We start from the raw sequence: 71,507 nt of genomic DNA, 5'->3' as shown, positions 1-71,507 counted from the left end.
AGGGATGCCATCCAGAGGGACCTCGACAGGCTGGAGAGGTGGGCCCGTACCAACCTCATGAAGTTTAACCAGGCCAAGTGCAAGGTCCTACATCTGGGTCATGGCAATCCCAGGCACAAATACAGTCTGGGCGGAGAATGGATTGAGAGCAGCCCTGAGGAGAAGGACTTGGGAGTACTGGTGGACGAGAAGCTCAATATGAGCCGGCAATGTGCTCTTGCGGCCCAGAAGGCCAACCGCGTCCTGGGCTGCATCAAGAGGAGCGTGGCCAGCAGGTCGAGGGAGGTGATTCTCCCCCTCTACTCTGCCCTCGTGAGACCTCACCTGGAGTACTGCGTCCAGTTCTGGAGTCCCCAACATAAGAAGGACATGGACCAGTTGGAGAGGGTCCAGAGGAGGGCCACGAAGATGATAAGAGGGCTGGAGCACCTTTCCTATGAGGACAGGCTGAAAGAGTTGGGGCTGTTCAGCCTGGAGAAGAGGAGGCTCCGGGGTGACCTTATAGAGGTCTTCCAGTACCTCAAGGGGGCCTACAAGAAAGATGGGGAGAGGCTGTTCAGGAGGGCCAGTTGTGATAGGACAAGGGGTAATGGTTTTAAAATAGAGGGAGGTAGATTCAGGTTGGATATTAGGAAAAAATTTTTTACCATGAGAGTTGTAGAACACTGGAACAGGTTGCCCAGAGAGGTGGTGGATGCTCCATCCCTGGAGACGTTCAAGGCCCGGTTGGATGAGGCCCTGAGCAACCTGATCTAGTTGGAGATATCCCTGTTCCTTGCAAGGGGGTTGGACTAGATGGCCTTTGAAGGTCCCTTCCAGCCCTAACGATTCTATGATTCTCTGATTCTATGCTGTCCTTTCAGCTGTGCCAGGTTAGAAGCATGCCCTGTTGCACAGAGGAGAGAAAGTTCTTTCAACTAATGAAAGCTAGTAGGTGGGAGTCTATCAAGGTAATAATTAGAACATTTTTAAATTGTATCCAACAAATAGATACAATGTGAAAAGGCATTTGGCTTCCCACAAAATTTGTGAACAATTCCCTAGGTGGTTGCATGAAATCAGGTCCTATGTTGCTGGGCTTGTAGATAGACAGAAATCCTTCCAGGTGATCCTACTGGCACTATGGGAAGAATAATCTTTGAAAGGAGAACACGGCAGAAGCTTAAAAAAGATGGTGCAGCACAATTAATTAAGCATTGGTTGGGCAAATCTTATTACTGAGACAAAAACAGAAGTGAAAGGATAAAAATATCTAATCTGACAGAGGAAAAGAATGCCTTAATAAAGACACATTTATGAACAGATTTAAAAAAAGAGGATGAATTCTTTTAGTTAGTCCTTTTGCTTGGTTTTCCTATAGTGTCTGCTCATGTTGCTTCTTGCTGCTTCGGTGCTTTAAGCATCAGAATTATTGCTATATTCTTGAAGCTTGAAAGTAAATGGGAAATCAGCAGTCCCAACCCTAACCTTATTTCCTGTGCTACAATGCAGAGACAACCCAAGGGACCTTTAAGGTCAGTAAGAACCACGTTCTCTATCTTTCTATTTAGAGGGGTTTTTTTACTTTCCTTACTTGCTCAGCCTCAATGTTGGCAGCTAGCACTGTATGTATTTTATGATCTTTATCTCTGGCCTTACCTTCTGCGAATGGTCAGCTCCACATCTCCTGTCCTCATCCTGTGCACTGAGATCTGTATCTAAAGGCAACTTAGCTGTTTTTAATTAAAAAATTAACGAAAAAAAAAAAAATCTTGCCTAGAGTAAAGCATTGGTGATTCTGCAGGAGTGCTCAGACATAACAGCAGGAGAAACTGTTGAATGGCTTCCTTTCTCCCACCTTGTCCCACCTTGCTCTCTCCTGAGCCGAATGAAGCCTTGTGTTGCCCCCACTTGTGCTGGTGATCCAATGCCAGCAAAGCCTGGCTGCAGACCTTGTGTTTCTTTGGCCCCATGTCTGGCTACACAGAGTGTATCAGTGACTGCACGCAGAAGGTGTGATGCAGCTGCTATAGCCCCTGCCCTGCTGGAAGATGTTCCCTGGGAACAGCACAAAGGGGAAATGTCTTTTCTGCTATGGCCAAAAAGTTTCAAGGAGCCAGAGACAAATATTGACAGTCATGGATTTTTTTTAAATAAACAGATCTCCTTAGCTATATTTCTGCTGGAAAGAAAAATGTGACAGGAAGAGATCTTTGCTCCTGTACCACAGCCACCCTAGAACAGCGTACAACTGATGTGTTTAATACTAGTAAAATCAATTGATGGATGAGATAGGAAGATGTTATTGCTCTATGCTTTTATACTGGACTTTGGATTTAGACCAGGCTTCTCCAAAACTGGTGGAAAAGTGACTCTTGGTCTAATTGAATAAGCTTTTTGTTTTCCTCACTGGTACTATTTTGTGTTCCATTTAAGTAGAAGAAGAGATCTTCAGCACATATTGTCTTAATGAATCGCACATTTACGACCAAATCTCTTGAATTTAAACTTTACAGTTGATTGTAGTTAAGTGAAACTTTGTAAAACTAGATGAGGAAGCTACCTTTAAATTTTCTATAGGAACTTTTAACTGTTGCAAATGCACATTATATTGTTTTATTCAGAAAATTATATATTTTTCCCGAGTGTACTGCTACCTAATTGATTTCCTACAAGACTTTCTCTGCAAGTCCTCTGAAGCAACTTGTGCAGAACTTAACCAGATTTTAAATATTGCACTGACTTCATTGAATTATTTGTAGTTTGGATAATTATCTGAAATGTCATCTATCTGGAATGAATAAACAGCATTAGTAATTTGATAAAGGTTGTATGGCCTCTTTTGGAACAGTAATTCTTTATTGTTACTTTTAAAGTATCTCTGGTAACAGCCAAATAAATATACAATTTATGAGGCCACTTCTTAAAACTATGTTAATCTACTGGCCAGCTTCACAGTTTAGTTAAAAATGTCTGGTAACAGTGGAAAACATACCTATTTGGCAAACTGTCAACTTCTTTCTGGGTTAATGCTCATAAAAATATTTTTCATTTATGAAAATTAAACAATAAGTTTGTTTTCCATGTAGTATCATAAAAAAATTGTAACATGAAATCTGGTACATTCCGCTAAGAAACATAGGTCCAATTAGTTAATTTTTTTGGTCAGCTCTTTGTCCAGGTCTGCATTTACAGCCTTTGACAGTGTCAGATTTATTTTTATGAATTCAGTTTTAACTCTGAAGGCTGGAAAAACCTGGTGTACAATCTATCGCTTCAGTAGTATTTTTTTCAAAGATGAAATAAGACCAAGTAACCTATTGTATTATGTATTTATTTCTTTTTAAAGAAACGGCAATTATATATTCGCCTCAATTTGATGTATTGAACGTTTCTAGTTTATTATGTTTCTGGACTGAACAAAGAGTTCTGCACTGTGGATCCTCAGCTGAACATTGTTTTCTTACAGCAACTGATGTTTTAAGCAAGTAGAGCCTCAATGTGATGTTAACCAGAATATGATCTGTTTGGGTTACAGGATTTTCTTACATAATACTCTTCACTGTTACTTCCAGAGTTCGGCAGCTGTTAAACAAATATTGTCCCAAAGTGTCTGCAGATTTCAGTGTTTAATTTCCCCTGGGCTATTGTTTGTCATTCAACAAAACATAAGTATGTAAGGTTGATCAATAGGAAAAGAAAGAAGCATCGTGAAACTGTGTCCTGGAAAAAGCTACGCACTTGTAATGGCTGTTTTCTCTAGCCCTTGCTCCAAAAGAGGCAATGTAGGAAGCAATAGTTATTTTTAAGGTACAAATTACTTTTTTACTTGATGGCATCCTAAAAATATCAGGAGGTTCACGGATAGGCCAGCTTGGTAATAGTGTCTGTGCTACTTTGAGGAGCCCAGAATAGACTCTTGGTGATGGGTTTTTTCCTAGTGGAAATTTGGAGTTCCTGTGCCCAAGGTATGATTCTTCCCCCCCCCCCCCCCCCCCCCCCCCCCAATACTCTTTACTTCATATTGTTTCCTAGTTAAGTAATGACCTTTGTACAAATTGTATCTACTTTGTCTCAAACTAACAGTGACAGCTTTGCAGTAAGGTTTTAGAAATGGGGTTAGGGTATGGAAATTGTAGCAGGCAAAGAAGCTACAGAGCATGGATAAGCCCTTAGTTAGATGGAGGAGAGTGAACCCCTCTCATTGCTAGAACGCTGACAGTTCCTTTTAGGTGAAGAAATGTCTTTACCAGCTCATTAGGGACATTTGCCAACTTTCAAACTTCACTTAAAAGACAAAACTCTCGCTGCCTTTGGGTTTTAAATCTTAAATGTGCAAATGGAGAGAGCTGCCTGTGAATTGTAAGGCAGGTGTCTGACACCAACAGTGTTGGTGTTTCACAAGTGTGTGCGTGTGGAAAAAACACAAGGAACAGAAATGTATAGTAATACTCCCTGTTAGTAAAAATAATAATAAAAAAGCCACTGAAGATGAAACACGATGCTCTGGCCAGAATGAGCTTTGAACGCAAGATTGTCAAGTGATGTTTCTAATCCTACTGCTGCACATGGCTTTTACTGAACACATAAGCAAGCAGGTGTATTTTAATAGAGGTTCTAACATGAACTGTGCCTTGAATTAATTGGGAAAATGTTTTAAGTATTTTTTCTACTTTCTTTTTCTTAACTCCACAGTGAGTGATGCTATGGAAGGGAGAGGAAATGAAACTATATTGAATCAAGGATTTTATAAAAGGTATAAGTAAAATGTGCAGACTAGTAATTGAACTGGTTTTCAAATGAACAATCTAATCTCTTGTCTGTGTAATTTCATTATTGGCAATTTGAAAGGACTCATATTTTTCCTCTAGTGTTTTAACAGCAGATGTGGACTAGACTAAGTGTGTTAATTGAGAGAGATTGTTTTTCCAGTTGCCAAGAAACAGATAGTTTTCTTAGAGAATGCAGCTTTGTCCTTCCAGCATCAGTGTCCCCCTGTTGTCCCGTAGGGTTTAGGAAGTTGATGTTCTGGTAACTAGGTTACCCCAGCCAGCAGTGGCACGAACTCAGCTCCGCTAACGGATGAGGAGTACCAGTAGGCAATAGCTGGTGTTCAAACATGTTGAACATTAAAAGAGAAGCTTTTTTGTTCTGCCAGTGACTTTATACCTTCAGGAAAGGGAATTAGATTTTCATGAAGACAAGAAGAGAAGATATATTTAAGTGAAGATTGCTGTTAAAAAGAGAAGAGCTTAATGGACTGATAATAAACCCGTTCTAAGCTGACTGCCAGCTACTGTGAATTATTTGCTCATGTTGTGCGAGTGCTGTGGTTGCACTTTGTAAGTTGACTCGCTGATGCCGGTGATTCTGCTGTATTGTTCCTGTCCTGTTATTGACATCAGAAAGTGGGCCAGGAAATCCTGAATCTTTAACCAATGAAACTAATGAGTCAAGAATTATGATTAGCTTTGAGTTAAGAACATTTAATGGAATGGGTGATGGATGTTTGATAACCTTTTCTGATGTGGTGTGTGGTGTTTTCTTTTTTCCTATTTTAATTATTCCACATTAAGAAACACAAAAACCTTGGTTATAAATTGCAGTCATCATTTTTGTCAATCATTCATGTCTCTTTGCATTCCCAGCTGCTTGTTTCCATCCCAATCTTTCCACCTTCTCATTTCCAGTGTGCCAGCTTCTTGCTTATGGCACTTCTGTTCTGCAAGTCTATTCTGTTTTCTCTCTACCATGGACTTGAGGGATGAATAAGGGAAAGTATCTTCTTGAGGTCCTGTTCTTCAGCTTAACGTGAACTCTCTGGTCCTCCAGCAGTCTTGGTGTCAGCTGGTGTTAAGGGACGAGACACCTGCTTGTGCATGCTGAGCAAGCAACATTGTCCTCTCTCCTATTCCTTGGCCTGGAGGTGCCTGATGTCCTGGGCTGGGGGCTGCCTTCGGCTGTCCTGCTCCCTCGTTCGGGTACAGCAGGACAGGCCCTGCCAGCCATGTCACTGCTCTGGGGGTGCAATTGGTCCCTGTGGCAGCTAGTGTTGGTGGCCTCTGGGCTGCATGCCTGGAGAATGGGAGAGGCTCACCTTGCCTGCTGGCTTGTGGCACATCTCTGGGGTCTGTTCCTACCTGGATTTCAGCATTGATGGCAAGAGATGTTTCTATTGGAAGCATTTAGTTTGAAAAGGTTCACAGTCCCACTTAGCAATCCGTTCTGGTTGGTCTAGTGGAAAACAACGTGCCAACCTCCACCTCTCTGTGTCCCTTCATGCCTTTCAGAGAGGCTCCGCTTCCTGACTGAATGGTATCTGTTTCTTTTTGTGATGTGTATGCAGTCATCTGTAGCAATTATCCTTACAACCAGGTGATTTAACTTTCAGCAAACTTTATGCTGAACAATCTGGAGAATCCGTACAACAGAATTTGCATCAGAGAACATCAGGCCGGATTCACCAAAGGATCTAGAGGGCTAAAGTGCAAATTAAGGGAGAACGTATCCACCTACATCTGATAGCAAGCCTTCAAGAGCTCTGCTTGACCACTTACCTGGACATCCAAGGATACCTATGTTCTTGCCAGACATGCTATGTAGGCTTCTTGAGTTGCACTCAGCCTGGTCAGAGCCACTGCAATTGTGAATAAGCATCTCTGCACCTTGTCCCCTCATAAAAGCCACCTGGGATTCCTCCTGCAGAGCCTGCCTGTTAGGCTGATTTGTGAAGTGTAATGTGAGCATGAGTAAGATGTGGTGATTAAAAGGAGGTCAGCAAAAAGCACAGAACCTGCAGCCTTACTGTCATGGAAAATTACAGTAGGTTGCAGGATGGAGCATCGTTATAGAATAGCCTGGAGGCCCTCGCTGGGAGGTGATAAATAAGCTCAGCATCATTTGCAGCTAAAGGAAACTGGAAGTCACGGAAACCTTAAATTCTGCAGCTCTTCTGCTGAGAGGACCCCTTCACCCTTCTGTGTGAAGACCAGCCATGGTGTACCAACAAGATCTGCATGGGGCCAGGAGAGCCTGGCACTGCGGTCTCACCATAAGAGGCATTTCCTCCAGGTGGCACATAAAGATCTTGTTTTTAGCTGCTCAGGCAAAAGCTGCTTCTGCAGTTTGCATGAATGCTGGGAAAGTGGAGATCCATTCCAGCATTTGCACAAAGTAGACCCAGAGCCTTGTGCCCTGTGTTGCTGTTGTGGAATCAGGTGCAAGTTTTTGCTTTCCTGAGGAATGATGTAGACATTTGGACTATAGATTTGGTCTATAATTTGGTCCTTGGATGGTGTTAAAATCTGGAGAAGCTTTTCAGTGATGTTTTCACATGAATGTTGTGAACAATGTCCGCAGGCATTGAAGCCTTTCACTGCATGGAGGATATCCTTGCGAATTCCATTCCTGCAACTGAGCATCACCTGTACCATCAAATGGAGCAGCCATCCTACAAGCCTCAGCACAATCTAACTGAGGCTGCCATCATAATGCTCAAATAAACCATGAGATGTGTTAAGGCTGTAATACATCAGGCCCTTGAGATGATGTGATTTGCAAGAGATAATGTAGTTACTTGCTATACAACAGAAGAACATTCTTGACATTTTGTAGAGATGAACATTGCAATTTGGCATTTCTCCGTTAGCAATGAATTTGTGCCTGCAAATGTCATTACACCTCCTTTTTATCAATATTTCATTGTGATTTGAAGCTGTCTATAAGCTGTATCTCTTCTTTCAATTAAAGGCTACTAGACAACTCAGCTGAAATTCCCTTCCCTTCTCTGTATCATCAGACCACAATTTAATTCTTTCCTAATCTGGGTTAACTACAGGGTTGAATTGTCATGTTTTCTATCCCTCGGATGATCCGGTAGTCAGAACAGGTGAAGAGAGAAATATGCCCTTCGTATTAGTAATAATGCTTGCTAGTTTTCTGTCTAATCGACTGAATTTTTAAGCAGCCTACTGTGGGTCGGGGTTCAAAGTATCCGTTCTTGAGAATCAGAAACATTTGACTTGAATCTACAGCAGCTAAATATAAAAAGTGTAATATTCTCTGCTCCTTCCCAACACTGGGAAGAGCTCCAAAGGCCTCAGTTGAAGAAGAGAGATGCAATGTCCATACATGGGGTAAAAATAACATGAGAGACTGATTGGAAATAATACATTCAGCCTACAGCCATTAAAGGGAAACAGTAAGCTGAAGTGAATGCCTTTTGATGCTTTGCTTATGAGACTTCTCAGAAGTGCTTGTTCTTGCTCCATCGCTCACTGTCTTGAAGCTGATTTATTCTCCCAGGCAAGGGCGCCGTACTCAATGCGTCCCTGTCACTCTCTCTCGGCGTCTGCGCTTGCCATGAGTGACCAAAAACATAACTTGCTTAGCAAAGAACTGTTCATCAAATCAAACTATTTTGAAGACCTATCTTGTTTGTCAGCTGCATAGTATGAAGTTGCAATTTGTTTGGACAAAGAGCTTGCATCTGTCCTACCATCCCTGTATGTGGCCCTTCTGTCCCTGTTGCTTTCTCTCTCTGACTGGTGCTTGGCTCTAACTGTTCGTTGCTGGCTCCTGTGCATCATGTACATAGTTACTATTATCCTGCAGCTAGAGCAAAGCCCTGGAGGGGAAGACCTTTTGCATTTTGATCTTCTAAGCAAACTTTTTTATTACTGTCATCTCCTTGGCATTTCTCCCTTTACTGTGCTTAAGATAAGTAAAATTGTATTTCCTTCAAGTTTTAACACATCCATAAACTGTGAGAGTACCAGGCTATTAAACTATGAAAGATATCCTGCTGTTTGTTTGATTTTATTTTATTTTTTTTTTAAGGCCCTCATATTTCAGTTACTACTTTTTGTGCAGGTACCCCTTCTCCAAGGTGTGTTACATACAGCTGGAAATGTCTGTGGCAAGAGTTCGTATACAGCAAGCTGATTTTAGGGATGGTTCTACAGCGGGATACAGCTGCAGAGTGCGCCCGGCAAGGTAAGATGAAGGAAACTTTTCACCTGTTTCATAACAATGCCTGAAATTACATGATCTTAATCCTTTTCAAACTTTAAACAAATGACCTTGAGCTTCTTAAGAAGGAATTTTTTGGTTTTGTTATTTTAAGCTGGTTATGTCTGAAGGGAACCACATGTTGTCTAAATTAACAAGCTGTGAAAGAAAAAAAAAGGTTGCACAAGTGTGTGCAAATAGACAGTGGTTAAAGCCACCCAACAAACAGAGAGCCAAATGTGATACAAACGATATGGCAGAAACTATGTTCGTACTTACTCAAACTCCAAATGACAAAGGATTTTTTTCCCCTTATTCCCCTTCTTCCACCCTAGGTTGAAGTGATTCAGATGCTTTCTTGGAGAGAGTAGAGAGTCCTGAAAACAGCCTGGTTCATGAAGAGGTAAGAGTTTTCTGGAAACAAAGAAAAGCCGGGCTGCTGCTATTCTGTTCAAGATTCGTTTGCAATTGTGTCTTTGTGTGCACGTGTGTCAGTCTGCATGGACCTTTGAGGACCATTGCTATTTTGCATGTTAGCTTTTCCTCAGATGATGATGATTCAGAAACAAGCGTGAGATACTGAGCCTGTCAACAAATGCACTATATTCCACCATTCTAAGGCTAACATTGGCCTCGCACAGGATGCGTTTGGTGTACAGCATGCCTTTCTTAGAGTCAATCGCATCGTGATGTTGGATGAATATTCTGTGACATCCATTTTAGCTGCCCTTTGCTGAAACATCCTTAATATAGCTCGGAAGAGAAAAATAATGAGTAATATTGTCCTTTTGTGAGCAAAAAGAGGTTGAAGAAAGAATAAGCTCTTCCATTTGTTAGCACTGTAATGGACTGAAAGGCACAGAGCCACGCTGTTCCCTATGGCTCTTTGCACATTCACTACCTCAGAGCTCGAGTCTGGATCTGCTGGCATTCATCATTAACCAAAACTCTGCATGTGACTATATCCCTGCACTTTTTGTGCCTGTGATACCTCATCATTTGTTTTACTGAAGTAGTATGAAAGAAGAATTAAAACCAGGTCTCCTGAAGCCAGACTGCAGCCTGAAGAATCATTTCACTTGTGCTCTCATTACTTTTCTCCTCTAACACATTTCTTTCTCAAAATCTGAGAACACTGATCTTCCAGCTTTCACAAGCATTTCTGGAAACCCTGCCTTGGTTTGCCCATGCACACTGCTTTTTGCAGAAACAGGAAACCAGTTTCTAGTATTCTAATCCTAGTGCTTTTATATAAATATGTGCCATTATTTATAACAACTCTGGGGAAGGAAAAAAAACGTCTGCAAGCAACAAAAATCACGTCTCCAGAACAAAATATTCATCTGAAAAATGATGGGAGCTTGATACTGGCTCGTAGAGACTGTAAGGTAGTGCCACTGGTGTTCATGTGGCTTCCATTTGTGCTGATTTTTTTTTTTCTACCATGTGTGCAAAATATAAAGAAGATATGTGTCATCTTTTCATGGCTATTACTAAAGTCATCTCTTTAGGAATAGCTGAGTTGGATAATTCAAGGGCTGAATAGCATAGTTCTTCATGCCTTGCATCCTTTGTACTCTGGTCTAAAGCACAGCCACAATCACAGCAGGACTTTGTTGAGAAGAAATTAAAGTAGGAGGGTAACATAGCTGGAATTTCTCCTTCAAGTCTCCCACTACTTTAAATCTTATTCCATCCAACTGCATACTTCAAGTAAGCACAGTATGTTTCACTCAAAATTTTGCTAGACACATTAACTGTATGTTAATGGCTCTTGCATGGCTGGTGTGTTTGTAGCTCTAGGGGAAGGGGAAGCAAGGCCACTTTGATATCAGTTTATGTGACACAAAATTTGTTTCTTGGAAGGCTCAAGGCCATTAAGAGTAGAAGCTATATTGGAATATGCTCCATATGGCAGTTTCTCAGGTACTGTGATAGCTAACTCAAGTTAATTATTAAAATCCATTTCTATCACTCTCTCTTTCTAGAAGTAAAAAGGGCCAGAGCTTTCCTTTTAATACCGTGCTGTCTTTTTCTGAGTATGTGACACTGTTGGCATTACCACAGCATACTTTTAAGTTTTTACTGTGTAACATTTCATCTGAGTAAACAATCATAGGGAGGAGGGTTGGTTTATTCTTTAAGGTATTTTTGTATAAGATGAACCCGCAGTGATATTAGTGATTGATGGAGCACAAATAGCACCGGCAGCTTTTCCAGAGTAATACTGGAAATTGTCCTCTGCTCCCTTCCTCCTAGCCACACGTTTTGATGTGCTGTGATCCTGGTTTGGGCAGCCACAGAGCATGCTGTCCTTATGCTCAGCAACATCAGCAGCCGCTGCACACAGCAGGAGATACTTTGGAATATGTCTGTGTTGGAGGGACTTTCAGATGTTGAAGGTATAAGAGTAGCACAATAGGGAGATTAAGCTCAAAACTCTAGTTTGATCCTCCTAAGTTCTTGGGTACGTTTCACCGCATCTTCAGTTGTAAAACATGAGGTTTTTATCTGCCTGCCTGGCAGGATGCTGTGATCTCATAATCACTGGATTGTACATCCTGTATATTAAGAAGTCCATAAAAGAGCCATCACCATTACAAATATAGGAACTAGGTAAATACTCAGAAATCCAAACTTGAAAAATTAATATACTCCAGGTTTGTTTGTTGGTTTTGGGTTTTGTTTTACTTTTTTTCCTCAAAAACCGTTCTGCTTGGAAACGAAGTCCGTACATAAAATAGAGAGTATTCCAGTGTCCTCCTCAGTATAGGAGGATAGGACTTTGGTGTTCTATCACCAAACCAAATGAAAATATTTGGACTGAGTTACATAAAATGTGAAATAAAATGAATGCAACTCTCTCTCACTTGGCAGGGCAGTTCTTCAGCCTCTCCTCATAGGGTCAAGTAGAGCTGTGGAGGTTTGCTTGTGACAGAGTTGCTATTTAGTGACTCCTGGATGTGAGCACCAACTGATGTTCACAGAGACCCCGCAATCTCAACTCTGCCTTTGGCCTCCAAACGCCAAACTAACTTCTTTTTTTTAAAAAACTAATTTCCGAAGAAGAGCTGCTGCAGGAGCAGTTGGAGATTCAGGATCATCTCTGTTCGCAGATGCTTCCACACACTGTCAGGAGCGGCATCCAACCTGCTTTCTGGCATGCGGGCCGCTGGACTTGCCCTGTGCCAAAGATTTTGTTCTGCGTTTTTTCTACTGCATGACTGTCAGATGGCTTTAGAGTTCATGGTGGGAGCGTTCAGACCTGGTGCAGCTGCTGCGGCTGCTGCTCCAACAGCTACTTTATATCCCAGGCAGGTCACAGCGCAGGATGAAACGCAGCTGTGCTGCCAGTCTGTGAGTCAGAATGCATGGGAAGAAAACTGTTACGCCAATAGATACCTTAATTCTCCAAAGTTACTAAGAAGATGTTGATTATTTCATTACTACATAGTATTGTAAAACCATGTCACTAGAACTACCTCATAATGCTTTAAAACAGGCAATACTTTTGAGTTAATAACTTCTGTATATTTTCACTTTTTTGCTAACATGAGAATAAGGAGCTAAGTGAAACATCTTTGCTAATGAGTGTGCATCTGACTTCACAGCTTCAGCAATCTATTACTGAAGCCTTACCAATGACATAATTGTGAAAATAGCTAATTAGGGAAAACTGAAAGTTAAAATTTTTCTCAAAGGGTTGATTGAAGACAGCATTTCAGCTTATGATAAAAGCAAAAAACACGTTGATTTCTGAACATCCTCCTATTCTTCTTCTGGCACAATTTTTCAGGTATTAAAAAACAGTTGCTTTCTCCCTTTAAAGCCTTGAGTGTTTCTGGTCAGAAACCCAGGTTTGCTGACACCTGGGACCTGTGCTACTGCTTGGTGACGATGGGGGGTGGCCAGTGCCAGCACCCCTGTCCCAGCACATTTCCACATGTACAGATCAAGATGAGGGGCACTGGTTTATGAGATTGATGTAGCACCTGGGAGATTTGCCAGATTGCTGCCCGTATCCAGTGCCTCTTTGAGAGGATGAATGCTGCACCATTCTTAAAGCGACTTAGGTTGTTGAATTTTCTCCTTCCTCTTGGCTAAATGATTTAGTGGAAAATGGATTCTGAATCTGTACAACTGACAGGTTGGGCAGTCCTCATCAAACAGCTTAAAATTCAGCAGAAATGAGAACACATGCAGTTCTCTCTAGGGAACAAATGTATCTGCAGGAATTTGGCCCATTGCATTTATTTAGCAGTTCTGGAAGAAAGGACTTACATTTGATTTCTAATTGCTCCAATTCTTGTATTTCTTAGAGAAAAGCAATGGCAGAAATGAAGTCAACTGCTATGTTTTACATCTGCTACAACCACCCTTAACGAAGCACGCTCAGGTTCTGCAGCTTGCCACTTCTACGCAGGAACAGCACTGCTGCTCCAGCAGCAGTTCACCATTTTCATGATGCTGAGACTTCTAGTAAAGTTTTGTTACCTACTGTCAGGAGACAGTACAAATACATCCATTCACTAAACACACCACTTCTTTACCAGGGTTCCTATGGTTTCTTGGTAAGATCCAGGTCATGAGCTAATCTGAACAACTTCAGCGGTTTTCCTCTGAAGGTGCCTTACCTCATCATGCTGTGAGGAGGGAGCCCAGAGCTCTGAGATGTCTTTTTGCCCCTGTTCATTGTAAGAACAAAGCTCACCTGTGCCCAAGGACAAGCACACCTTGCCAAAATCCTCCGGGAGCACCAGTACACGTAATGTTCCTTGGAAACTGGTAGGGCTGGTCCCTGGAGCAGTGCAGAATGCTCTCTCCAGAACTGGTTTGGAAATGCTGCATTTCTTGAAATCCCGTACATACGGCAAACTCACTGAGTCAATAAAGCAGTTAGGAGAGTTAAGAATCTAGCTGTGTTTAATCTTGCTAAAATTATTTGATGGTATCTTATTTTTGTGATGTTTAGCAGAAGGATATGCAGTCATTCACTTCCCTTCTCTAATCCATTTCCTATGTGTTAGTAAAGGGTAAAAAATACTTGGGTACTGCACTACAGCTGTGGTGGCTTTATATGAAGACAAATTCCTGAGGCTGGGACATTGTGACTGGTCTGAAAAAATGTTGTGCATTCTTCTTTCTTTGTTTAAATAGAAGCAGCACGGAAAGTTTGCAAAGGATGGGGGTGGAAGAAATGCTTGCTGTTTTCCAAAAGTGAGGGAGAGATTGGAATACAATTGAAATTAGGTCGTTCGGATGGTCATTAATGGTACAGATGAAGCCTGTTTGGATGGAGTTTTTAACTACTTTATTTCAATTGTCTTAATCATAGTATTTGAAACCTCATACAGTCCACTTAAGGGTGAACAGGAGCTCAGCTGGAAGCCCATACTGTTGAAAGCTCAGTATTTAATTCTCCAGCAAGCTCAGTAGATGGATGCATTCATAGTGTAGCTGGTATCAAAGCCTTAGTTTTCAAGAACTGGTGTATTAGGATACACATTAATGCACAAAAGACTTGTAAGTGGCTGCAGTCTGGACATTCTGAAAAATAGTCATCTGTCTTTACAGCAATTTATTTCCTTTTCTAATTGAGTTCTGAAGTGAGAATATTTTATCAGTAATTTGCTACTGAGAGCACTAGGACCCTTTGTGAAGTGAATCAGCTCTCACCAGGCAGGAGAGCATGAGGAGGGTGGTTTCGTCTCTGGGGCTGTGGCTGGCACAGGTCCTCAGCGCTGGGCTCTCTCGATTGCTTTTGAAGTCAGACATAAAACAGGAGCAGATTCAAAGTGGTTCTTTGGAAACACCCCTCTTTGTCAGAGTGTGCTAATTCCCTAAACACGGTCAGCAGAAGTAAACATGGGCTACATCCACTCTGCTTTTGTTAATCACTAATGAGCTTTGTGAAAACCAGCAAAAGGGTGTTACCAGCTTAGGGCTGTGCCAAGGCAGTGAGGTGGAGTTGCATGTGGGAATGAAACCTTGTTTAATCAGGTTTTATAATTACTTTGATACAATTTTAGCTGAAGCATGTTGTGTCAAGCAGTTCCCGGTTTAACACACTTACTCTTCAATCTTAAGCAGAAATTACCAAATACCTGTTCAACAACTACTTTTTACTATTGCTCACTGATCATCTACAAATACACATGTAGTAACTGCGTGTTGTATTTTTATTTATTTGTTTTTACTTAAGTCAAGTCTCCCCTGGAGTCTACTAAATTTCTGGGTAAGTTTTAAAGATGAAAGAAATCAGTTCTCAGCTTGAAGTCATAATAAAGGCAGGTGAGCGCAGCAGTAGCAGAGCTTTTCCCTCTCTTGTATCATGGGTGTGGTTTAGTTCTACAGTGTTTTCTTGACTGGCTCATTAGATCTAGAAGAGAGGAATATCCTTCACCTGGTGTAGTGGAGGATTTCCCTGCCCATGGCAGGGGGATTGGAACTAGATGATCTTTGAGGTCCCTTCCAACCCAAACCATTCTATGATTCACGGCAAGGTGTAGCCTAGGAGACAGGGCTGTCTCGATGCAGAAGCACCTGAGGAGCGCTGGCGGGTGAGCGCTCTGGGCTGGGGAGGACTGGGTACCGCACTGCGTGGCAGCCTGGAAACTTTGCGGCAGCGATAACTGGCTATCGGGATGCACCACACCTTCCTGGAAATTCATAGAGAAGCCGGAGAGAGTTTGTAGCAATGAGATGATGTTATTTACAGGCAATGGGAAATTTTATGCTTTGTGTTTGCAGGTAATAAACTGCAAAATTGTATATTCCTTTATTCTCTTCACTCAGTTGTTAAACCACTGGGTTTCTTCCCCAGAAGCATACCTGTTTCTTTTGATTTCTTTAACATCTCTAACTTTACCACAAAAGAGTTTGAGGAGCTGATTTTTAGTTTTGTTATACTTTTTATAACTTTTTAACAACTCCAAGGTGTTTCTGGCAATTTTTTTTTTTCTCCTGAGAAAGGAACAAATTATCATTAGGAATAACAAGAAATGCATGTTTGTAAGGAATTATAGCCTACAAAGTGGCTTCCACTTTTTCAGCTAAAAGCTGCTTTGGAAGCTTGACATGGGATTAATATTTGAAGTATGCCTGGACTATCAAGAAGTTAATCGATGGAGTATGAGCTATACCTACTTAAAAGGCACAGACATAGAATCATAGAATGGTTAGGGTTGGAAGGGACCTCAAAGATCATCGAGCTCCAACCCTGCTGCCATGGGCAGGGAAACCCTCCCAAAGCCTCACCCAGCCTGGCCTTGAACGCTTCCAGGGATGGGGCATCCACAGCTTCTCTGGGCAACCTGTTCCAGTGCCTCGCCACCCTCAGAGTGAAAAATTTCTTTCTTCAGTGTGTTCTCCATGAGAGGCTCTTAATGATTTCCTTTCAGAGGCTGTGCACGCTATCTTAATTATACAGGAGCCTACGTAAAGGTACCATTGGATTGGAGCCAATGAAAGCTAAAGCAAACAATATGACAACAAAAACGGCACTTGCGTCATTTCACTTTAGCATTTATAATACAAACAATAACTGGCAAATAAAAAGCTTCTACCTTATGGTATGCTCAGCAGTGCCAGTATAATTATTCCTTTGCATGTAATCATTAAAACAAAGAATGCCATAGCTGAAAATACTGGGACAGTCTTTCTTCCTTCATGATTTGTCTGCGTAAAAGCAAGACCACCTTTCAGCAAGGAGGCACGTTTCCTGTGGTGCTCTCTGGGCTTCATGAGGTTAATCACTTCTACATTTCACAGATAAGAGTTTCTGTGTGATCTTCTCCTGTGTGCGTAAGCACACACATCTACTGAAAAAAATATATCAGAAAGGATGGACGATAAAGCTGGCAGTGAGGTTGAGGTGCTGGAACGCTCTCTCGTTAGAGATGCTATTTGCTTTCTGTGAAGGGTGGATTAAGAAGCCCTGTAATGGTTACTAAAATGATCAGTTTTCCTGCCTGGTAAGCCTGGCATTCTGATCAAATCCACCTTGTGAAACTAAAGCTTCTGGATCCAAAAGATCCCAAGCTACTGTTCAGGAGAACTCACTTTTAGCAGGTGATGTTGGCTGTGGCAGTGCACTGTTAACATGCTTTCTCTAATGGCCAAGGGGAACAATATCCAGATCTTTACACGCTGTTCTCTAAAAGGGTGCTAATGTGGCTTCCAACATCAGGCCACTCTGACATTTTTCTGCATCTTTGATTGCACTAGGCATATTTCAGAGACAGGCAACACCATTTGAATGTTTCTCAATATTGCTACCAAAAAAGTTATCGCAACATTACTTGGTACCATGTTATTGCTAAACCACCTGGATGGTGTCGGGGGTTTCAGAGAATGGTAGGTAGAGGAAGGGGTTCTCCCTCATCCCTTATCAGCTTTTCTTACCTTCCTCTGACCACTTTGGGAGACAGTTCCTATCCTTCGGAAGCTTTAGCCTTTCATGGAGGCTGCAGTGCAGAGTGCTGTGGTGGGTGGACTCCAAAGCCTCCTTTTCCACTTCTAGGGAAGATGACCCCACTTCATACCCCAGCACAGCCTCCTACACTCTCTTCAGGGGACACCCAGACCTACACTTGTTGCACATGTGGCACTTTGCTGCAGCCCAGTGTATTTTGAGGAGAGAAGAGTACCGTTCTTTGTAGGAAGATGGGAGGATGTACAGCCCTCCTCAAGCTTTGAGCCAGTCAAAAGCTCTGAAGGAGGCATGAACATGGCAGGAGGGGCACAGGTGAGTTCACAGAATAAATAGCTGTCAGCATGACAGCGGTGACTCTCAATGCATTTTAGAGATTAATGCACAACATCTCTGGTCCCTACAACCACCAGAGTATGAGGCAGAGGAAAAGATGACCACAGATGGCATCAACCAGGAGTTGAATGCACCATTAGCAAGTTTGCTGATGATACCAATCTGGGAGGTACTGTTGACTCTTTTGAGAGACAAGAGGTCTTGCAGAGGGATCTGGATAGATTGGAGCATTGGCCTATGATTAACGGGATGAAATTTAATAAGTCAAAATGCTGGATTGTGCACCTAGGATGGAGTAATGCCAGGCATAAGTATAAATTGGGAGAGGAGTGGCTGGAGAACAGCCCTGCAGAAAGGGAGCTGGGGGTGCCGCTTGATGGTAGGCTCAATGTAAGCCAGCAGTGTGCCTTGGCAGCCAAGGGGGCAAACTGCATCCTGGGGGTCATCAAACACAGCATAACCAGACGGTCAAAATCCTTCTGTACTCAGCATTGGGCAGCCTCACCTCGAGTACTGTGAGCAGTTCTGGGCCCCACAATTTCAGAAGGATGTGAAGGTCCTTGGATGAGTCCAGAGGAGGGCAACCAAGCTGGTGAAAGGGCTGGAAGGCATGTCCCATGAGGAGCTTGTCTTGTTTGGAGAAAAAGAGACTGGGGAGTGACCTCATTGCTGCCTACAGCTTCCTGAGGAGGGGAAGTGAGGAGGGAGGTGCTGATCTCTTCTCCTTGGTATCCAGTGGTAGGATGCATGGGAATGCTTCAAAGCTGCATCAGGAGATGTTTAGACTGGACATTAGGAAGAATTTCTTTACTGAGAGGGTAGTCAAACACTGGAACAGGCTTCCTAGACAGGTGGTCGGTGTCTCAAGCCTGTCAATGTTTAAGAGGCATTTGGACAATGCCCTTAACAACATGCTTTAACTTTTGGTCAGCTCTGAAGTGGTCAGGCAGTAGGACTAGATGACCATTGTAGGTTCCTTCCAACTGAAATAGTCTATTCTATTCTATGGAAGGGTCAAAAATGTTTTAAACATTAATAATACTATTTTTTAAACATAATTCAAGTTTTCCAATGCTAGTAAAGCCTAACTGATACATAATCAGTGTTTGAAAGCTGAATTCTTGCTGCTGTTAGGAAGCCATGATTCAAGGTACACTGACCCATCCCTTCCCACGGTGAGGGTAGAAGCCTGTTGAAAAGAGGGACGTGCACCAAATAAACCATCACAGTCCAGCGCATCCTGCTCTAACAGCAATGATAGGAGCCTTGGCCAAAGTATGTCACGTTCTTATCCTTTAGATGTTGTGTTCTGTAGTATCTCCCCTAATCAAACTAACGCCGAACTTACACAAAGGCAGTGTCCTTATCTTTAGCAGGGCACTTTTTTTTCCTCACCCTTCCATATCTACTGCCCTCAATTTTCTACCTGTGATAATTGAACCGTTCCTGCACTTAGTGATTGTGCACGTGGAGAGAGGCACAGGTACTAGGGTAGGTATAAGAGCGCTGGCTAATTGCAAGAAAGTGGGAAATAGGAACTGCAGAAGTGGCGAGCTCTAGGGTTTAACCAGCTTCCTAGGAAACAGGCAGACATTGACTCTTCCCAATGTACCACAAGAAGGAAAGTTTTCTTCTAGTTAACATCTAATTTTAAAGGGAGAAGTTTAGTTTTTTTGACACTGCACTTGGATTTCTAGTTAATATTTTAATCTATCGAATAGATGGGAAAAATGACTGGCAGAGTTCAGGGTTTGGAACCACGTGAGTTTGAATTAATTAATACTCCCAAAGGCAGTATTAATTTAGCATCTAAAGGGGCCTGAGCAGATAAAGTCCTCTGTTAATTTAGCACTAGAAGGCTTGAACTTCCATGTAATGGAAGCATTGCTCTGGGCGGCGCAGGTTCTGTTCCCATTTATTTTTAGTGTCACGTTTACCACTACCAGTTTTTGTTATGCTCTTTAAGAAGCTAAATCTAAAGTTAATGAGACTTCTGTGCACAAAGACTTTGTCAGTCTGGACTGTAGGCAGCAGCAATGTACCTGATTAATACAAAATGTGACCCCTCTGTGACTTGGCCTTCTGCCCAGTGGGAGCTACTTCCATTGATCACATCAAATAAATTCACGTAAGTCATCACCAAAGAATTGCAGGCCTGGAATGGCTGTTGGTTGCTACTGGATCAGACCAGCTTCTGACTAGTCAACTGGAGAAGTATCTTGTGCTCCAAACACTGGAGTATCCATTTATAAATATTTAAAAATATATACGACAAGATGGAGTTGTTAGACTGGAAAATCCTCTTTAGCATGATACCATCTGACCATTAAATGCCTACGGAAAAGGCTTGAAATAGCATAGTGACTCATCAAGGAATTATTGAACTGTGTAAATAAATCTTTCTTTAGAATTTATTGATCACTGTGGAAGAGCTCATGAAGTAAAATATGTCTTTTTGTCTCTGAGCAGCTTCACGCAGGAAGTCTGGCATTAACACAATTCTTTGACTACCCATAAGTCCAGGAGTAGTTAGTTTATGTATACTGGAAGAAAACCGCATGATTTTCTTCCTTTTATTCTAGCTTCATTTTAACGGGATTATAGACTGACTTTTTAAAAACAAATAACATTTTATTCTGTTTCCTGCTGCAATATTCTTTAATCGACAGCCTGTTGTTGGCCAAGTGTTAGCTCAAAGGAGTCTGTAATCCCTTCCTCCACGCAGGCTCTCCCTCCCATCCACCCTCCCACCCACCCACCTCCCGTGCTCCCATTGCCAAGGGTCGGGTTAATACCCGTGCCATTCTGAGCTGTGTTGTTTGAACTGATGTCTCAGCACTGAGCGAATAAGATTTACAGCAAATAATGTGAATATGCCAAGACTGTCTCGCCCATTTTAGCTGTGGTTTTGCTTAAGAACTCTTATTGTTTTCCATTTAGAATTTTCTCCTGATGTTTTTTGTCCTACCGCTGGTCACAGCTATAGGATAACTTGGTTAAGGCCTTAAAGTCAATAGTATTATCACCCTGGAATTTCTTGTATTTCCCAAGGAAAGGAAACGCATTAATTATAGAGCTGAGTCAAGCCCACAAATGAATTGGCACATTGGGTAAACATCTGAAAGCACATTTTTGTAACTAGCTGGTCACGCACACTGAGCTGTTCAGTTCCAGATGACAAGTGAGGGACATGTCCTCTGGGCTTGCACATACACAGCCTTCATGTGGACTTTGTGGTGAGAAATGATTCTTGAGCTCATATTTCATGTTGTTCCTTTTAAAATCTTAATTTCCTAAGAAAACAGAGATTACACAGATTATTTTCCACTTCTCTTTTTGTCATAATTTCTGAACTCATTGGCCAACTTCAGTACAGTTCCAGAGAGGGAAGAGGACTCGATATTTAGTTTTCAGTATGTTTCATGAAATAGATAGCTGGACAGCTGAGTGGCAAAGGCTGCCCCAATGAAGTTGCTCATTATGAGACAGTAGGCAATATACAGAAGAGGGACATGTTACAAATGTTCCAATGATGGAAAAGTTAGTGGAAGCAAAAATATTCACCTGCAAAACCTAAATCCATGGGAAACTTGACTGCCTTCATTCTGGTGCTGACAAAACTTTATTTCACTGATTAATTGCAAAAAATCCATCCAGTGAGTTTTCTAAATGGATTCAGAAGGAAACGCATGGTATGTTGGTCAGACCTGGATGTGCTGGGTTCCTGTGTTTTGTCTTCCTGCAGATCACTGTCTGACAGTGGACAATGTCAGCTACTCCATATCTCAATGCATGTTAAAAAGCTTAATTATTCTCAACACGCACAGTTTTACCAGTGTTCTCAGTGAGAGCAGAAACAGGACTCAAAATATTAGCAAAGTGCTTTTGAATGTGAAGAATAAGATAAAGGAAGATCTTTTAAGTGCAGGTGAGTATCTCCTCTATTTTTCATGGGTAGTTTATCAGCCATTTGGAACGCACAACATTTAAAACTTACGAGGATGAACAGTATTTATAAATGAAATTGCTGTCTTAAAGTTCTTCAACTGTAATAGTAGAGCACAGAATCCTGTAGTATAGAGTATTACAGGATTCATGTGCATAAATGGTCACAGTCTCAACACCATAGTCTTGTAAGGGTGGTGTTCAGAAAGGGAACAAACACCGTGGCTAAAATGAAAGACAGACAGCATTGAATGAGAAAATTCACAGAATCAGCTTTAAAATTAAAATTAACCACAACCATAATTTCCTGCTTCTGTGGATTTATTTCCTTAGCCTGCTCTCTTGGCAAAGATATTAATGCCTTCAAAAATTACAACTACCCACTGACATAATTCACCGACATGAAGTGCATTTACATCTTGGAAGATTTAAAGCCACTTTTACTCTCTCCTCTTCTCCATGGTGTTTGTTTTCGTGCATTTATGTATACTTGGCCTCAGTTCCCTTCATCTGATTTGGTAGTGCAGCTGTAATCCTCTTCAGCACAGATATCCGGCTCTTCCTTTAGAAACTTCCCCTTGCTATGCTATAGCTCTTGTAAACGCCCTGACGGAAGTGGGTTTTTTCCTCCTTCCTCCTGCTGCAAGAGGTCCCAGAAATACAAGTCACTTTGTAAAACAGGCAACATTTGGTTTGAAAAGAGTCTAAAGAGATGTAGCTTTGCATTAACTTCAATGTGTTTGTTTCCCACCTTATAGAAACGTCGTGCATATCACTCATGTATAAACAAAATGACTGGCAAAGTCATAGAGGCTGTCCTAACATTTTAATTTATTAGAGTAAAACTGCCAGGTTATTTTCCATCCTTTCTGCTCCGTATATTTGAGAGAGAACATCTGCCTGGTAACAGTGATAGTTCTGAATCAAGTGTATGATTTTCTTCTTTGTGGAGAAAGATATTTGAATGACACTGAAGATGTGATTACCTTTTACTTCCAATGTTTCACTTCAAATATGTAATTTTAAAAGTGAAAATTTAGAAAAAATATCCAATGCACAATATTATTGTTTCATGGCACCATTTTTATTATCTTATGGCACATGTATTTCATGGGATACAAGGAAACACTCTGTTCTGCCTTAGCAATGTAGTTTTTCAGTCACTCAATTTGGTTCCTGCAAGTCATGATGATATGAAACAAGCAAGGCTTCTTTTAAGTATGTTAAGAGAATCTTCGGAGGTGTAAAATGGCAGATATTCTTGACATGGTCAGTGTCAGCATTGAGAGAGGCAAGGCCCTCAAAAGGCCTAAAACTATAAATAGATAATGGCCTACAAGACCGCCATTCCTCCACCCCAAAAAAATGAGGCATTTCCATGGGCAGAGAGACGCAGCCTACAGATGCTCTGTGGGCGAAAGAAGTGCCAGCCGGTCTCCTGCCATCACCAGAACAGAAGGACCAGGAAGGTAAAATACATTTGGAGAAGCCTGGAAGTTGCCAACACAACCTGAAGAAGAGCCAGCAGCACCTTCTCAACCACCATCACCTCAGAGGAGCTCTGCGAAGACTGACCTCCAGCCTTCTGCTTTTGTTTGCAGATGCAGGACGTGTCACGGAGAAGTCAGGAAACCAAACCGCCTATCACTGCAGTGGGCAATCTGAACTAAAATATCACAAAAGGTACGGGCAGGCCTGTTCCCTTCGACATGGAATAGATAATACCCATGCCTGGCCAGGCGATCTTTTTCATTTACAGTATAACAGAGGCCTTTGTACACTTTTTTTTTTTTTTTAATAATCTTGGCTCAGAAAGAAATCGCTTAATTTAACAAAGTGCATTTATTAAAATGGAGCTATGGAAACTTTAAAGATGTACCTGACACTGGGTTGTGTGTTTCCTCACGCATTCTCCTGCTCTTAAGCACAGACTCTGCCAAAGCAAATAGCTGCACAGTATTTATCATAGCTTTGTTACTATGTAAGTCTATTTTTTGTCAAATGCTTGCTAAGGTGAGCTATTTGTTTGATCCTCCTCTCTGGAAAAAGCCAACAACATGGAAATCCAACTGTGGTCATGAAATATTGCTGACTTGGAGCTGCCTGTCCCAGGATTAGACCTATGTTAGGCAGCAGCACGCAGTTTCTCCCCATGTCAAAAACCAGTTCTCACTGCCATGTGAAAGTCCAACAGAAGGCTTTTGTCTTATTGCATCACTTCTCCAAATGCTACAGCCTTTAAAATGACTTCCATTTCTTCTGTCAAAAGAAGGCACTAGGCACATAGTGGTGTTGTTGTTGTTATTAATATTATTATTATTTATTATTATTATGGGGTATAAACCTATTCCTAATCCCCCTGCCTAGAAGCTTCTGTATGTGTTACCTGCTCACGTGGTCATAGTGTCCTCTCCATGGCAAGATCTGTGCAATTGGGCTTTGGAGACTGGTTGACAGCATGTTGTCCTGCTGCAGATGGTTGTCCTGGTGGGGTGGGCTCAGCCCTCTGCTGAGCTGGAAAACAGAGGAAACAGCTTCCATATCTGGCCAGCCCAGCCCTCACCAGCACCTCTTGATCCCCTTTGCTCCCATCCTCCTCCGGCACTGGACGTCTGGGAAGGCAGCAGAGGAAGAGGCACAGGCTCTGACCATGCCACCAAGGGCCTAGCTACATAGTCTGTAAATATTTCTTTGGTTTCCAGAGGCTTATCACTATCCCTCCATACTATATGGAGGGATATAGATAAATTGTGTAATCCTTCCTGAACAGTGAAGGATCTCTTGACATACAGATCTAGCAGGGAAATGATCTGCTCAAAAGTGTGGAGAAGCCTAGCGCCAGTACAGCAGAAAAGCACTACTCACAATGCACTCAGACATGGGAACGAGTCCCCACGGGAATTGGTGGAAACATCTCATTTATGTCTTTTTGATTTATGTAGGAATGTATTTTTCTAGACAATCCTGTAAGTGAAAGAATCCTCTGCAGGCAAAAATTGCATTAAGTCCTCTTCAAAGGTTTTTGCTCTTTTAAGAACAAAAGACAGTGACTTAGTGGCGTTCCTTGGGCTAAATTGTACCTCTGTGTGTGTGTATTTATATGCACAGTTATATACTCAAGGCCAACACCCAGATGACAAATGTGAGAGTTCTTTTATTATTATTCTTAAAATGTGTGGTTTTTACTGCGATGCCTGGTAGTACTGTTACTGTTCCTGTGGTTATAAATCTTCCTTTAGGAATTTATAATGCAGTGTAAATCACAATTTCTCCCTTATCTAATTACTGCTCATGCATTTTTTGTTTGAATAGTTTCAAAAATAATCTGGCAAAAAAGAAGTTGGTCTGATTTAAGTGACAAGATGACTCGACAGGATTTATTTCTCTGAAGTACAACTAACAAATTATATTCTGAAGCAAGAGAAGCCTTTATTAGAGAACAAAACCACTTTTTGGTGACAAGTATTAAATCAAATAAGTCAGACATTTTCCTTAGAAAAAAAGAAATCTACTTAATATAGGAAGTGAATGTGCCATCTTTATTCATAGGGAATCAAAGGGAACTTGCTGGGATGGTTGGAAGCTGCAAGTGAGTCTGGTGCTGTGCTGTACGGGGCAGGACTTCATTGCAAAAAGCTACTGGCTGCTGTTTACATTTCAAACATCCTCTGAGTAAGTGTTGTCACAACAGACAAGCAATTATAGACAATAATGTCAGTAATTTGTGGATTAAGAACTCCTTAAGGATGTATTGGCACTGCAGACAGTAGCCGCTTTTAGCCTGCAACTGTTCACCCTTAGCTGTGCCAGGGAAACTGTTACTTCCCATAAGTTATTGTGTTCCCTCCGAGGCAGCATAACAATGGCAGGGGGTAAACTTCTCCTGGTCCTCCCTCCCGCCTCAGGCCTCTCCAACAGCTCTCACCCAGGCAGCTTAACCTCAGAGAGACATTTTTAACAGATACCTCTATTTATGCATATGCACAAAATAGAAATACTGCCCAATTCCTCGAACTAATGCTGTGTAAGGTCTTGCTAACAAACCCAGAAAAATCAGATTTTAAGATTCCAGTACTGTAAATACACCCGTGAGGAGCTTCAGCTGAAGGCCAAGTCCCAGCACGCCGCAGTGCAGGGTGCGGGACACGTGCTGACCCTCTGACTCACCCCTCGGGACACCCGTGACTCAGGACACGCTCCGTATCAGTTTATGCGAAAACATGTAGTGTGTGAAACATGCCATGCTGAGAAAATGTTGATCGTTTTGAGGATCAACAAGAACGATTCAAGTGTAGTTTGCTCTTTTTTTTTCAAAAATAGCAACATCTAAAAATACAATCCTGAAACACGTATGGCAATGAAAGCTTTCAGGGGCAAATTAAATACAAATACACTTTCTCTGTGCTGCTGTTTTTCTGTTTTAATCTCAATACAACACATGCAGAAAATTAGAGTGTGTTTAGGATAATGGCTCATGTGATGTGGAAAAACTAATCTTAGGAAGGCTACATACATGTAAAGTAGTGGATGGGTTAGAGAGGTTGGGAAAAATAAATGTGTTGCTCTCATTAAGTCAATTTTTTTTTTTATGGGGAGGGAATGCCACAGAAATAATCCTTGATAGGCTTGAAATACAAAGCTGAAAAATGAAGGGATATTTACCGAGCACTATTAACCTGCTACTTCCATAGGCAGATTTGCCTTTAAACAAAAGGTATCTCATGTGCCTGCCTGTCAATGCCAGCTAAACCTCCAGAGGACTCCGGTCCTTTTTGCTATTTGTGCTTAGTAATTCAGCATCTCTTCCTGAAGATGCTGTAAAAGACCTTTTTAAAAAGCTTATTTCTCCCACGCGCCATGGCTGGAGGCGAGCTCACTGGGTGTGCAGGGTTCAGTCGAGGCGCCAGCCTGACCCTTGGGAGGGGGGGTCCTGCTCCCCAGGGCAGGCACGGACTGGCCCATTACACCCGCAGGGGCTGGCCCATCCACGGCCAGTGTCAGGCCAGGTGCAGCCAGGGCAGGGTGCCTGGCACAGGGCTTTTGCTGCAGAGGCCTTGGCCAGCATCTAAACGAGCCAGAAGGAGACAGTAGTCGAGAAACAGCTCTGCCCCTTACAGTGCACGCGGTCTTTTGCGTGACACCTTCTTCCTAGACATGGGGACTTGTGATTTGCTGGGTTTTCAGTTGATTCTGGTTGCTTCAGTGCACTCTGAAGATGATAAAGGCTTCAGTGCATCTAAGATGTTAACAGGCCATGCACAGCACTGCTGGTGCCCCTCCAGACGTCTGCCTGGGCCCCAGTGGAGGCTTATCTGATTTCACACCCTTGAAAACGAGACAGAAAGTTGCGTGTACTCAGCCAAGCTACTTGTCTTCTTGTGCCTTCCCTCTTCCCAGCACTCCAATTGCCCCGAAGAAAACATGTCACAAATACTCTTCTGCCTGCTCTGCACGCGTTTTGCTCTGGAAACATCCCTTGCGTGCTCACGGCTGGCCGGCCATGCCCAGGCCGAGGAGCCCCGCTGAGCCCAGCCTTCACCCCAGCGCCGGTGCTGCAGGGTGCCCTCCCTGGGCACCGCAGCCCTTCCGCCCCTTCCCCGGCCGCGCTGCCCCAGCACCGGCCAGCCCGAAACCCCGACCCGCCGCATCCCCGCCCGAGGCGGCTTCGCCGCGGGCCGGGCCGGGCCGGTCCGGGCGCGGATGCGGGCGGCGCGGGCGGCCCCGGCAGGAGGCGAGCTGCCGCCGGCCCCGCTGCCATCACGTGGCCGCCGAGTTTTCTCCCCGCAGCGGTATGAGGAAGTCAGAGCCGCCGCCGCCGTCCGCAGCCCGGGCGGGCGCAGCCTCCGCCGCCGCCTCCCCGCGGCGCGATATGTGAGTACCTGCGGGCAGCTGCACCGGGCCTCGCCGACCCCATCCCAGCCCCCTGCCCTCGTGCTGCGTCCCGGGCGGCGGCGGGAGCCGGTCGGGCCCCGCGGGTTGCCGGCGGCGGGACCGGGATTAGCACCTGCGGGACCGAGAGCGGCCGTCCGGGGAAGCCGGGGGGCGGCAGTGAGTGGGTCTGGGGGCGGGCCGCGGTGTGATCGTGGGTGGGGGTGTGGGGGGTGGTTGTGTGAGCGCGGGGCGGGGCGGCGGCGCTCCCCCGGGGCTGCGCGGACGGCGGCCCCGCGCCCCCCGGCGGCCCGTCCCCGGTCGCGGTCCCCGGACGGAGGGACGGACGGCACGGCACGGCTCCCCTCCCTTTCCCTTCCTCTGGCAGGCTGTCTCTCTCCGGCACTCGACTCCCGGCGTGAAGCCCCCGCCGGCGCCGCCGTCCCGATGGAGGAGCCCCCGGCGGCGGAGGAGTGGCAAGGGGCGACCCAGAAGAGGAAGGCCTGGGCCAAGAGCCGGGACTCCTGGCAGGCGTCGGAAGCGGAGGATTTCTCGGCAGCGGCGGCGGCGCTGGCCTGCGGCGAGGAGGAGGAGGAAGAAGAGGAGGAAGAGGAGGAGGAGGATCTCGCCGGCGGAGAGCTGCCGCTGGCCGCAGAACCAGGTCAGTGCCAGGGGGCGGCGGGGCCGGAGCGGCAGCCCGCGGGCCTCTGGGACCCCCGGGACCCCCGCGGGTCGGCAGCGGGGGAAGGGACGGCGGGGGGGCGCGGTGGGCTGTCCCTGACGGGCGGGCTGTTACTGACTGTCGGCCTTTCTCTCCTGCTCTGCCCTTAAGGCCACAGCGTTCCCAACGAGAAGATCGCGATATGGCTGAAGGACTGCAGGTGGGTGCTCCCGCCGAGCCCGCCCTTGCCCCCGACGCCCCGCTCTGGCTCCGGCTGCCGCCGGCGGGTCGGTGCGGGTGCGGGGCCGCAACCCGCGGCCCCACGGTCCCCGACGCGGGGTGGGGGGCCGGGCAGTGCCCACGTAGCGGAGGGGAGGAAATTCGGCGGCGTCCTGTCCCGTGGGTTGGCGCGGGCAGCTCTGCGCTCTCGAGCGGTGTTGGACATCGGCGCTGCCCCGAGCCTTGCTGGAGCATAAGTACCCCTCGGGATCGCATGGCTGTACTTCGGTCGGGGTTACACGGGGAGCAGCAGCCTGTGGCCGCATGGCTAGAGAAGAGCTGCCTTTTGGCACCTTTTCTCTCCTTGGTGTCTCGTGTAACGAGGCTAAAGACCCTCAGCCACCGGGGAGGAACTCAGTGTAGGGGGAGGAAGGCAGCGTTGCTTTGGAAGCCGCTCCGTTTCTCACCGAGGGGCTCCAGTGTAAAGGCTGCTGTTGCCTTGCCTGGTTTTTGCTGCAGATTTAAAGAAACAGAGCTTACATGGCAGTGGCCCCTCTGCTTAGGGGTCTTAAAGAGTGATGGCACAATTTAGACTAACTTGATTTATCCAAGGCTCTGTCCATGTGTGCCATATGGACTGACATCCTTAACTTGTGACGTGGTGTATGTATTCCATATGTCTGTGACTATTACACAATACTTTATCGGCGTTTGGAACCGGCTGATGGCATTACTTTTTCTTCATCCTCAGTCACATAAAAGTGTCAATGCTACATCCAGTAGCAGCTGTTTTTGTCCTGTCTTTTTCTCCGTTCAATCCTAGCAGCCCTTGGAGCCAGAGTTGATGGGGAGAAGCTAACAATTAGATTTCCAGTAGTCACCAATGACATTTCAAGACCTCCCCTTCAGATTTCCCCCTTCAGGTTTCCGTCTCCTTTTGAGAGCAGCTACATTAAGGTGAAAATTTACCTCTGAGATTAGCTGCGTCTTTGTGATTTTTTGATCCAGGAGGTGACTGAGCTGAGCTTATTCCTGTGACCCTGTTGAAGTGTGTGTTGCTGCTTTGTAAGCTATAGGATCCTTGGTATAGTTTGCTTTGAATATCTGCAGGCTGTGCCTTGGAGGGGCGGTGTTGGCACCTAGAGGCTTGAAATCATACTGTATCCCTAAAATATGATGTTCAGAGCTGACAGGCCATTCTTCCAGAATGCCAGAATGGAGGAAGATTTTTCGGACTTTACCTGAAATCTGGTGTCCTGCTGGTCTAGCAAAATATATCCTTAAAAATAAGTGTTATGAATTCAGTGTTTTATTAGAAGTATTTTTTGAGTGGGGAGGGCAAAAAGTGGAGGAGTGGAGGGGAAGAGGCCCCTGAGGGAGAAATTCTTAATGCTGCAGTGCCACTTCTCTCTGCATCTGCAGGATTTCTGTCTAGAACCTTCCTTGGCCCTGTGATCCTTACCATTTTCATACAGAATTTAAGGAGTAGCACGAAACTGCAAACTGACAACGTGAACATCTAATAGATGGTCACAAATCTTGAGTAATAATGCAAAGCTTGCAATTTTATTCCTGTGCTCTGGTAACTGTCACTGTAACAACTGGCACCAAATGCTCCTGTGGAATGTTGTTGCATCTCCGGCAGTTGATTCCCAAAAAATGGGAGTCTTATTACACTCTATTTCCATATTTTACACATAAGGAAATAAAACACGAGTTTACCCATTTGCAAATACGGAGATGCAAATTTAGTTAATGCGTGTTTGTGAAACCCATTGTGGCCCTTCCACAGAAGTCTTTTCAAGTATCACTATTTACCGTAGTAAATTTTTTCAGAAGAATCTTATGTTCTCCTCAGAAAGATAAAATTTGCATTTTTTAAAAGATCTCTTAAACCGAGCTATTCAGACTGGAGTTAGCCTCTGACTCTGTAACATGCAGAGTGCATGCATGTGCGGTTCATATCTGGGAGGTGCCATCCCAGCTGCCTGGAGCAGTGCACAGTCCCTTGTGTTTCATTTTTTGTATCTAATATACATGTGAGGAGTAGCTAGTATGTGCAGCAAAATGGTTACTCAACTTGCACTGTTATAAAGTGACTGTATGTATAGAAACTCTGAACTGATTGTCTCTTGATAACAACGTATATAGGGAAAGAGGACAGCGTAATGCATGACCAAATAGCCCTACAGATATTACAGTGTGTTGTTTAAAATAGGATACTTAAAAGCAACAGTTGTTGTGAAATTTACAATTGTTGTTGTTTTCCCTGAAAGTTCTTATTTGTTTAATAACACTGGTTTTGCTGTGGAGCTTTGATTGCCACAAAGTGTGGTCTACATAGGCAGGCTGAGCTTCTGTTTCTGGTCCATCACACAACCTTATTCTCTCATTTTCATTCTGTCATTCACTCTGTTGTGAAAATATAAACATTACTACAAGTGAACATTCAGTTTCTAAAATAAAGTATTTTGTCTGTAACATTTTCTAAAAGCAATCTTTCCCGTTTTGTCTGAATTTCTATAAGCTTTTTTGAAATGTACATCAGAAGAAAATTGGCGCTTTTAAAATCTTATTTTCTAGTTTGAGTGGGCAGCAACACAAAAAACCTTAATATCAACCCACTGCATAAATAGATCTGCTTATAAGATTTATTCCTTTGTTTGTTTCCAAAAGCATCAATAGTATTATAATATGGATAAAAAGAATTACTAGCTGTCCCTTGATATTCATGTTAGTGGTTTGGGGCTCTTATTACTTGGCATCTCTGTTTCACATCTGCTTTGGAGGAGACAGGAGGGTTCCTAATATCCTATGCTATTTAACTGGATAGACGCACGTTTTTTTTTTTTTTGTTGTTGTTGTGGTTGGTTGGTTTGTTTGTTTGTTTGCTTTTTTTTTAAAAAAAAAAAAAACCAACAGCAAAACAAACAAAAAAAAGCAAGTAAGTATCACACTGTGATAAGAATTATGGAGGCTTAAGAAATGTCAGATGCTACCCAAATTTTCTGGTTCATGCATGTTTTGGGAATCGCATGCTTTTGAAAAGGCAGTCTTTGCTCTCTCCCTGATACGTTGAAAAGGCATTTTGAAGTAATAAGAAAGCTTACAAAGGTTTTTAGTTTTAACTCTATATTATAAAGCTAAGGCAGGAAACACGAGTGTTTGTATTATACTGATAGAAAAGACGGCATTTTTTTCAACTTTATGGTGACGTGTTTTATTTTGATGGAGTATATTTAAACCCTGCCAGTAATACAGGGGATGCGGGAGGTATTTAGGAGCCATCTCCTCTAGATATGCAGGAAGTGAGTTCTTGAAATGCCTCAGAAAGAAGAGATTTTTTGCTTCAAGTTTAAAATAAACATGGCTCCTGCCCAATTAAGGCTTTAAAAGCTGAGGTTTAAACACTTTTACAGCGCAGTGCAAAACTCTTGTCCCGTTCCTGAAGACCACCCTACCACAACAGAGCAAACCAACCTCTGAAACGAGAGGAAGCCTTCGGGCTGCCTTGGTCCTCTTACCTGCTCAGTACGCGCGTCCCATGGCAGCGTGGGCATCGAGAGTTCGTTCAGTTCTTGTGTAGACCGATATTGAGAAAAGTTACTGCCGTGTATGTTAAAATACAATAATAAATGAGCAGACGCAAAAGGAGAATTGTAGGATCTCTTGATCTGGGCACGTGCCTGCTTACTTGCCCTTTGCCGTGGCTGCCCTCCGGTTGCCGTGGGCCTCCCCACACCGCTCCTGCCTTTGACAGGGCAGCTTTTCTGGTGGCTGCTAACACGCCGTAGAGGTGACAGACTTAATTTCTGAGAGAAAATTCCAGCTTCGGTGGTTGCTTTTGCTGTTTTCTGCCAGCCAGTGCATGCAGCACTGACCCGGGCTGTCAAAGTCACTGCCAGCAGGTTTCTGCATCGAAAGGTGGAGACGTGGCAGCAGCTACTGGGCAGGAGAAGGGAGAAGGATGGGAGCGCACCCATCAAAGCCAGAGAGGGAACAACCAGCATAGTTATTGCCTCAGAACATAAGGCTCGTTGTAGCGTGACAGGTTTAGACAATATGCCCTAAGTTTTTTTTTCAAACTCTGTCAGGACAGACACGCAGAAGTGTGGGAGATCACAGCCTCGGCAGTGTCTGCCCTATCCCCTGAAACACGCTTTGTGCCCCCGGGTGCTCCGGCTGTTTGCCGCGGCCCCTCGCTGCAGCCCGGCTTTGCTTCGTGTTGCAAACGGCGCGTGGGAGCGAGCTTGCTCCCTGTTGGCAGGCCGTGCATGGAAAGGGTGAACTCTTTTCAGAAGATGTGGGGAAGAAAGCAAGGTTGTGACTTGTAAGGCCTGTTGGAAAGCAGATGCAAACTTTCCTTGCTTAATTTGGCCATTGCACCAAAACAAATAATGTATCGGAGCACTGTTTACTTTCAGGTCTTTGGGCAGGTTTATGTGTTTGTCTAATTAAAAACCCAAATGAAACACATAATATAGGCACATAAATCATCTGCTTTCCCCTTCTTTATGAGTATTATATTTCTGAATTTGTTTTGGGTTTTGAGAGTTAATGCTGTGCTACTGAATAGTGACAGGCCTTTGGTTAAACGTGTCTTGGAGACAAGATGTGGAAACATCCAGCTAGTGTCAACAGCTGGGTAGGGTGAACCCAGAGCGGGGCTAGACCCGTCGTTTGTGTGGTTGCTGCTGCTCCTTTTGGGCATCGTGAGGCTCAGCAAATCCTCTGCCCTTCAGGGAGCAGCAATAGGAAGGATCATCCAAATAAGAGCCAATGTGAAGAGTCTATAAAGTATAAGAACTGGCAAGTGACAGCTAACATAGTTGTCAAGATTTATATTATGATCCTGATCGCCAAATACAGCTTTTCACCCCTCTCTTCAAGGAGTTTTAAATATGTAGAAAAATGGTGACAGTTTTTGTCGCATAAATGAGATTGAATTAGTCTATTCAAAAACTCGTGACCCTTTTTTTCTGGGTGTTTTTCTGAGAAGCCCATGATTTTCCTCAAGAGAGGGCTGGTGACCCCGAAGCTTTGCCACTGACTGGTGTCTGAGCGTTGCAGTTATTATTAACCTGTTTTGTTGTTTTTCCCTACAAGGCATATTTGTTCAGAGGGCTGGAGATGGTTTAGGAAGTTACTGCCAGTCCTCAGATGTTTGTGCTTTCTGGGGGCGGAGGGAGGGACAACTGCTGCTATCACAAGCTGGTTACACACTGTAAGGAAGGACATGAAGCAGCAAGTTTTTAAAGTAGTATTAATCTCTTCTGTGGTTTCAGAACGCCTCTGGGAGCCTCCCTGGATGAGCAAAGCAATCCTCTGTTGAAGGGTAAGGAAAGGCTTTACCTACTGAAATCTCTTGTGCTGGGAACTGTGCTTTCGTGGATGTTCACCTGAGACCTGGGCTCCTTAGCACCGGCACAAACCGCAGCCTAGTCGGCATTGCTGAGCAGAGTTATTCTCACTGTAAAGCAGTGGTGCTTGAGAAACTGGGGAAAAGATCCTGAATAACTCTCTCTAGAACAACTCCAAAACGTGCAGAACGGGGAGGCTGTAATTTCCTCTCTGAGCTGGCGATCATTAAGCAGTCTTTGCCTCTAATAACTCTGGTTGCCACACCTGAAAATTTTACTATCTGAGCAGGTCCGAATACTGAAGTTCAAAGTACAGCGAGAACGTGCAGGTAGTGACAGGGTGCAGAGGAATTACTTGCTGTGCCTGGAGTCTTTGCTTCAACTCTCAATCTGGTACAGGGAGAGAGGGGAAAGCCTAAGCTGGACTCAGACTCTGGATCCCCCTGGTAAGATGTATGGAGGATAGATAACGTAGCAGCAGAAGGCACAGATGTGTTGGGTGGTGCCTCTAAGTTCCCGCTTGCAATTGATTTGTTTGCAGGTTGACTCGGGGATGTTTCTGAGCACAAAACTAAAGCAGTGTTGTAGTCGTTCTCTTTCCAAATGTTTTTTCTGTGTTCTCAAATCTAATTTCCTCACTTCTTAGCGTGTTTTCAGTGTGTGAGAAATGCAGGGATTGTGAACGTAGTCTGGTTATATCCTGTTGCTTCGAAGTGTCTTGCTAATACCTTTAGTTGAGCTGTTGGAAAGAAAAAAACACTGCAGCATTCTGGTTGTTGAACTAACTGTATGTTTTCAGGCATGCTGGTGAGAAATGGAGGAAGTTTTGAAGATGACTTATCCCTGGGAGCTGAAGGTGGGTGTGGCAGGATTATGACTCTTTTTTCTAGCAGAAAAAAAAGAATAAAATTATGTTCAGTCATCTGATTTCTATTTTGAAAGATAGCATTTCCTTCTGGTCAAAGGCAGTTGATAAGGCTGGCTAGAAAACCAGCATGAAGCACATAGAAAAATGCAGGAGGATTTGCTTTTTGAATTCGTTAAACTCTTGCTGGTGTTAAACGTTCTTGTCGAACCCGAAGGTCAGAGGCAGTCCGAATTCGCTTCTGCCTTCTCATTTTAATGCCCACAGTGGCAGCACAGCCCGGAGCACTCACTGAGGCTGTGAGAAAGTGGTTTCTCCTACTTGCCCTTCTTGTCCATGGGTTACTCTTGGCAGCCATGCATGCCCTGCTTCCGCTGAATCCCTTGGGAGTGGCACATGTGGGCTTTTGAAAGGAGGAATGAAATTCTGTCAGCCGAGAGGCAAAAACCCATTAAGGGCTAAGTGCTTTTAAAAATGAAAAGTGCCAAAGCTGAGTAAGTGTTTTGGATCAACCACGATACACACTTTGCTGTCACTAGCTGCTTGTCTTTTCTTTCTCTTCCCTTTTTTGAGGTGAAGGAGATATGGCTGTTCATGGTGGACTTCTTTTTCTAAAAAAAGACTTTTAGCCTCTCTGTTGGTCATGGGTTAGAGATGTCCATAACGAAAACGGACAAAAGCACTGTGGATCCTGTTCTAAAAGCAGCATCCTGAAATAAAATGGCACAAAATGGTCTCGCAAACCGGGTCCTGGCGATATCTACAGGAGAGGGGTTATAAGACTATGTTTATTTTCAGTGTAAAAAAAATGCAAACCCACTCTCTCCCTTTAGCTTTCATGTTTTTTGAACTACAGCTTTTGCAAAGTGTCAGAACTTCTGTAGTAGAAAGCCCTTTTTTCGACAGCAGTCTTGCCAGTGGTGTCAAAGTAGTGGGACAGGGCCTGGAGGAAGGAAATACCTTTAATTTTTCAAGATTCAAGACTTCTAAGGAAAACAGTTGATCTGATAGTGACCTTGATCTGATAATGATGGAGAAGCAGTAAATGAGTCCCTTACTGCAATAGATTAACTAGGATTAAATTTTCTTTCTGACAGTCTTTTCCACTTGTTAGATTGCCTGCAGTACAAAGATTTTGTAGGAGGAGTTTCTTTGTAATGATAATCCAGCTCTGAGCATATGACCAAGAATACAAGAGTATTCAGTACATTTACTTTTTGCTTTTCAATTTTTTCCCCTTACCATTCCCAAGGATTTCTGTTTTTTATGAGCCTTTAGCACGATTTAGGCAGAAGGTCATTTCCCTCCTTTTCAGATGACGAAGGTCCCAGTACTAGAATCGCTGGTTCCTTTTCCTGGGTAAGGACGTGGGTGTTTCTGCAGAGCTTTGCTTCCCGTCCGAGAACAAGGGGACGACAGAGCTGCTCGGAGCAGTGCTGCGTGCCCTGCCAGACAGACAGCCCCTTTGAGGGTGGTATGAATGGCCTGCCCTTGTGCACCTCTGACTGCTTGAATCCAGATACAAGCCAGAGCCCTGTGTGAATGGTACAGAGGGCATCGGGCAGGGTCTTGTAACCCCAGCCCCCTACTCAGCCGTTAAAATCCATGATTCAGCTGTTCAAACTAGTCACCAGCTAATCTGTATAGATAGGCTTACCTTCATATTATAGGCAAGAATATTAAAAAAAAAAGAGATGTGGCATCTGTGTTTTGTATACATACAAATTTCTTTGTGATGCCTCTGAAAAGAAGAGAGAGGTTGAGAGGTCTCCATGTTTTGCTCTCAGTTGCTGACCGTACCCCGCTGGCACAGGAGCCGCGATGCAGGGTTTTCTTGGCAGCGTGTTTGACATCACTTTGCTCTTTTTGTAGCTGATTCTCAGCTGCTGTAATGCTCCTTGCCTGTCTCCTGGGGCAAGTTTGCTGAGTCGCTTCTTTGGGTAACCCATAATTTAAGGCTAGGGCTCAACATTCTGGTGTGACAAGGTGTTGATTTTCTGAAAGAATAATGCTGCCGGGGATGTTCACGTGTGGAGCTGGGCTGATCCGGCTGCAGAAAGCGCCGACATCCCCCTTGGAGCTGGTGACCGGGTGCGTGGTACCTGATGGCTGACCTCCCTCCAGAGCCCTCTTGACTCCGAGCACGGCCACTGCTCCCGTCAGCTCCACAGGCTTCACCCAGCTGTTGGCCACGGATCACACAGCTCAGGCAGCCGGGGCCCTGCCACGCTTTGGGAGCGGTCCGTGCAGATGAAAAGACTAACGAATGTAGTCTCAGTACCTGGCCGTGGGGCCACCTGCCTTTCTTATGTTCTTTACTTTCTCTACCAGAGCAATCCTCACGTGCCTGCTTCTCCTCCTCCCATTCCCACCTGGGAACAGCCTTGCAGCTGGTAATCATGTCTTCAATTGCAAAGCAATAAATGGATAATATAACAATTACTAGCTTACCGCATGTTAAATTTCAAGTTAATATGATTAATGACAGTATGTGAATGCGTGTCCGTGTGAGATTTTATTTTAAACAGAGCCTGAATAAACCAGATCATCTTATATCAGCCAAATACTAGAAACCCTTGAAAAATCACATTTATATGGGAAGAGAAAAATCTGGCTCACGCGGGAGTATTGGTACACATGCTCGCTGCCTGCTTCTTCATACTGGTTGTGGGAAGCGTATTTCTGAAGAGCTCTGTGTGTAACTTCTTCTTGTTTCGCTACAGCTAATCATCTGCGGAGTGATACCCAAATGGAAACATGGTAAACATCTCTTTTTGTTTGTTTACATCAGAGAAATGTTTATACCAGAGAGTGGGAGGGAGGGGGGCCAGTGGAAGTCGTGGAGGCTACCTCTGAGCTAAAACTCTTCTGGTCATGTCTGTTTACGTCAGAGGGAAGGAGAAGATCCAAGTAACACGGAAACAGTCATTAGGAGATGCAGAAAAAAAGCGCAGATTTTTATTCTTCCAGCAGACCTGACGTAGACTTTGGGGTAGCAGGAGGAAAACAGAAATGACAAATCTAAGTAACTTAGTATGATTTACCCTCTGCCTCACTGATTCCTCGCCGTTTCAGAAATTTCAAGGGAAAATTAGTTTTACCTTTCAGAGCAGATGTCCGTTGGGAGCAGGGGGGGAAAATAAGACTTTAAGAGAGGAGAGGCTTCTGCTTTACAGGGAGAGCTTCTAAATAAAATGTGCTGAAACTCAAATTCCATTGAGGCTTCAGCAAACACTGGCGCAGCCTGTGCGTGCAGAATCCTTGCTACTCTTCCTGAGCTGGGCTCCATAAACGTGCCTTTGAGTGAATCCTCTGTCTTCTTTGGTTTCTTGGTGGTTGTTCTGGTGCATGTATGTGTGTTAGGATTTGTATAGTAAAATTCACCCTGGGAAGGTTTGTCCCCCAGAGAGATTGGCAGTAACAGGACGTTTGAGCCCGAGGTACCACCTCATATTGAGGCGGCTTCTCCAGATACAGGGAGGAAATAGTTTGGGATTGGGAAAGAAACTGGCCGGCAGTCTGGGTTGGAGCTCATCTTGCTCTGTTTCATCCAGCCTGGAGCCTCTTCAGCTTCCCTGGCCACTGCAGGGGCAGCTCACAGCCTCGCGCTGCTGGTGGGCAACAGCTGGGGGTGATGGGGAGCTGGGTACTCAAGGCGCGGAGAGGTGGCCCTGCCATGGAGAGGTTGTCCTGCTGGAGAAGGTGGTGGCAGGGGGAAGGCAGGGAAAGCAGGGCAGGGTAGCTTGCTCCAGGCTGGGCTTCCTTGCTGGCAGAGGGTGGGATCGAGGAGGGTGGGGCAGAACGGGGAGATCAGGGATTTGTTTTCTCAGCTTGCATTTGCCTTCAAATTCTTACCGTCTATGTACTTTTTTACTGAGGCGTCCCAGGGTTCGCTTTTGTTATTGTATTTCAATAAATGACATGGCTAATATAAACCAGATAACACTGAAAGGGAAGAGAGAAATTCAGCAGTACTGGAGGCTTAGCTCTCCTCCGAGACAGAGAATCGAGTCCCTGACCGAAGGGGGTTTATCGCTGGGGTCTTCTCTGTTTGTGTTGACAGCAATGGTGTGCTGGCGAAGGAGAGGAGGCTGCAGTTCCACCAGAAAGGGAGAAGTATGAACTCCACCGGGTCTGGAAAAAGCAGCGCGACTGTCTCAAGGTAAAGGAGTACTATGCTTTGAAGGTCATGGCACAGTTCAGTGGAATTTGGCAGTGTTTTGCTGGCAAAACTTACTTCTTCTGTTCCTCAGTTAAATGGACTTGGCTTGATTTATGTGCGTTGCATTTAGTAGCCGAGAAGGGAAACTTCATTTGGTTGCTTGAAAAACCGCTATTTGTTTTCAGTTGTGGTTTGCAGTAAATACTAACAAATGCGCCTAAATGCTAGAAATGTCTGAAATTTTAATCACATTTTAAAATGGGAGCTCTGCAGGATAAGGGCTGACATCCTAAATTACAGGATCGGATCTGAGATGCATCTGAGCCGATGTCTCTGGTAATGCAGAGACATCCAAAACTTCAGATGCAGAGATCTCCACAATTATATCCTAAAGTACACTGTGCTGTAGGAGTCAAAAGTTCAATAGACCAAGTTGGCTACTGGGCTGAATTGGCAGTTGGACATAAGGAACTGGGTCTTAAAAAGACGCAAGTAGATAGTAAACATATTTTCATTTGTCTAGTGTTTCTGAATTACTGGAGCTTTATGAGGAAGATCCTGAAGAAGTGCTCTATAACCTTGGGTTTGGAAGAGATGAACCAGATATTGCTTCAAAAATTCCAGCGAGATTTTTTAATTCATCATCGTTTGCCAGAGGGATAGATATCAAAGTGTTTTTGAATGCCCAAATGCAGCGCATGGAAGTGGAAAATCCAAATTTTGCTTTAACAAGTAAGTATGTTTTTGAAGCAAAGTTTATTTTTAAGTTTTTGAACTAAGTAAACTACCTCAAAAGAAGGTGTGTATCTAATATTCTGGCAAACGCCCTTTATAGCCTAAAGGCCAAATTTCATTCAGAAACCATAATAAAACTCTTACTTGGTCAGGAATATGTCAAGAAGTCACCGTCAGTGTTGTAAGCCTTGGGGTGAGGGGAAGGGGTTTATGGTGGAGGAGGGCAATGAAAGGCATCCTGTAAGATAGATTGCTTTCTGGTTTATGTCATTCCTGTCTCTTGCTCCTAAGCTTATGTTCTGTTGTAGCTTTAAAGCACTGAAACAAATATCAATATCCATCTTTTTTGTGTGTTCTTCAGTATCCGGGTGGGATTTTTGAAAGCTGTCAGCAGCGACCTACTTCTGTAGTTGTTGAAATCCAGGCCAATATTTCTATTGACTTGGACAGGAGCTTTGTGAGATCAGTAATGAGAGTTTTTGAAATGAGGGCATAGCTGAAATGTCCTCCTGTGCTTGTAGATGGAAAGCAATGTGAGTAACCCTTTTCTTCCTAGCACTTTGTAAATTAACTTGCACTTGCCTACCTGTGTCCCTTTTTTATTTTGTGAAAGCTTTTCTTGCTGTTCTCCTCACGCATTTAGCAAACACTCTTGTAAATGTTTTTCCATTTTTCCATACTGTGTGGTGGCACTTTCACGTTACAGGACTAGGCAGTCTTCAGTCAAACTTTGGGACCCTTGATATAAATAGGAGGAGATTTAAGGTGGGGAGTGGGCAGAGGTTATGAAGAAAATTCCTTCTTCAGATCTGAAGAAAGAGCTGTCTCTAAGAATTCAAACCATCGTGTAGAGATGGATCAGCAGTTCTGGGATGTGATGACAGCAAACGTCCTCGTAAACTCTGCCTTATGTTTTGTTCTTGTGCAGGTCGTTTTCGTCAGATTGAAGTGCTTACTACTGTGGCCAATGCTTTTTCTTCTTTGTACTCTCAAGTCTCTGGGACTCCTTTGCAGAAAATTGGTAGTGTGAATTCAGTGTCTTCCAGCAAAGAGGCATCCAGCCCTCCCCCTTTAAATCGCAGCAATACAGCCAGTCGGTTAATGAAGACCTTGTCAAAGCTCAATCTGTGCGGCACACAGCAAGCCGATGGCAGTGGCTGCTCAACTCCTTCACCTGTTGAAAAAGGGAAAAGTCCAGCTGAACCAGGGAGTGAGGAAAACGATGTTAAAAATGAATCTAAATTACCCAAATACTCTAAAAAGAAAGACTCTCCCTCTTTTTTAGCAACTGTAAAGGAGGAGATAGCCAGTGGTCAGACAAATGCTGCAGACACACGTAAACCTGCAAACCTTCCTGCTGGGACTGATGATAATCAAGAGGGTACTGTGCCTCCAGCAGATGTGGAAAGCAGCAGGTTGGCAAGTGCCCAGGATATGCTGTGTGAAGAATCTGGTCTTTTGGACTCACCAAGCCTCAGCAGCAGTTCCAATACATCCAACAGCAGCACCTTGACGCAAAGGCTGCCGGTGACATCACCAGGTAGAGACCCCTGCGCGCCCCTCGCAAACCCATCCATAATGAATCTAATGCTGCAGCAGAAGGACTCCTTTGAGATGGAAGAGGTAGGTGGAGATAGATGACTTTGGTTTTGCACACAGTTTACATAACTTGCAGGCTGCCAGCAGAGGAATGTTCCCTCCTGTGTAGTTGACAGTGTTTTCTCCGGGAATACTTAAAATTCTTCGGGTGATAGGACGGTTGTCACTCCCGCTCAGTAGGCTGCTCTAATTGATCCTCTTCGTGAGATAACTTGGTGTTGCTCCTGTTGGTGTTGCTCCTGTTGTTGTTGTTCCTGAGAGTCAGCAAGAAAGTTCTCATACTTTTTTTTCATCGAGCTCAGGTAATTACAGTCACTGGCAAAACTGCTAGGAACTTTTCCTGTGGAAATAGGTCTAGGTTAGTCTTTGTGTATATAAAAGCCTTTGGTTAAAATTTCTACTTTGCTTAAATTGCTAACTGGAAGTCATTCTTTTTGTTGCATGAAAGTAAATTCAGTTTATCAATTGATATTTATTCAGGATAAATTTGTGGATGGAGTAAGAGTGTTGTTGCATAAAAGGGAAAGGGACTGTTGTGTAGGATGAGGTGCTCATGTTGTGCAACTTTGGGTTTTGATGACAATCTACTGTATGTGGATTTGTTTGTGCTCTGGGAATTAGCACGCTGAAAGTCCCTGTTTGACATGCCTTTGGTGGTGGCTTAGTTACAAATTCTGTGCTAGCTGCCTTTTAATATCTTCATAAATGCATGTATCAGGTTTTTGATTGATAATTGTTCCAAAGGGATTTTAATTCCCAGATTTCTGTAAGTGCTTTGTTTATTAAGCTAGTCAATGTGCAGCCTACAAATTCAAGAATGCAATTTTTTGCATAGACTCATGCTTTGAATTGTAAGATCTGTCTTAACTTAAATTAGTAGCTGGTTTTGTGGACATGTTTCGAAGTGACTCTTGTTAACAGTTCAGCAATTAACTTTCTTGTCTATGTGAAATAGGTATATAAAATGAAGGATTGTGTTTTCATTGGTGAAATGTGTGAAGAAAGCAAGTGAATAGAAAACCTGCAGAATTTTACAGCAAACGATGAAGTGATGATTTAGTAGATACTGTGCCTAGTGTCATATTGTCATTACAGGCTCTTCTAGATCAACTAATTTTGTAGCTGAAGGCACTCATTAAGTAGAAAATCCAGCCTCTTGTAGTTTCTGCCACTTGTCGGTGCCTGTGTGTTATCACCCACATGTTGTGTGGCCGTCTACTGAACCAGAATAAATGACTGATCCAGTTGAGATGGGAAAAGAAAACCCAGTGTATTTTGATTTTTTCATTTTTCCTGGCTTAGTTTTCAGCCAGATATTTCTCTTGATCCAGTTTGTTGTGTAGCTGCACAGATGTGTGTGTTGGCACAATGGGAGGGGTCTGAGTGGCAGTGCAATTTGCCACTTTCTTGATAGTTGGACTGTTACTCCAGAGGGTTTTTTGGTACTCTTGGGCAAAGTTGAAACAAATAACTTAAAAAAAAAAAAAAAAAGAAAGGAATGGAATTTTCCTTCAGAGTAGGTTGGTGAGTTGGACTGTAAAGGATTATGACAGGAAGAAGACTTGCCGAATTCTGCACAAGCCAACGCAATGTGTTTGCAAGTTTTGGTTGACACACTTTGCAATGATGCCAGTGCATAAACACAGCTGTTTTGGCAAGACAACATGTGATGTGGGATGGGATTGTGGTGAGTTTTTGTTTACGTAATATATACATATCAACTGCCTTCGCATCCCTGGGAGGGAGGGATTTGTTGAAGAAACTTTAGAACAATACCTGGCAGCGTGATTTTATTTCCATGTGTCTCTAAGCAGGGTATAACGAACAATAAACTGTATTAGAAACAGTGAAAATAACTCCTCCCTCTGTTTTCTCAGCTTGGCTTGGAGCGCATTCGTACGCATAGGAAAGGTGACAGATATATCAAGGAAGCTCTTTCCATGCTTGCGAATGCCTTGGAGGTTTGAGCGCCCTTCGGAAGTCTGTGGCTGTGAAGATAGCTAGTGCGGGAGTGAGTCAGGGCAGGATTTCCCCCGAACACCCGCTCCTGAGGTGGCCAGTTACAGTCTCGAAGGTCGTTTGCCAGCATCAGTATTGGCTGGCGGGACGGGGAAGGAGAGGGGAGTGCTTCTGCGCGCTCGTCGAGCTGCACCGTGCTGCGGCCACAGCCAGGACGCTGCCTCCCAGTCAAGGACTGCAGGTGGAGGGTATTTAGATGAGAAGAGGCTTGGCTGTTGGAAGGCTGCAAATGTAGCCATCGGAAACTGCGAGGTTTGGCAGAATCAAGACACCTCTTCTGGAAGGCCAATCCAATCAAAGGGCCTGTAAGATTACGTGCTGTTACTTTTTTTTTTCCTTTAATTATTTTTTTATTTTTTTAAAAAGGTACTTTTCTTAAACTTAAATGCTGAGCCCCTTCTATGCTCCCCTGCATTTGGACAAAATAAGCGTTTACTTCTTTGGTACAACCTTTGTCTCCCGAAGGAACGGAAGCCTCTTGATTTATTGTGCAAGGGTAATGCTGTTCACTTATTAATGGTGAAAAGTTCAGGCCAAGTACTTTTCAAAACCCTTGTAATGAAGAAAATGCACCCTTGTGGCTGCTGTACACATGATATCAATGCAAATACAGCTGCTTCTTGAGCCAAATACTAATTTGGACTTAAACCCATCAATATTGTGGTTTTGCATTTTTAAGTTGATCAAAAATGGAGGTGAAAATTTCATCGCTTGGTGATTTTGAAATGAGGCAGGCAACCTGTTAGAAGGAAGGCTTGGGGGATAGTTGGATTGGGGGTTTTGCGCATGTAGACTTGCATATGAACCAGTAGCATTTTTTCTGTAGCACACAAAAGAATAAAAATATTCTAACTTTTGAACGAAACAAAGGCCTCCCTGTTGGGATTTTAGGCATATTCTTTTCATTGTTTGAACAGTTGTCTGAGAACTGCTTTCTTAATAAGGCTGTGTTTCATGTAGTGATGATTAAGTAATAGGATTAATTTTTGTGTAGTTTTAAGTTTCCCAGTTGAAATCTACATGGCTCGGAATATGTTATCTTCCTTTTTTGTGCTGGAAGATACAAGAAGTATTTCGACAAATAGTGGCATGGTGAAGTTTGGAGTAGGTGCTGGTGGGGTCTGAGTTGCTCTGGAGAATTGGTGGCTTGTGAGAAATAGTTGGTAGGGCAGCAGATGACAATCTTTATGTTCTGACCTCTCGATATATTTTTCTAAATGTATTTTGCCTGTTTTTTACATTCAAATGAGGGGCCAAGAGTGCTGAACGGAAAAAACAGTAGTGTAAAGGTGGTCAGAGGTGTTTTCATACAATTATTTCAGTCTTTTGTCGAAGAGGAACTGAGAACTCTTAGTAGTGGCACAGGGTGTGATTTCCTGGTCTTTTTGCATGATGGATGTAACCGGAGGGGAGCACTGTGCTGTGAGTGAGAGGTGTTGTCATAAGGATCACCATTGCCCTACAGGAGCCTTGCCGAGTACCTGATGAAATAATACTTTGGTTCAAGGAGATACGATTTGCTCCTTCAATCGTTAAAGGCTATTGGGCTGGAGAAAAAACCCAAACAAAACGGACCAACAAAACGCCCCCTTGCATGTGCAGTGTATATAGCTTGGATGTTCTTAAGCACGGGGACGTATTCCAGTTGCCCTGACAAAATATTTGTCTCCTCTTCCTGATAGATCCAGAGTACAGAGGGGGATCTACCGCATGTTCCAGCTTCTCACCAACTGGCAGTGACCAAGTCAAGGAAAGGTGAGTGGACTTGAACTCCGAGGAGACAGCAGTCTGTTGAGTGTTCTTCCCTCTCTGAAATGCTGATTCCAATATTTAAAACTTCTGAAGTTTCTTTTCTCTTTAGAAATAAAAAGATCTGGGTTCCTTTTTCAGCTAAATCACAGAACGTTACTGCAAAGTGATGACCAAATTACAGCCCTGTAACCTCACTGGCTGTTTTCACTTTTGTACAATTGACGATAGCTCAGGGAAACTGAAACGTTAGTTCAGATTGTATGTTTTTTTTTCCTCCCTGGCAGATCCTGTAATTTAAGATACCCATTTAAACTAAAATTATATTGTTTTAAACCTAAATTGCATGATACATCCAGCTTTTTCCTATGTGCGACTGCAAGCCGTCTGCACAGAAGACTGGTGTCTCTGCACCCACGTGGAAATTGTGGTCCTTCACATGGCAAACTCTGTGCACTGGCTCTTGTGGCTTGCTTAGTTTGTGCTTTCATCTCAAATTCTTACTTACATATTTTATGGCTTGGGAGAGGGACAACGCTGATCTTTAGGTTCATTTTGTGATTGTAACTTTTCCCAACATTGGCAAGTGAAGTCTGTTCTCTACCTGTTACGTGTAATTAAAGAAGAAATAGATCTTGTTGCATTTTGTGAGATGCTTAGCTGCAATGTGGCGTCTTGGTGAAACGTGACTATCACCTCTAGATGCTAAAGAGAGGCAGAAAAACCTGGCTTAAGAAACAGAGGTCGTCTCATTTGCCTTTTCACAAATGAACTGACAGTCTTGTGAACTGTTGGCTGAGATGCATTACCATAGTTGAGAATGCTCTGGCCTAAGCACTGAAGGTCACTGCCTGGTTATTAGGGATAACTTGTGCTACTAGTTCAGCAGTGTTTTGCATAACACAGCCTTGTGCTCACTTGTCTTCCTCTGTTACAAACATAGGCATTCAAGAAGGACCACCAGAAACCGCATCTCTGACTCTTCCCAGCATTTCTCCCTTGGCTGTATTTTAAAGTTCACGTTTACATGCTTTACGTGATTACATGTAAAGACATGTAATGATCTTTACAGGTCAGATCTTTCATTTCCCTGGCCTCGGCAGTTTCAGAAAAACCTTTTCAGAGAAAGGCAACTTAAGGAAACAGGGGCTGCAGTCAGGGAAGAGAAAAATACATTTTTTCATCTTCTGAAGTGCTCACTGTATGTTTTCTCTTCCCAGTAGCTATCTTACTCTCTTCTTCCTCCATGGAAGGAAAAAAAAAGGTCAGGTGGTCCTGTGTGTACCTGCTGAAAGGTACCAACAGTTCTAGCAATGGGTCTTCAGTATGGCAGAAGCAGGGTGTGCTGACTCATGTTTTCCAGCTAGTATGACCCAACCGCTTCTGAATACACTTGGCATAGATTAGCCATGACATTTTGTTATCATGGAAGTATTGCCTAGAATTTTCTATGACTTATCTAACAAGGACATCAATGCATGTGGTAAGCCTGCATGTTTGCTAAAAATAGTCTCAGACCAACATTTTATGTCACCTGGAAGATGTGGAAAACTTAGGATTTTGTTCTATACAGGTTTCAGTAAAATTGCCAAGAGAGAAAGCATTTGGTGGAGAACATAGCCAAAATATTAAAAAACAGTTCTCAATTTTTTTTTGTGGGTTTTCCAACATGAAGCAATGTAGAAGCCTCTTTTCTCAGAGAGCAGGTGCTCACCAAGTTTGAAGGCATCCAGAGTTAATGGTCACTTATTGAAAATGCTGGCCATTGTGTCTGAATGTGAAACTCCACTCTTGCTAGCAATCTCTTGAGGTGGGATCAGCATGCAGTTTAAGCACCTGTCTTTTGTTGCAATGTAATTTCGGTTGATGATCCTCATACAGACCCACCTCTTTCCTTGATGTTTGCTCTGCTGTACATGAAATCTCATAAACAAAATTTGTTCCAAATGAACAAATAGCTTCCCCTGAAGGAGTGAATTTGTACCTTCTTTTTTCATATGTATGTGTCAATTAGCAGAGGCAGTGCTGTTCAGTACAGAATGTTACAAACCTTGCTGTGTTATTTTACTTCTACACAGAGGACTGTGGATGCTTTCTCTGACATTTACAACAGTTTGGAAGACATGTTAAGAGGGTCTATAATAAGATGTGATGTATATGATTTTTTTTTTTTAAGAGATTGTTTTCTCTACTGAAACAGTCTGAAGACTGTTAAGATATGCTTGAACAACACTGAGTCTAGTGCTGCTTAGATGCCCCATTAGAGCCTCTGTCTCATTTCAGATGAGCTTTGTTTAAACTTAGATTTTCAAAGTGGCTTGCAAATGATTGCCTTGCTATAGTACTGTATTAAAACACTTTATAAGAGATACAAAGAATTCTGTATTGTATCGACTAGCTTGATGTATTTTTTAGTTTATGTCTTCCAAATGATTCTGAACTGAACTAGTTTATCCATTATGCACAAAACTGGCATTCTGTTCTTTGTTGTTGCAAACCCCAAATGTAGATGTATTTTTGTCCATGGGTTTTTTTTAGGAACACAGTACAGAAGAATGAAAAGCTTCAGTTGCTTTGCACTGTAAACATTCAGCGCTGCTAAACATCCAAGGTTTGTTAGTTGGAAAACAAAATTCTTCCTGGCATATTTATACGGCAGCACCTTCCATTCCAAAAATGCCCAACAAACAGGACAAATATAGGTACAATGTGGAGAACAAAGTATTCTCGAGGCATTGTAGTTTGTGAGTGTCTGGTTGCTGACACCAGTGGCTCTGTGAAATTTTGAATAGCCACAAACCTGTTTCTTTTAAGGCATCTGACACTGAGAGTCAAAAGCAGTGATTAATTTTGAAAATTTAGTTCTTGAAAGTGAAGAAAGCACATCATCAGCACTTCCTGTCTTTAATATATTATTTTATTTATAACTCTCTGTGGGTGCAGCTCTATAGGGGATTGGAGATGGGAGAGTGAGAAGAAAACATTTGGAACAGATTTGGTATTTGTGAGAGTCTATGCCTATCTGTCCAGAAGCTAGGAAATCCCCAGGACTCTGAAGAGTTTCTGCAGCAGGGCTCCCTACTGGACTGGTTTTGGCAGTGCTGGGGTGCAGGATGAGATCAATATGGGAGAAAGGGGGAGCAGATATTTCATCTTGCAATGGAATACTTTATAGCTAAATTGGGAATGTCAATTTATTAATAATCTCGTGAAATACACAGTGCGTTAGAGCTCTACCAGTACTGCAGGTACAAGAAACATAGATGCTACTAAAGCTTCGCGAGCAGTTTTCACGTTTCTCCTCCTCTTCTGTGTGAGCAGTTGAGTGACGCAGAAAACGTAAGACAAGTACCTGATGGGACTGTTTGGATTGGTGATACTGACAGTTCATTGGTAGCTGAATATTATTTTACAGTAGATAAATTATTCCATTACTTGATAGTGGTTCTCTGATAAATCTGTGCTCTCATGTTTTGTAAACCACACTTGTTTCTTCGTCATCTGTTCTTGTTTAGAACTTTGTCAGCTTATTTGATATATTTCTGAACACCCACATTTCTCTGGCATGTGTTCAATGCCTAAATATATTTTGATTTTTTTATACAGCTTAAAACAATAATCCAAGGGGCATTTTCATTTGTGCTGTGTTTAACTGGGATGTGAGTTTGATTTTTTTCCTTCTGGTTTTGTTCATCCTGGCTGGTTCCTTTTCCCACACTTTCCTTATTATGCTGCCTCTGGCCTTCTCTGGTAGTTCAGAAGTTTTCCCCTACGTAGCGTTGGTAATAGCTTTGGGCTGCAGGATCAGCATCGTGTGGTGACCTTTTTGCAGAAGGTACAATTGCCTTAGTGAGAGTACACAGGGCAAGGAATGATGCCAGGTTAGCCCCTACAACCCAGCCTTTGGCACCGAGTATTCTGCATTCAAGGTGAAGAGAGCAGAACCGTATGTCATCACAGTCTCCTTCTCCTAAGACTCTCCATTGCCAGGAGGCATTTTAATCAAGATCGGAATGTAACTCTTCAGCTTTTTTAAAAAATGTTTTCGTGCTTTCCTCTCTTCTACTCAAATCTGAGACATCCAGGTGCCATAGAGCAGGTTGTACGTCTGGATCAGTAGTTGACAAGGAGGGTGGACACCATCATGTATCAGTATATCCCAATATACGAGTTGATATTTCCAGTCTTTACAGAGCCAAACCTTGTAATTTCACTGCTGAAGTAGTAGAGACTCGTGTTTTTTAAAAGTTTTTACTGCATTTACATGACAGTGGTATAGTGGAGAACTCTGAGAAGATGCAAGAGTAAGGTGTGGTAGAAGACGACTACTCATACTTACAAGAAACATCTCTGATTTACTTTAAAATGTTAAAAAAAAAATCTTAGCAGCTCTACATTATAGAAAGCAAGGAGTGACTGTATTAAGGCGATGTCTCCTTAGGTGGAACCAAGGCAGTTTGAATCTATTCATGCTGTGCTAGTCTCTTGCCATGAATAAAGACGATGAGGCAAGTATGAGTGCCTCTGCTCTAGACTGACCACTTGACTGGCAGCATCTGTCACGTAAGGCTGTCAGAGCGTGTGCGTAAATAACTAATGCTATAGAAAATTATCTAAACTACTGATTTTTACTTTAGTACTGTGTCTCCAAGGAGACCGAGAATTGATTTGAGGGGGCATACATTCATATATATATATATATATATCAAAAAAATTTTTTTTTAATAGCTGAGAAGGAAATATTGACTGAGAAGGAAATAGAAAGACAGGTCAATATTTTTCCTGAGCAGTGATAAACTTCATGCATATGAAACCCGATGCCAGCACACGCACTGGTGAATTGCTTTGTCTGAAATAGTTAGAATCTCTCTCCTGTGGCTAAGGCTTTTGCCAGTAGTGCTTTTTCCTTTTAAATTAAAATTCACCAAATAGGAAAAGAGACAGTGAGGAGGCCAAAGTAGGTGACTGTTCACATTGGAGGAGGTGGCAGCTTCCCACCGGCCTCAGCTGTAGTGGCAACCCGTTAAAGGCACGCTCTTTCAGCCGTATTAATTATATCGGGCAGTTAATAAGAGCTAGTCCAGTCTCAAGGAAGTAATTTCCATTGTCTTTACTGGGAGCTGGGTGGGGATGTCTGTCTTGAGGTAGAAAAGTTGTTTATCATTGCAGGATATTATGGCTACCATGATAACAGAACAGCAGCACAATTTGAAAGGCACTCCCTAAAAGCTGTGTGAAATCGCTGATATGAAGTTTAATGGGCAGTTTGCCTCTCCTGGTGTTCACAGACTTCTGGGCCTGTGCAGGCTTTTATTTCTGTGTTAGTGAAATGCTCATCAAAATTAAGATTGAAAAAAAATTAGTTCTGAATATCCAGCAGTTTCAAAACAGTCTTCATAATGCATTCCAATGCATTGAGCTGTGAACTGGGATTAGTTTTATGATGACAGTTAAGTGGTTGAAGGAATGTGGGGCAAAATTCTGTGTTCAGCCTCCGACAAGACAGCAGCAAGCTTTTGCCCAGGGTGAGGAGGAGGAGGCAAGGGGGACTAAGGGCTAGAGGCTGCTGTGGTCTCATCCCATCTCCAAGCTTTTGCTCTTCTGCAGAGGACTAGAGATGAGACACAGTTGTTGCCCAGGCTGCCATCTGGCTAAGCAAAATGTTTATGGTGCCGTAAGGTAAAGCCCTTACCTGGTGAGTGCCTCCTGTGTCTAGTAGGGAGCAATATACATGCAATACTGTACTGCAGAGCGTGCCGAGATCTCCTTGAAAAGCAGCTTTGCAGCTAGAGTGCTTGCACCAGAGGAAAGCACTCCTGGGTAGCACCGAGGATTTGACAGTCTCTTTTTAGGCTATTTTAACACTTACCTAATTTAAGTAGAAAGGAAGAAGCAGGAGGATCTTATCTCTCATGTATGAAATGAGCGCTGGGAATGTGCTTTGGCAGATTGCCTGGTGATGCGTCAGAGATGTTTTGTATTTGTCCGCTAAACCAGCGGAGGACCGTCTCTAGCAGTTCTCCAAGTCCTGCACGTCGCCATCTCTGCTCATGCGATGCTGCTCTTCTGGGTGTATGGGATGGTGTAGGCTGGCAGGAGACGAGTGATCTTTATCTCCCATGATCGGGAGGGGTGGCAAATCTGTACGTGTCAATACAAAAGCAACTATTCCACCGCCTGCGTGTGAATTAACCAGTGATTCAGTTTTGTGGAAGGAAAACTCCGGCAGTGGCAACATCTGCAGAGTGGGTTTTTTCCACAGTACAGGAAAGAAAAATGTAAAAGATGGTTCCTCTTCCACTGCTGCTTGAAGTTTCCCAAGTAAGGCTTTGCATGAGAAGCGGTTTTGCTTGAAACAAACAAGCTGTTCCTCTGTATTGTTCAAAGTGGAATTTGAAAAGGAATTGTGTTGTCCACTTAGCGTTACTTTGATGTAAAAGGAAAGCGTGTATTGAATGTGATTGGGCATGAAAGGTTGTGATTTGTAAAGTAATTACAATTGAGTTTTGCTTGTTTTACACAGATCAGCTGTTACGGACGGCGAGTCAGCACTCTGACAGCAGTGGCTTCGCTGAGGACTCCTCCACAGATTGCTCTCCGTTTAATCAGCTTCAGGTAAGGTTCCCATGCAGTGGCTGAAATATTACTGATTATTGTGGGATAGCAGGGACGCAGGGAGGGTTGTTGATGTTTGACTGCTATCGTGACTGTCAGTCTAGATCCTGTAAAACTTCTCATTTTCAGAGCTAGTCCAGCCAAATCCCTTACTGAACTGTGTTAAAATTTTAAAGCCTTTCTGGTATGATAATCTGAGTGTATTTGGGCCTGGAATAAGCTCTAAGTTCAGTATGTCCTGTTTGGCATTTCTGGTGTATCATTTCTCACCAGCTGAGGCTCCAGAATCTCAGTTCATTCCTTCCATGACTGCAGTGGGTAGAGATTAAGGTAATGAAAGAATATAGCTTTTCTGCTGATCATTTCATTTCTTGTATAATTTTTGCCTTCCCACTCATTTTCTTTTGCATGTTTTTCTATTATTTTTTTTTTTAGTTAGCAGCTGACAGAAAGTGAAAACAATTTCATACTAACTTTACTGTGAACGTATACTAATGTCTAGTCAATCTTGAGCTCCCACGCTCTTTCTTGTTGCAGTTCCTTTGATCTCGGTCCCAGAACTTGCCATGATACTGACCAGAGACCACATGTCTTAGGAGAGGCTTTTGTTCCAGCATGATGTCTGCTCCATACACTGGTTTGCTCAGTGTTGTGCCTGATATGTGGGAGAGGTGTTCTCTTGCCTCTCCTGAAACATTCTCGTGGTAATAGCCATGATTTGGTTGGCCTGTCAATCAGCCAGAGAAAAGTCCTGAGTTGGATCCTGGCCCCAAGGCTGTCAGTTAGCCATCTAGGACCTAAACCACAGCCCAGAGGCATACAAAGATGGGAGTCTGGGTATCGCCAGTAGTTTCATTTCAGTGGCTTGCAGCTGCTGGACTTTTTTTTATGCTACTGTATGTTTTTTTTCCTTGTGGCACAGCAAACATTTTAAAAGGTGTTTGACACTTGCTAGGAGGAGATTCCCACCATCCTCGTCCATCAGTGTTGCTTTTCCGTTTTGGTACTGGTATTCTGTGCTTTCCAGTTTAGTAGTTTTTCAACTGAGTACCAAAATAAAAGCCAAGACAGTGCTAGTCTTTCTGTCTCCCTTGAACATCAGGTTACACTTTCCAAGAGCAAGAGAGTGAAAAAAGGGAATCATGAGCCTGAGTCTCTGTAATGAGCATAATAGTCTGAGATACTGGTTCAGCTCTCTGCTAACTGGAACTACACTGAAGTTGAGAGACCTGTTAGAAGGTGACTCAGATTAGAGTTGCTCATTCCTGATCTTCATGTTGTTTGCAACCTGATTAAGAGTTCATTAAAAGCATGTTGCAACTAAGTGCCCCTTCACTTGAAAAACTGGTAGAGTTTATTTGCGTTTGCTGTAAAGGGATGAGATTTTTCTACTTTCTATTATGCTGTTTTGAAAAGATGTATTGAGACTGCACGAGGCTTGTGCCATGGAATTGCTAGGCTCTCCTCTGCTGCCTTTCCTGCTTTATTCAGACCAAGCGCTGAGCTGAATTCAGAAAATACGGGTGAATGATGGGGAAATGGGAACTTGGCAGCTAGTGAAGAGAACCTGTGAAAAGATGAAGGGGAAACAGAGGGGTGTATATTGTTTCTTAAAAGTATGGTAAGTTAGTGCCATCTACTGTTAAATAATTGACTCTAACAGCCATAGCATTCCTCTGAAACTCAGAAGAAAACTCAAAAACTGGAACCGTATTACCTCTCATCCCTGACATCCAAAATAAAGATTTCTAAGGGAGGTTTTGGCACTAAGATGGGATATTCTGCAGGGGAGTTTCATGTTACCAAAGAAGCTAGAAGAACTCTCCATCCAAGTGCTTGAAGTTTTGCTTGCCTGACTTGTGAGTGAACAATGTCATGGAGGATTAGAGACACGGATGTGCACACGCGTAGCACACCTCATTTCACCTAGGCATTACAATCTTTTGTTCTTTTAATACTTTTGACTTGAACAGTATCTGAACCTGTGCTGTCTTTCATACTAATTTGTGGCTGTGCTAGCGAGTGCAATGTTAAATACATACTTTTGAAGATGACCTTCACAACTGAAGTTTTCTTCTCGATGGTTGGAAGAGGAACTATTGCCTGTCATACACCATAAGTAATCTCTATAGAAGGAGCTAAGAGTTAGTATTCTCATGGCAGTGAGATCTGCAGAAATTAGAGACGGGAAAAGCTTCTCTAAATTTCTGATTCATGCGTCAACTATGGTAAACTTCCAAGACTGTACTTTATACCACATATTATTGTGAAAATGTCTTGTCCGCTTGTAAATATACCAGTCAATGAGGCTAGAATAAGGAATATGCTTTGCAGTCCATAGATATATTTTTTTTCCGTTTCTCATAAATGCTTTTCCTGCCATTTGTTACCTATTAATTTAGCAGCTCTCTCATACATGTGCTCTGCTTTAAACTGTGATTTAGAAAGAAAAGAAGTAGTATTAGGAGAAAGGAAGGAATGATGGGGGTAATAGTACTTGATGCAGCCTTCAGTAGAGATTACCCACCTAATATGAGATTCTCAGTGTCAAAACAATTCTTTGACTTAAAACGGGCTGAGTGTGTAGGCAGACTGGCTTTCTCATTCTTAGAGTTGTCCTGTGACACTAGCTTCACTGCGGTCTGCAGTTCTTCTCCCTTCTCTGTATGCATTCCCTAATACTACTCTTCGTTTCAGTGCTGACTGTGAACCTTTATATACGGGAGATGCCATGTACCTCCACCCTGCTGTCCCTTTGTCATTGTTACCTAAAATACGAGCGTTTTACTCTTTTTATGCTTTTACTCTGCTGCCACTTCTGTTCTCCTGGCAATAAAGACTTTATTGTCAAATAAAATAGTTTGCTCTTATTTTTTTTTTTTTAAACATTTCCTTTTGTTGCCATACTTCAATATGCGTCTAAACTATCTGATATGATGGTTTCTTTGTTCTCCTTCACTTTTTCTTGCACACTAACTGCATTGCTTTTTCTGCTCCCCACCACAATGCCCAATGAATATGGACTTGGACCCTTAGCCTGACTCCTGAGAAGGCAGTAGTTGAGTTTCCAGTATGTTCACTCCTTCGCTGGCTCATGTCTTCCCTAGGTTCAGGAGTCTTTGCAGGGCATGGGAAGCAGTGCTGACAGCTGTGACAGTGAGACAACCGTGACGTCGCATAGTGAGGAACAGAGGACACCGATAGCTAAGGAGCTGTCCTGTTTCAGTAAGTTTGAGGAGGAGGAAGAAGATGATGATGAGGATGATGATGATGAGGATGATGACGAAGAGGATATTATCTCTCAAGTAGAGAGACGAAAAGTAGGGGCACCTTCTGAGAACAGAAGGAGTGAAGATAGAAAAATTACTGGCTATGAAGTGGAACAAAATCAAGGAGGAGAAAGCAAGTCATCTCATATATCAGAGACAGTCCAAGGAGAGGTCAGCTCTAAAGAGGAAGACGTTTCCAGTGAGCAAAAAGAATTGGATCTGCTGGAGGAAGGCAGTGTGTTTGAGTTTCCTCAGTATCACACGCACCATATCCTCAAGTCGATGCGATCTCTGGAAGGTGGTGGTTCCTCATCGTCTGTGGACAGGGTTCACGTCGCCTTGCAAAGAGCCGAGATGAGAATCGTCAGCACATCTGATTCCAGGGCTGGACGCACTCTGCTTAAGTCAAAAGATCTCCTGAGGAAGCAGAAACTCTGGTTTGCTGAATCGGGCTATCCTCTAAGGCGGTCTCAGTCTCTTCCAACTGCATTACTGAATCCTGTGAAAGTGGTGTCCTCTGTGAACGTCCAGTTAACTCCAGGAAAAGAGACTCTCTGCAGTCCTCCTTCTTTCACCTACAAGTACAGGCGTGTGGAGGAAGACGAGAAAGTGGTGTCTGAACATGACAACAGTGAGGGTGACGCAGCTTCCAGCCAGCCGGTGTGCAAATCCACGCTGTTCATTGCACCTTCATCCTCCAAAAAAGAAGTGCCCCAGACTGAGCCCAACAGGCTGTCCGAGGAGCCCAGTCCCACCAGGACACAGAGCTGCCCGCTGCACACACCGGCACACATGTCTCAGTCGACGTGCTCCCTCCACTCCCTCCCTGCCGAGTGGCAGGACAGACCTTTCTGTGAGCACGTGAGGACGCTGAGCACTCACAGCGTCCCAAGCATCTCCGGCTCTTCCTTCAGTGCCTTCCTTTCCCCCTTCAGCTGTCCCTTCTCTCCAAGGCACGCTGGATTTCTTCATCGACCTCATGCCATCAACCCGCCCTCCACTGTGGAGATGCAGCTGCGCAGGGTGCTACATGACATCAGAAACTCTCTGCAGAACCTCTCGCAGGTAAGAGGAAGCCAAATTTTTACCTTGGGCAAAGGGGCTTCTTGTTTTATCCTTACAAAACAAAAACATTAATCTCAATATTCATTTGCATAGTGCCGCAGATCAGGAAAAAACGACATTTTGTGCAAGTTTGATTCCCGACTGGTTTAGGAGCTTCTGTTTAAAGTGGCAAATGATCATCTCAGTGCTCTGCTATTTTTGTGTTTTATTTTTTCTTGTTGCAGATGTCCCAAATTGTTTTTTTTGCTTTTTTTTTTTTGTTTCCTTTTATGGATGTTCTTGGGTGGGGGGGAGGAACAGTTGTTCTCTTTTTCAGTTATTATTTTACAGTGATAGTCATTCGCTTTAGATTTGAAAATGCATATTGACAGTCCTTTAACCTCTCTGTTTTCTTTGACATACTTCCCATTCAACTGATAGAAATTTATTTTTTTCATTGCAAGTCCCATGGCTTCACTAATGATGTCAGTGATGATGTCTGTCCCACATACATTTCTGTGCTGTTTCATACCAACCTTTTGCATGTTCAGCTCTGGAGCTAGTCAACATGACCTTCAAGTCGTCTGTCTTTTATTGAGAACCAGTTTTGTCCCAGTATGTGAAATTTTGTCCGTCTCATCTCTTGGAGAAGAAATACTTTAAAATGAAAGTGTGCTTTTTTTACCAGTTTCTGCCATACCTTCTGCTCTTTCCCACCTGGTTGCGAGCTGTCCCTCCTCTGCTGTGCCTGCACTGCTGTTCTCTTAGGTGGTGATCCAACTTAGGAGCCTACGCGGGCAGAGCTGACTCTCCTTGTTTTTATATGAACACATGAACATTATTCAGTTGTAGAGCTTCAACAGTTTCTGTGGGTTTTATCCAAGAGCAAACACGCGCCTGCCTGCACCATATAGCAGGTGGTAGGCTGCAGGGAGCTTTTTTAGACCCCTGTTTCGTTTTATTTTGCTACTTGTCAAAAGAAAGAGGCTAGTCCCGCCTGACTTTGGTTATCTCAGCTGGCCTTGCTTCTCAAAGCAAGCTTGGCTACTGTGACACAACTCTGCAGTGGAAAGCTGCCATCAGCTGTGTTTTAAGTCAGACAGTGCTCAAGGCTGTGGACGGCGTGCCTGGGAGTAAGCATTTGCAGAATTTAACCTTCTTTGTAAAATTTCCTCTTGGGAAACGAATTGCAGTGTTGATATGGGTGAGGTTACAGTGTGCTACAGCACTTTTATCACTTATGCCCTGCTAACTAAACCTGCTGAAGAAGAAGTCTCTGTATTACATCCAGAACTCATGTTCAAGATGATTCAATTAAAAACCCAAGATTAGTATCGAAGGGGATAATAATACCTCCTAGGCCACTTGTTCTACTTCCAACATAGTTTATGTAGACTAGTTCCGTTTTGGGAGCTTGGTCCTTCTCATTACAGAGGTTTGTAGGAAAATGTCTTGATTACAATACACAGTTCCCTGGTGCTGCTTTTTCCTACTGCCAAGATCAAGTTTGGCACACAGCATACTCAGCTGCTAAAGAAAAAGTTGAGATGTTTCAAATATGTGATTCTGGTTTTAGGAAGGAATAAAGGGGAGTAGATAAGTTCCTGCTTATCCTTCCAGAGAAAACTGGGAGAGGAAGAAAACCCCTCCCCTCAATGTGGTCGTGTTTAGACAAAACTCCTCTGGATGAATGGACGTGCTTCAAATTTTCCATGATGTCTCAATAGTCCTTCAAATTCTTTCAAACTTATATTGGATAAGCTGTCTTTTTCACATTTGAAAAGGTGAATGTTTTTGCTGTTTCGACTGTTCTTTGTTGTTCCGTGTCTCTACGTGTAACAGCCCCTGAATTTTATCTGGTTGCTCCGTGTGTTGATGCAACATGCAAATAGAAATTCTTCAATGCTCTTGTTTTCATGGGAGATCATTAGCACACAGAGGTCTTCAGATGTAGAGAATGTAGTGAGATTAAAGAACAAAATAATAATAAAAAAAACAAACTAAGAACTGAGCAAAACCCTACAACAAGTATGACTTTAATAATGAATTGAAAATGGGACACTTTAATTTGCTTAGTTCTGTTTTCCAAGTTGTTCTTTTTATCATTAGCTAAGACAATTGAGACTACTGAGTTTTCAGGCATAAAATACCTGGTGGCTAAAAACTTAGCTTTTATTCCTACTTGCTGTGTCAGATGGCATTAATTTGGTTTTTCACCTGCGGCACATTTGCGTTACAGAGGTTTGGTGCACATGTTCCAGTTAAGAGCTGGCACTGACGTTTTGTAAAGTTTCGTTTTTCCTCTTACTGTGTTTGCGTAGATAGCAGAGCTCACAACGCCAGCAAGGTTGTGTTTTAACAGTGGCTGCTGTCAGAGCGTCTGTGCGTTTCAGAAGATGAGTTCGTAAAGGAGATTTCTGACATTCCCGTATCAAATTGTTTGTTTCTTCCCTAGTATCCGGTGATGAGGGGTCAGGATCTTTCAGCAGCCACCGGTTACACTACTCAGAGATCATCCATTCTACCTCTCTATGAAGTAAGTGACCCTGTTCACACAGTGGTTCTTAGTCGAAATAAAATACAAAGAAACATCCTAAATGTGCCACAGATTGTGCTAACTTTGGGCAGTTCCCTATCTTTGCCCTTAAGAGATAACAGATGACTCCATCTTGCAAATAGCGTTAAAAAGGAATTAATGTAAATACGTGGAAAAACACTTTCATGTGTTTGCTTGGATGATACATTTGAAAATTGTTGTTTTCTTGAATTATTGCGAGTTCACAACATGCAGCCTCTGTAGTATATTGAAGTTGCTGAGGTTCTGTTGACTCAAAGGGTGCATCTAGGCAAATGTGGTTCTAGGATCCAGACTTATTTTAGTTCAATTTTTCCATGTGATGCATTATCATCTTTTTTTTTTTTCTTTCTTTTCTTTTAGAATACTTTCCAGGAGCTACAAGTGGTAAGGCGAAATCTAAACTTATTCAGAACCCAAATGATGGATTTGGAATTGACTATGTTACGTCAACAGACAACAGTTTATCAGCACATGACAGAAGAGGAAAGGTAAAATGATCTTTTTAAAAAAAGAGAGAAAACACTCTGGAAATATTTCAGGATCTGTATCACTGCCCTTGAAACCAGAGCAAAAAATCTATTAGTTTCAATTTGAATGGGGTTGGAGCTGAGTTTTTGCCAAAAACTTGTTTACTCTCTTCTTTACGCTTCTTCATTCTAGAGTTTTTTCCTCTTCATTTCTCTAATCTTTCTTTCTCATTAGTTAATGGTGGGTTTTTTTTCATACTTTCTTCAAAGTGATTTTACAGCTGTTGATTTTAAGGATTTTTACCATAGAGTACTTGAACGTAGGATATTCGGGGAAAAAAATCTTGAAGATTTTCAGCTTTGATTTCCCTCCCCCCTCATCTTCATAGATGTAAACAAAAAAATGAAGATTGTAGCATTCAGGTGCTTTTCCAATTTACAGTGGCCACTCAGTAGGCTACAGATGACATGTTCTGGCTCTGCGTGTTTGTGCTCATTATGAGTTGCAGCAGCGGCTGATCTGGAACAGTTTTCAAAACAGCTCATGTATTTACTTTAGTTGAATCAGCTCTTGACTAATCACTTTAAAAGTAAACATGTTTGGAATCAGTTGGCCTTCTTAGACAATGGCATTATAGCTGCGACTGCTTGGGAATCTAGAACCATGCAGGAGAAGTAATATGCAATTACTGCATCGCTCTGTGATTTTTGTTGTTACTGGTTTAAAATTGGATTTGATTAGATATATGTATATATGCCGATTTCTTCTGTGCTTGTTTATATTGAAACATTTAAAGCTAAAATTTTTGGAGAATGTTCTGTGATACACCACGTTGTTTAGTTTTCTCCATGAAATGATACAAATTTTCTATAAATGGGGAAAGACTTTTGTTCTATCTAGGAGTTCAGCTAATTTTTCCATGAAAGAGGAATTATCTGTATCCCACTTTGAATTCCTTTACATGGAGTCCTTTCCTCATGGGACTGTCCTGCTCCGTTCCCCCTTTGCGGTGCACAGCTGAGTGCAGTGAATGCCCGTGTTCTTTTTGTGTTGGACTTGGCATAGATATGAAGCTGATCAGCTACAGAGCTTGAGAAAGTCTGTCCGCATGGAGCTACAGGAGTTAGAGATGCAGTTAGAGGAACGTCTACTTGCTTTGGAAGACCAGCTGAGAAATCTGCACATGTCTTCACCTTACAGACCTCAGACACATGTAGTAAGTATTACTTTTGGCAACAACATTATGTGTTTTCTCAGTGTAATGTTAATTATTTGTAACTGTTACAGCTCTTACGATGGGATGATACCTGGGAAATCTGACGATGCTGTATGTATTATCAGGGATCATATTTTATTGTTTTCAGTCAGTTTTTCATCTTGGGGAAAAGGTGTGTGAATAGAGGGACTTTCTTGGTGTTAGTATGTACCAGTACATATCTTCTTTGGTTTTAGGTCTGAGATTTCCGACCTCTTCTGTCATTGCTTGCTTCTTTTTCCTCTTCATGACTCTGAAATCTCACAGGTTTGGAAGGTAGTGCTCATGTCTGAAATCTGTGGCAATGGGGATGGTTTTTCTGGAGCTTCCCTACACTGATTCTTTTGCTTGTGAAACGAGGGCAGAGAAATGAGAAATGCACAGTGTTTCTCTCCCAAGAAATGGAGTGTGCTTCCCCTCCAGCTCTACCAATTCATGGAACAAAAAACCAGGAAAATCCAGTTGTCATCTTCAGTTTTTGACTCTATTGCCTTTTGTAGCTCCTCCAGATGAACGTGTGGCTCCCCACCAAACAGTGGGAGAAGCTCTGCTCCCACAGACGCTCCCAAGAAGCACAAGAGGGAGATAAAAAAGATGCTTGCATATGTTTATTGGTAGTGTGGCAATATGCTTTCTCTTCTTTCTCACTCAGCAGAAGACTATTCCTCTTTTTTTTTTTATGCTGCAACTCTGTCTTCAACCAAACAAAAGAAGCACAGACAAAAAGTATCATATGTTCTTCCTGGGTTTCATTCCTTTTTCTTAGCCATTCTTCTTCTGTAGAAGCAGCACAGGTCGCATCTTCCTCTTCGGTATTTTGTCATGGGAAAAAAATTGAAACCCAAGAACAGGAAAATATGGTATTGCTGTGATCCCAAGCCAAACTTACATTCTTCGAACCATATAAATATCTTTTTATTTGTAAGTCTTTTTATAGAAGAGGGCCAGCTTTAAAGAAGACTGAAATAAACTTTCTCCGATGAGCTTTGCTTCCTGTTTCCAAGTTTCTGCTTTTACAGAAAGTTGTCTGAGACATAGCATGTTTATATATTAGCTTCTGACGGTGCTAAAAAAATCCTCATTAACTTGACCTAATTTTTCAGGGTATGTATGGAAGCAGAAGTGCTGACAATCTATCATGCCCTTCCCCATTGAATGTCATTGAACCAGTAAGTAATTGTTGTGTGCTTTATGTTTTACTAAGAAAAAGAACCCGGAAGAGATTTCTTAAAAAGGTCACAGGACATTCATTTGACACATAATCTTGGAAATACTTTACTCACTTGAGTAGTTCTGTTGGGAACAGCTGCATTTTCCCTTAAGCAAAGTTAACTGTAGATGTAAGCAGTTGTGAAGCCTTGCTTGTTTTTAAGATGAATATGTAGAAGTGAGATGTTGTTTGCATGTAGTTGATACAATGACTATGTGGTCAGTTTTGTAGGGAAAATTATTTCTTATTTTTCTGTGCATTTTATGCTAGGAGTCCCATGTCAGCTCCTGAACTACTGAAAGCAAGTAATTCAAAGACTGCAGAAAGAAAAGAACAAACTTGAATTGTTTTAGCAAAGAAAAACAAAATCAAGCCTTTACGTGTGCCTCTGTCAATGGCTCTGGCAGGATGCATCCGTATTGCAAAAGTCAGTGGCTTGGGGAACTGCCACAATTCATATTTATGTTGGCTTTCAGAAAAGCCAACATTCCTTTTTATGATCCTCTTTGTTGCAATAATAAAGGCAAAGCATATATTTATTTTGTAGCTGTATTTGTTACGTGGAGCAAATGAATAAGTGATTGAATAAATAACAAGAAAGCGTAGTTGTGTCTGTATGTCTGTGTGTGGCTTTTTTATATGCTTGTTCAGGACTGTTTCTTTTCTTAATCCTTAGGTCTCTGAACTTATTCGAGAGCAGTCGTTTCTGAAGTCTGAACTGGGTTTAGGACTGGGAGATCTTGGACTGGAAACTCTCCCAGCAGAGGGTACGGAGTCCGTATTCTCCCATGGAAACTCTGATACCTCTTCAGTGTGCTCCGGTCATGCAGGTAGAAAAGCTGGTGCTGGATCCTCTGAACTAACAGCAAAGTTTAAGGGTCAAAGCAAGAAGTTATACCGAGCCTCCATTGCCTTAACACCAACTCCGCCGGTGAGAGCGGGCACTGGACAGCAGGTGGAAAGCTCTGAGGAGCTTGTGGACTCCAAGCCAGAGGTGGAGCACAAACTTGAAAAAGTCCCTCTTGTGCCTTCAGTTGATGAAATCCACAAAAGTGTGGAACAGGAGGAGCTGCAGCAAGTCATACGGGAGGTGAGGAGGGAGGGGCTGAGATCTAAGAAGTTTGAACAGTGTTTGCTGAAACCTAAAGACAAGCGGTCTGTAACTGGGGTTTTCTTTTCCCTCTCAAGCCAACGCTTCGTACTGTTACTGCCCTCTTTCTAAAGGCTCAGAACTTTTCACTAGATGTGCAAGTCACAGTTGTATTCTTGTGCAAAGCAGTAGATGTTTTTTCAGTGATAGTGGTTAATACACAAATTAGTAGCTATTTGCTTCTGTAAATCTGGGTGAGAAAGAATTTGCCATTTCTGCTATTTGGTTAAGCATCAGTATTTCAGATTCCCGTGTGAAAATTTCTCTGTCATGTTTGCTTGCCAAAATGCCAGGTTAGAGTTAATTTGATTGATGAAATATGTTTCTGAAACAACTCTGTAGTAAATGTTAAAAATACTTTCCCAGTCCCTCTACCCCAAACCACTAAGGACTGTAGGAGTGTAAGTGAAGCAAGCTGAAGTCAGATGAGAAGTTATTTCAGACTTTAACACTAATGTTGAACTGATGCTGTTGGACTAGTTTTATTGGCAGTCAGTGAAAGTGAAGGCTGCTAGCTTACTTTTCCTGCTGGCCAGGTTAAAAAATAAAACTGCATGGGTTTTTTTTCGTCAGTGGCAGGACAGAAAACCTTATGGCAAGTGGTATAAATGGGAATAGGAAGCAAAAGCAACTGCTTGTTCTCAAAAGCAGTGTCGGTGAGAAAGTGGAGTGAGCACTCTGCTGTGAGTACAGAAATGGAGATCAAGACCTGTGGGTTTTATTCCTTCTCCATCACTGGAGAGTGACCACTTAGCCTTTAGCTGAGGGTCACTGGACCCTGAGCCTTTAGCTCATCCCTTGAAGCTTTCCTATGGCTCTGTCATAAACCACTCGAGATGCCAGTAGAAGTGTCATGCTCAGGAATGTACACTGCGGTACCGTGCAGGTCTGCTTGCTTTGAGACTGTGAATAACTGGAACCAGCTTTGCCATAGCTTTGTCTTTAAAATGAGTAAGAGGCAGGCTACTCACCTCATGATGAAACAGGAGCTGTGATCCAAGAGGAATCTTTTGCCGCACTTTCACCCCTCTTCTCTCAGTGCAGGAAGAGACAGAGTGTACTGGATACCATAAAGTATTCTTTTACTCATCGTCTGACCACAAGACTGCTGTGTCTGCCTCTGCAGAGTGGAGATGTTTTCTTGGCTGACTCACTGTGAGCTTTGCTATGCATAGGCACTTTACACTTGCACAGTGAGATTTGTGAAGCAGTAGAGCATTACTAAGGAGTGTTCTTATAGAAGATGATGACTGGAAGCATGTGAAGATATTTACCTTGCTCACCTTTGGGTAACTCCATAAATAACCAGAGCTGAGAGTGCAAAGAATGCATAGCCACAAGCATTGACCATCAGTGCACTACTGGTGTTAAAAGAGGATGAAGCTTGGCATGAGGTGGAATGGAGACCAGCTTTCAATAAGTAGCTTTATGATGCCAAATAGTACTTCAGCCCATCAGTAGCCCCATTAGAGTCGATGGAATGAGTTACAGAAAGTGGCATTATCCTGAGCAAGGATAGCTTGTGATGAGGTACTACCAGACCAATGACCTCATCATTACTGCACTTAGGTATTAGGAGCTGAATACCTTCTGACCATCACTGATCTGTACAGTGGAGCTTGTGATGCTGCAACTTTATGATTCTACTTTGAAAACAAAGGAATGAATGAGGCAGAGGGGCAAGCATTAAATTTTTTAATGTCTTTCCCCACACACCACCCTCCTACTTCCATCTTCTCTAAAGTAGCTAGAGTAAAGTTGGAAGGAGTCTTGGGAAAGGCCTTGTTTTGGGGACATCATAAAATACTCCCAGACATCCCAAATTCTCTCTCCTCTGGTCCATGTTTTTCCTTTCATGCCTTTTGGAAGTTCCTTGCCTAATTCTCAGAGAAAACCTGCACATGAGATATTTATCACACCCTACGCTTTGCTGCCGATTCTGAAGTGAAGCCAGGATATTTTGTTTGTATCCAGCTCTTCTGTAAAAAGCTGCGTGTCAGAGCAGTGGTGTTGTGGTGGGGGGTTTCTGAAGGAGAAGCTGAGAGAGGAGGGAGAGAGCTGGAATTCAAATGTACTGTAAAAGCAGCAGAGACAAAGGGAGCTGGAGTCAAAGTACAGAGTTGTTTTGGTCAATATTTTCTCTGAGGTTTGCCTGTGTGAAAGTTCCTCTTTAACTTCATTAATTGATAGCAAATAAAGATGTGTACTCTTTGCACAGAGATTGTTCTTTGGGTTGTGTGGCACCGAGGACATTGTAATGCTGAAAGAATTCACGCTGAACTGAGAGGCTACTATTCAAAGATGAGTAGTCAGCAAATAACCGAGCTTGACTCACTTTGTAAATGTTTGAGCACAGAGAGAGATTGTCTCTCGGTTTAACTTCATTGGCAGCCTGTTTTGGATCGACTCTGATTCTCAGCATGAGGAGTTTCACAGGTCAGAATGAAGATGTGTTGGCTCGAAGCACCTGGTAGTTTTTGCAGAGCCAGGATATGCTATTAAGTACGGATCAGGAAAACCTTTTGTATTTCATAAGAGCTAAAACAGAGCATAAATTGAAATACGTCTTCCTTAAGTAGCCCTGTCGTTAACAAAGGAATTGCAGTTTCGTTGTCAAAAGAAAGAAATCTGGTAGGGTGCATTCTTGATGTATGCACTCACAAATGTTAAACCCTTGCTTATTCCTCCCATTCTCTGTAGCCACGTGACCTCATGTTGGGGAAAGAAGAGTCAGGCAGTGTTTCAGAATATGCCTGGGTGGGTTGTAATGCATGTGAGCTTTGACCTGTAACTATTTGCTGGCATTAAAAAAACCTCATGGTGTTAACTTTTATTGTTAATGGACTAACTCCCACAGAACAGCATTCAATGATGTGAAATGTTAAAACAGCCCTCTTGATGAAAATACAGTCTGACCTCCACTGGAGTATCACATGAAGCACTTATTGCTTGACCCATACGTCCCAGTGTCGCTAGGAGTGCCACCAGGCCCTCTTACTCTGCTCTTCTGCAGTATAAAAGATGTGATGGTTTAAAAAGCTTTCTGCTTTAAAGAAATGTGGGTTTTGTTTTTGCTAACAGCTCTCCATTGTAAGTGACATTTAATGAAGTTATGCTTTAAATGTATGATTTTCCTGTCCACATCTGTTTTAAGACGCTTTAATGGGTCTTTATGGGACAGAGAGAAGGTTGGATAGAGAATTTTCCCTTTTCCGTTTTCCATTCAAATCCATGTTAGCTCAGCATCGATCCAATATGTCTGTTGGTTGTTCATGCTTCCCTTGTGCAGGCGTTGGGCTCCTCATCTCACTGTCTTGAGCATGGAAAACTCACCAGCTGCTGCCATGAAGAAGAAAATAGAGTAGAAAATAATTAATTTAATTATAGAAAACGTACCTCATTCAAGAGCATGTGGACCGTGAAAGCCTCTTGCCCATTTTCCATCAGTTGGTGAAGAATACCTGTCTCCAGAATTGCCACTGTGGCACATTTCACTCTCAATCAGATCATTATTTAGCAGCAACATAATATTACAGTAGTGGTTATTCTTTCATAGGGAGAAAGATCACTGGTTTCCTGTAGTAAGACTATCTGTGTTATTAACGCGATATTGAATTTTAGCGTTGTATCAACGTAGTGTATGTACCATAAACCGGTGGATTCTTTCCTCTTTTAGATGATCAATTTTTCATTCAGCTGCTAAAAATACCGGTGGATCATTCATTGAGCACATTTGTCTTTTGTATGGAGGAAGCCTTGGCAGCAAACTGTGCTCTCTGCAGAGTAAATGGAAGGTGCACCTTGCCCTAAATCGTTTGTAATGAAAAAGGCAAACATTAGCAATTGTCATGACACACGCATGGGACTGAGTCACTGTGGAAATTGATGCTGCGCTCGCTACGCAGAAATGACCTCGATGAGTCTGGAAAGGAGGGAGGAAGCAGTGGCACTGAAAAGAAGCAGCGGAGGGTGGCCTTGTCCTCTGGGCGGGAAGGTGAGAGGCAGAGGGCTCAAGTGATCCACCAAGGTCATGCCAGAAGTTGTTGGAAGAGCTGAGAATAGAACAGGAGGCACTTCCCTTCCAGTCTCTGCCTTGCCACAAGACTGTCTGTCATGCTAGACCATTTACTTGCTAATTTGGGAAGCTTTTATCAGTTTTCTTTGGAAAGCGAGGTCTATTTTTGTCTATCCAGTGAGGGAAGGGCACAGAATGACTGTTTTCCAGTGTACTCGCAGACCCAGCCCATGTGGTACTGAAGAAGGAAAGCGGAGAGAGCAGCGCGGGGCTCTCTGACGATGGTGGCCTGCCAGACAGCTGGGCTGCTGTTTTCCTGTGCCAGCGCTTCTAAATCCCAAAGCCCTGACTGCATTGACAGCGATCCTAAAGCTTTGTATGTCAGCAGTCCTAAAGCTTTGTATGTCTGTGTGTGCATCGGCATAGATATCTTTGGGACTTGCAGCCGTCGATAAGCCAGGTCCTGGCTTTTCTTTTGTCAGTTAATTAGCGAACAACCCAACTGGAAACCTGTTTCCCAATAAAATTACAGTCTCTGAATTTCTGCTTGTAGTAGTGAAACAAGGAGCTTTGCCACTAATGGTTTAGGGACTGAATCGCTTGCCAGTGCGAACAAGGGGTAAATAACCTGGTGCTAATGCTGCCGCCACCCTTCTGACGTTGTTGCTTAATCCTTTTGACGCACCATGAAAAGGGGAGACTGACAAGAATAATTGCAAGACGATCACTGAGATGATGAGAGGGCTACACAAACACGGCAAGGCCGTAGGGAAGGCTGGGTTTGAGTAAATATTATTGCCGTAGTATTGGTGGGGCTTCAGAACATGAAGGGATTTGCTACTGGCAAAACCAAGATTAGACATTTGGGCTTTTTTTCTGGCATTGAGTCTCACTTTCATTACCGCTTCTCAGGCACTTGAAAGCTACTTTGAAATGGCAGTATGAATAGTATTTCTTTAGTCTAAGATCAGTTATTTGTGCCAAGAAGCTATTTGCCCTTTTCATAAGAAAAAGAAAAGTGTATAGCTTAACTGGGCTGAGGAGTGCTTCTGTGAGTGACCCCGGCAGCTGGGCTCCAGCTCTTACCCCCTGCACTCCCTCTCCATCATCGTCCTCCCCTGTCCCTGGCACTGCATCTGACTCATTAGTGCTTCGCCAAGTGAAGACCATCCAAAAAATGAGTTGGTGCCAAGGATTTCTTGTGCTTGTGAGCAGCCTGTATTATTTTTCTTTGTCATGCCCTGCTTCTTTCCCGCATAATATGCTGTTATAGAACTGGGTTTTGCCTCTTTTTCTCCTTTTCCTTTACTGTAGCCGTCAATGCTCTGTTCTTTCTTTGTTCTAGCCTCAGTCACACTCAGGTGTCTGCTAGCAGTAACTCCTGGGTTTGTTTTATGTAAAACTTAATGGGTAAATGCTTTGTCACAATCCTGTGAAAAATAGTCTTTGCTGGCATAGATCATATCCCGGGGCCAAGTGATGATGTGAGCAACTGTTGAAGTTCTCTGTTTGTCTTTGCTGCTGAAAGTATGCAGTTAGGATTCATCTCCTTTTGATTTGCATGAAAACAGCGACTCATGTTCATGGAGTAGTGTGTAATCCATTTGAGGGGCAGATTGGTCCTGCCTTCCTTTTCAACAGATAATGACTAATGTCAAAAAGTGGTGCGTTTGGGGCACTTTTGATGTGTGTATCCTAAAATGCCATTTTCATAACTTTAGCATAGTTGAAATGTATTTTTGCTTAACATAAAACTAGTAATCCTAAATGTAAAGCATATATGTTTACCATCTGATAAAAAGAAACTACTTTGATTTGCATTTATGCGATTGGCAAGAACTTCGAAATTACTTACAGTTATTTTTCCAAGAGAAACTCTCTTACATTTTTCCCCTTTGCATTTTTTTTGAAGTTGACTTTCTGGTATTGTAAATTTTCATATGTCAATAATGGCAAACATATCTGCAATATCATTTAGTTTTATCCATTGGTTATATAACTTACTGACCTTAAAACCTGGGCTAATCCCTTTCAGATCAAGGAATCTATTGTTGGTGAAATCAGACGAGAAATAGTAAGTGGATTGTTAGCAGCTGTATCACCCCAAAGCAGATCTGCAACTGCAAAACAAGACACACAGCCGTGAAACTGGTACTACAGGTAATCTTTGGCAAACTGCCACAACCAGATTTTATTTTTTTTTTGTCATATGAAATGTCACTGTTAACTTAAACCTTGCTTTGTTTGTATTTTCCCCTTGAAATGTAAGTGATCGAAATGGAAGCTCATTAAATACAGAGGATACTGATGATCCTGGGTAAATTTGGAAAATCAGCTGATTTATAGTTTGACCTATTCTATTCTCAGCTTTCATGCAGTGGTCCTTGATTTTTAGTTTCATTGTGCTCCGTGATGACATCACATGTGAATGTCTCATGCGACAGGTTTTCTGTGGTTTGCCTGCCTTAGATAGAAATATTATCAAAGTACATACTTAAGCATAACAAGCAGACTTCCGAAAATCTAATTTAGATATTCGTCTTGCTTTTTGTTTTCTGTAAGGTTGGATGTAGTCCGAAATGCTGTGGGATTCTGCTTTGGGCGGCGTGCACTGGTGAAAGTGTCAAGTTGGTTTTGCTTCAGGAGATGTTAAAGCTGCTGAGATAGGCTACTGTATTCGACGCTTGGTTCTATGATGTGTACCTTTCCTTGAGTTCATCTATAAAGACTTAGACACTTTAACTAGTTCATTACTTTTCTTAAAGCATCAACAAAACTGTGGCTCTCTGAAAGGTTTTGTATTTATTTGTATGTCCCTGTTGTAAATTTTTATGTAGCTAATTTCTTTGTTTAATGATGCATCATGAAACTTGAAGATTTCCAGACATAACCAATTTATAAATAACACATATGCATTCAGCCTTGCTTTTTTTAAAAAAAAAAAAAAAAAAAACAAAACGACAAAAAACCCCCAAAACACTGACCTCTATGAGGTATTTATTGTGCAATAACTGATCCACTTTAAGAGCTTGAAACAACCAATAATGGTTTCCGCTGCTGTTATTTAGTGCCACTTCAAAAGAAGGAAACAATCCTGATGTAAAAATTGCTGTTAATTCTTGAGGCGGTTACTATTAGCAGAGTGGTAGAATGACATGAGGTTACTTAAAACTACTTAAAGTTCTGACACTGAAAGCCTTATCTTTGTGTAGAACACAACTTTTAACTAATTTTATTTGCTTCCTTACTGTTTGCCCAACCCTTTATAGAAAAGTGCCTTATTTTAAGCACTGGTTTTTGGTTTTGTGTTGACTGTTCTCAGTCATACCAAGAGAAGTTCTCTTCTGCTTCATATTAACCAAAATGCAAGAAAAATACTGATCTTCTGAAAGCAATTAGGATGTGCAACTTGGAATGGATTAACGACCTTGCTTGTATTATGGAGAAAATGGAAAAGAACTCACTTTTCCTTCTCCATCCCTCACTGAGTGTATTTTCATTTAGCCTAGTTAACATGTGTTTGTTCCAGTGGAGCAAATTGGAAGTCATTGGAGGTTTTATGTGGTCAAATAGACATTTAGTGGATATGTAGTATCCCGTTTTGCTGTGCTTGGGATCTCTTTACTCCTTTGCCATTTCCATCTACTAAAACTCTACACTATGTCAAGGTCTTTAATCAAAAATAGTTTCAAATATAACAATATTATATGAAAAAGTTTATAAGTTTTTAAATTGTGTTAGGAAGACACACAAGGGCTGATTTCTTTAAAAAAGTGTATATTAAACCAATAAAATATTTATTTTGCCTATAATCTCTGTCAGTGTTTTCCATTGTGCATGGTTTACTCTTAAGTGAAGTGAGTAGCATAGATTTGATCAAATAATACGCAGAACGGAGAACAGCAGAAAAGCTCAGGGCTTGGGTTTCCAGAAGCCTTCAGATGTTCAGGGGACCCTGCATGCCTAGGAAGTGTGAGATACAAATTTGAGAGAAATGTTGGCACTTAAAACCAAACTCTTAAAGTTGTTGGCTTCTGTTGGGACTCCAAGAATTTGTTTGGTCTTGACCTCTTCTCAGAATTTGTCCTTGTGAGTAGAGCCAGAGCTTTCTTGAAAACCTCATCCTACGTGTTTAAAAGTTGAAACGTAAACTCTAACAGCACTTATGCATGGCGATCTGTATGAGGTGCTAAGCTGCAGTAGGTTTCCACTTGCCTTTGCAGCTTACATGAGTACACAGTTCCATTCCAGAATGCCACCGGAGAGTTGCCAGCAAGACCCGAGCACCTGCAAAAGCGCAAACCCAAAATCTACTCAAATAATCACAGCAGCAGGTGCTCCAGTTGCCCCTCAACCAGATTAATTAGCGCACTCAACCATTAAAGTAGGTCCTGTCCTGTGCCCATGTACTACTCAAAGTGGTGTTCCAAGAAAGGTGACAACTGTGGCTCTCATGGAGTGATGGAGGAAAGCAGTTCAGGAGCCGGTGGCTGTTGAGCAGCGGCTGCCAGCAGCGTTCTCCGTGGGTGCAGCAGCCTGGCTCCTTGCCGTTCCGGCGGGAAGAGTCACTTGTAGGTATCATCCCGGAGTGTCTGGGGCACTTCAGCTCGTAGCTTGTGAGAACATTTGATCTCAGCAACACAGATGCTAATGTTTAATATAGCCTGAGAAATTAAAAATAGTGCCAATTTTTCATCCAGCTGATGGAAGGCAGATTTGTGAGGTTCTGGTATGATTTTAAAAAATGACATTTCTAAAAACTCTACTGAAACTAATGAATATACAAGCACCTATTTTTCCATAATCCTTGTAACAGATTTTTGCCGTTCTTAAAGACACTTCCAGCTAGTGTTTTCTGAGTGACATTTATCTTGCTATAGGAATGTCTGTAAACTCCCGTTTTTAAAAAAATAAAATTGTAGTGCACTGCTGCTGTGTAAGTTAAGCTGAACTGGTATCAACCTCT

General features: G+C 42.8%; 1 protein-coding gene across 2 annotated transcripts; it reads left to right on the top strand.

Moving 5' to 3' along the window:
• Positions 1 to 28,015: 28,015 nt before the first annotated feature.
• ITPRID2 (ITPR interacting domain containing 2) lies at positions 28,016 to 70,321 on the top strand. 2 transcript variants are annotated; one of them, XM_086615758.1, is made up of 18 exons: positions 28,016 to 28,229; positions 28,401 to 28,449; positions 33,734 to 33,783; positions 34,608 to 34,664; positions 37,397 to 37,433; positions 38,737 to 38,835; positions 39,359 to 39,567; positions 40,499 to 41,193; positions 44,871 to 44,943; positions 51,461 to 51,552; positions 54,660 to 55,886; positions 58,321 to 58,401; positions 58,804 to 58,931; positions 59,977 to 60,127; positions 61,270 to 61,335; positions 62,053 to 62,466; positions 68,577 to 68,701; positions 69,104 to 70,321. In XM_086615758.1, the coding sequence occupies exons 1-17, from the start codon at positions 28,016 to 28,018 to the stop codon at positions 68,685 to 68,687; spliced, it is 3,753 nt and encodes a 1,250-aa protein (XP_086471884.1). In that variant the 3' UTR covers positions 68,688 to 68,701; positions 69,104 to 70,321. The 2 variants fall into 2 exon arrangements, with proteins under 2 accessions (XP_086471884.1, XP_086471885.1); XM_086615759.1 differs by lacking the exon at positions 28,016 to 28,229 and adding an exon at positions 28,282 to 28,299.
• The last annotated feature ends 1,186 nt before the right edge of the window (positions 70,322 to 71,507 follow it).

This window comes from Tauraco erythrolophus, chromosome 8 (assembly GCF_009769465.1).
Source record: "Tauraco erythrolophus isolate bTauEry1 chromosome 8, bTauEry1.pri, whole genome shotgun sequence".
Classification (NCBI taxonomy): Eukaryota; Metazoa; Chordata; class Aves; order Musophagiformes; family Musophagidae; genus Tauraco; species Tauraco erythrolophus.
This window is presented reverse-complemented; position numbering and strand designations above follow the sequence as displayed.

Bases quoted from the DNA above. Each gene is read 5' to 3' on its own strand.
- ITPRID2 (XM_086615758.1), top strand. From the start codon at position 28,016: ATGGAGGAGCCCCCGGCGGCGGAGGAGTGGCAAGGGGCGACCCAGAAG. The intron at 34,665-37,396 runs GTGGGTGTGGCA...GTTTCGCTACAG, and splicing joins CTTATCCCTGGGAGCTGAAG to CTAATCATCTGCGGAGTGAT. The intron at 37,434-38,736 runs GTAAACATCTCT...TTGTGTTGACAG, and splicing joins GATACCCAAATGGAAACATG to CAATGGTGTGCTGGCGAAGG.